The sequence below is a fragment of the Saccostrea cucullata genome, unplaced genomic scaffold (assembly GCF_032062105.1).
Source record: "Saccostrea cucullata isolate Sc308-1 unplaced genomic scaffold, CSIRO_AGI_Scuc_v1 ctg432, whole genome shotgun sequence".
NCBI classification, from domain to species: Eukaryota; Metazoa; Mollusca; class Bivalvia; order Ostreida; family Ostreidae; genus Saccostrea; species Saccostrea cuccullata.
The window spans coordinates 256,273-322,500 of record NW_026931879.1 but is presented as its reverse complement, the minus strand read 5'-3'; the positions used below and the strand labels follow the sequence as shown (position 1 = coordinate 322,500).

The 66,228-nt window shown below is 33.5% G+C and overlaps 4 protein-coding genes across 5 annotated transcripts; 2 read left to right on the top strand and 2 right to left on the bottom strand.

Moving 5' to 3' along the window:
- The first annotated feature begins 8,382 nt into the window (after positions 1–8,382).
- On the top strand, positions 8,383–11,325 carry LOC134233876 (putative nuclease HARBI1). The gene is made up of 2 exons (XM_062715931.1): positions 8,383–9,214; positions 10,961–11,325. The coding sequence occupies exons 1-2, from the start codon at positions 8,383–8,385 to the stop codon at positions 11,167–11,169; spliced, it is 1,041 nt and encodes a 346-aa protein (XP_062571915.1). The 3' UTR covers positions 11,170–11,325.
- A 180-nt stretch (positions 11,326–11,505) lies between these two features.
- On the bottom strand, positions 11,506–14,454 carry LOC134233874 (myb/SANT-like DNA-binding domain-containing protein 4). Its single transcript, XM_062715930.1, has 3 exons — positions 13,999–14,454; positions 13,125–13,279; positions 11,506–11,990 (listed from the first exon to the last, which is right to left on the bottom strand). The coding sequence occupies exons 1-3, from the start codon at positions 14,419–14,421 to the stop codon at positions 11,780–11,782; spliced, it is 789 nt and encodes a 262-aa protein (XP_062571914.1). The 5' UTR covers positions 14,422–14,454; the 3' UTR covers positions 11,506–11,779.
- Positions 14,455–19,967: 5,513 nt separating this feature from the next.
- On the bottom strand, positions 19,968–30,597 carry LOC134233881 (ceroid-lipofuscinosis neuronal protein 6-like). Of its 2 annotated transcripts, XM_062715934.1 has the most exons (8): positions 30,439–30,597; positions 29,510–29,554; positions 23,546–23,648; positions 22,107–22,205; positions 21,776–21,964; positions 21,617–21,672; positions 21,379–21,507; positions 19,968–20,999 (listed from the first exon to the last, which is right to left on the bottom strand). In XM_062715934.1, the coding sequence occupies exons 1-8, from the start codon at positions 30,519–30,521 to the stop codon at positions 20,729–20,731; spliced, it is 975 nt and encodes a 324-aa protein (XP_062571918.1). In that variant the 5' UTR covers positions 30,522–30,597; the 3' UTR covers positions 19,968–20,728. The 2 variants fall into 2 exon arrangements, with proteins under 2 accessions (XP_062571918.1, XP_062571919.1); XM_062715935.1 differs by lacking the exon at positions 29,510–29,554 and having other exon boundaries at positions 19,969–20,999.
- Positions 30,598–33,213: 2,616 nt separating this feature from the next.
- Positions 33,214–63,436, top strand: LOC134233866 (thioredoxin domain-containing protein 16-like). Its single transcript, XM_062715920.1, has 21 exons — positions 33,214–33,507; positions 35,484–35,566; positions 40,185–40,339; positions 42,232–42,353; positions 42,709–42,799; positions 43,756–43,912; positions 44,147–44,276; positions 44,975–44,996; positions 46,095–46,176; positions 46,544–46,739; positions 52,610–52,759; positions 52,878–53,106; positions 54,470–54,603; positions 54,711–54,795; positions 55,190–55,337; positions 55,560–55,720; positions 55,944–56,043; positions 56,551–56,650; positions 56,968–57,111; positions 58,719–58,795; positions 59,351–63,436. Exons 1-21 carry the CDS (start codon positions 33,327–33,329, stop codon positions 59,591–59,593), a joined length of 2,790 nt encoding a protein of 929 aa, XP_062571904.1. The 5' UTR covers positions 33,214–33,326; the 3' UTR covers positions 59,594–63,436.
- Positions 63,437–66,228: the final 2,792 nt, after the last annotated feature.

Below are 66,228 nucleotides of genomic sequence, written 5' to 3'. Positions count from 1 at the left end.
TGGAGATGGTGGATTAAGGACTTGGAGGTTGGCTGGCACTTCATCGTTGGAGATGGTGGAGTTGGAACTTGGAGGCAGCTGGCACTTCATCATGGAGGATTTGGAGGAGGCTGGGGATATTGGATTGGAACAGCATGCCAACAATGCTGGAATGGATGTATTTCTTAGTCCTTAAGAAAAAGCCAAGGTAAGATTGTTTCTTTTTATTTTGGCACTCCTACTAAGTACTAACATTTCCTTCCCCTCTCCCACTCTCTGCACATCTTTCATAATACAATGTAGTCGTTTTGTTTTTGTTCTGTTGTTGTTTCTTTGTCTTACATTCTCTGTTCTTTCTTTGCTGGGACTTCATTGTCGGAAATGGTGGACTTAGAGGTTGGCTGGCACTTCATTGTTGGAGATGGTGGAGTTGGAACTTGGAGGCAGCTGGCTCTTCATCATTGGAGGATTTGGAGGAGGTTGGGGATATTGGATTGGAACAGCATGCCAACAACGCTGGAATGGAGGTATTTCTTAATCCTTAAGAAAAAGACAAGGTAAGATTGTTTCATTATTATTTTGACACTCCTACTATATATTAACATTTCCATCCCCTCTCTCACCCTCTACACATCTTTTGTAATAGTTGTTTTGTTTTTTGTTCTGTTGTTTTTTCTTTGTCTTACATTCTCTGTTCTTTCTTTGCCGGGACTTCATCGTTGGAGATGGTGGAATAAGGACTTGGAGGAGACTGGACATATTGGATTGGAACAGCATGTCAACAACGCTGGAATAGAGGTATTTCTTAGTCCATAAGAAAAAGACAAGGTAAGATCATTTCATTATAATTTTGCCACTCCTGCTAAGTACTAACATTTCCCTCCCAGCGTTGTTTTTTTTTAGATATAATCTTCTCTTTTCTCTCTTTGCCGAGACTTCATCATTGGAGGTGGTGGACTTAAAGGCAGCTGGCACTTCATCATTGGAGATGGTGGATTAAGGACTTGGAGGTTGGCTGGCACTTCATCATTGGAGATGGTGGAGTTGGAACTTGGAGGCAGCTGGCACTTCATCATGGAGGATTTGGAGGAGGCTGGGGATATTGGATTGGAACAGCATGCCAACAATGCTGGAATGGATGTATTTCTTAGTCCTTAAGAAAAAGCCAAGGTAAGATTGTTTCTTTTTATTTTGGCACTCCTACTAAGTACTAAAATTTCCTTCCCCTCTCCCACTCTCTGCACATCTTTCATAATACAATGTAGTCGTTTTGTTTTTGGTCTGTTGTTGTTTCTTTGTCTTACATTCTCTGTTCTTTCTTTGCTGGGACTTCATTGTCGGAAATGGTGGACTTAGAGGTTGGCTGGCACTTCATTGTTGGAGATGGTGGAGTTGGAACTTGGAGGCAGCTGGCTCTTCATCATTGGAGGATTTGGAGGAGGCTGGGGATATTGGATTGGAACAGCATGCCAACAACGCTGGAATGGAGGTATTTCTTAATCCGTGAGAAAAAGACAAGTTAAGATTGTTTCATTATTAATTTGACACTCCTACTATATATTAACATTTCCATCCCCTCTCTCACTCTCTACACATCTTTTGTAATAGTTGTTTTGTTTTTTGTTCTGTTGTTTTTTCTTTGTCTTACATTCTCTGTTCTTTCTTTGCCGGGACTTCATCGTTGGAGATGGTGGAATAAGGACTTGAAGGAGGCTGGACATATTGGATTGGAACAGCATGTCAACAACGCTGGAATAGAGGTATTTCTTAGTCCATAAGAAAAAGACAAGGTAAGATCGTTTCATTATAATTTTGGCACTCCTACTAAGTACTAACATTTCCCTCCCCTCCCCCACTCTCAGCACATCTTTTGTAATAAACGTTTTGTTTTTGTTATGTTGTTTTTTGTTTATCTAATCTTCTCTGTCCTTTCTTTGCCGAGACTTCATCATTGGAGATGGTGGACTTACAGGCGGCTGACACTTCATCATTTGAGATGGTGGAGTAAGGACTTGGAGGTGGCTGGCACTTCATTGTTGGAGATGGTGGAGTTGGAACTTGGAGGTAGCTGGCTCTTCATCTTTGGAGGATTTGGAGGAGGCTGGACATATTGGATTGGAACAGCATGCCAACAACGCTGGAATGGAGGTATTTCTTAGTCCTTAAGAAAAAGCCAAGGTAAGATCGTTTCATTATTATTTTGACACTCCTACTATATACTAACATTTCCCCCCCCCCTCTCCCACTCTCTGCACATCTTTCATCATAGTCATTTTGTTTTTGTTCTGTTGTTTTTTCTTTGTCTAATCTTCTCTGTTTTCTCTTTGCCGGGACTTCATTATTGGAGATGGTTGACTTGGAGGTTGCTGGCACTTCATCGTTGGAGATGGTGGAATAAGGACTTGGAGGCAGCTGGGCATATTGGAATGGAACAGCATACCAACAACGCTGGAATGAAGGTTTTCTGTTATGTTAGGTTTCTGTGTTAACTGAGTTATTTTTCATTGTTCTTGATTTTGTTAGAATTGTTAGTTGTTATAGTTATTTGTTTATTTGGTTGTTAAAGATATTTGTTAATTAGGTTATTGAAATTGTTATTATTCATGTTTTATTTATTTGTTGCATTCTTGGTTATATGTTTATTAGAGTAGTTTGTTAGAGAACTAGTTGTGAGTTTTGTTATTTATAATGTTAGATACGTTGTTAATTTGTAATTGTTTGACTTGTTATTGGTGTGAAGTTTTTAAATATTTGTTATTGGTGTGAGCTTTTTAGATATTTGTTATTGGTGTGAGATGTTTAGTTATTAGTTATTTGGTGAGTTCAGTTTAGATATTTGTTATTGGTGTGCATTATTAAGATATGTTAGTGGTGTGAGTTGTTTAGATATTTGTTATTGGTGTGAGCTGTTTAAATATTTGTTATTGGTGTGAGTAGTTTATATATTTGTTATTGATGTCAGTTGTTTAGATGTTTGTTTTTGGTGTAAGCTATTGAGATATTTGTTATTCATTTGAATTGTTTACATATTTGTTATTGATGTCAGTTGATTAGATATTTGTTATTGGTGTGAGCTGTTTCAATATTTGTTATTGATGTGAATAACCCTAACAAATAACCCTAACAAACAAGTAACAAATAACCCTAACAAACAAGTACAGGTAACTGTTGATGGCTTGAACTTTGATCTCTCAAAGTTTCTGATCACTCGAAGTGAGTCTCTGGTCCCGTCATCTAAAATACGAAATCAAATCGTTGTTTTATAAAAAACCATGTGTAAAAGGTTAGCACTGCATGAAAATCATTACATCCGGTAAGACTACTTTTAAAACCTGCAAAAAAAAAAATGAAAATTCCGGACTCTTGAAAACTCGAACTCTTGATCTCTCGAAGTTTTTCCTTGGTCCCATGAACTTCGAGGTATCGAGAGTTACCTGTAACAAGTAACCCTAACAAGCTACTAAAACTACTAACAGTCTGCTTAATGTTGTGTGATGCGTCTGGTGTGTTGGTGTTAGTGTCTGTGTGCTTGTCACCTCTCGCTTTCAGCCATCACTGCTGGCTAGCAGCAATGTGAAAAGGGAAGCAATTTATGTCTTCCCCTGCCAGTACATAGCCTCTCCACAACAAGTATTATGCGATGCCTCCATGTGGAAGCAGACAGATACTGGGCACTGTTTGGTCCCAGGCTAAGTTCGCAGGGGCGCACATTAAGATGAGTCTCATAAGCTTGGCTGGCACCTCATGTAGGAGAGAAAACTGATCACAAGCCGATATACTGTATCAGTGGAAATTTTAGGGAGAGGTAAATTTAGCGATTTGTCCTTAAAAACTGGTATTTTATTTTTAGCAAGATGTAATTTTAGCGATTTTAAATTGTCCATGAAAGAACCTATTACAAAAAAATGCAATAAATTTTTAGTGATATGTAATTTTTGCGATCTCAGCAACCTCGCTAATAATGCCAAAATTAAATCCTTGCTAAAATTTCTACTTATATGGTAGTAGGAAACTGCTGGCTATTTATCCCTATTTAAATAGATGATAACCTTTGTCCATTGTCTGTTGTCATCTTTGTTGTAAACTTTCACAATTTCACCTCCTTCAGAACTTCTGGGGCAAATTCAACCAAACTTGGCACACAGTATCCTTATATGAATGGAATCAAGTTAATTCAAATGAAGACCCTCAGCCCCTCACCCTCTTCCAAGAGGAGATAGTACAAATAAGTGAAAATAAATGACATCTTTTAAAAATCCTCTTTTCAATAACCACTGAGACAGGAAAGCTGACACAGATGTGGAATCATCCCCAGGTAGTGTAAATTCAAATTTATTCAAATCAAGACCCCCAGCATTGGGTGAGACCACAATTGGGGATCAAAAATATACATAGGAATTACATCTATATACTTGCCTATAAGTCGGTATTTTGGGAGTTTAAATTTAGTCCAAAAGCCTATGTCTGACTTATAGGCGAGTCAAAAAAGACTGGTTTTTTCTGGATGGTGAATCATAGTATTCTATAAACATTTTCAACAGCTATCATTGAATAAAGTATGGATATATTATATCATTTATGTATAATAAGATAATACATAAATTTTAGTATTTTATATACATGTATTGAATTTTTTTTATAATCTTAAGAGAGCATTATTAATTTTTTTTAATTTAAGGTTAAATATCAACTTCATTTCTAAACATATTAATTGAAATGAGGGTAAACATCAGAGTATTTATTAGAAATTGTCATCTGATTCTTTCAAAAAGTTGTACTGACTTATAAGCAGGTCAATGGCAAATCCCTGCCAAATAACTTTTAAAAAATACAACCGACTTAGGCGGACCGACTTATCGACTTATATAGGAAAAATCTTTATTAAAATTTTCTCATTGACAACAAAGTTACAATAAGTCATATTGATATGGAATCATCTTTGGTTAATTAAGATTCCGAAATGGACAATGTACAGTCAAAGTTTTACATTGGAATATATATATATCTTTAAAGATCTCAAGAACAAAAATTGCCATGACTGCATGGTCATATTTATATGATAGCATCCTCAGGTAGTGTTATTTTAAGAAGAAGGTACAGTTTGAGCTTTATTGTGCCCTGAAAATTTAATGTTCTTAAAAAGTTATGAAATTGGCTTTAACAATAGTTGAGTAGATGAATATGATAAAGCATGAAAGAATATGGCATAAAGGAGGACCTTTCTTGAAGTATGACATCAGTAATTTGGTGCATTTCTAAGTTTAATGCAGAAAAGCATCAAAATGACTCATTTCTGTGCGTATTTTCCTTTACAAAATAGTGTCTGCCACCGTCGCCCACTTTAATTTTTGGCTATATTATGTAAACTGCTATGAAAAATCACATATCTCACAATCTTTGCGGGCGACGGTGGTAGAGTATGTTTTCTTAAAGAAAATTCCACTGAAAATTGATGTCTTCTGCAACCTTTTAAGAAAATACGGGAAAATGCACAAATTAATGACGTCACAATCAGCATTAAGGATGTCATATGAGAAAAATGACTTGCATATTCTTACTGCAAGGGATTCCTATGATTAAGAAAGAATGAATTTTGATTTCGCATATCACTTTCAAATTTTCGAAAATATCAGGCTTAATTTGTATTGAAAATGTACCTTCTTTTTTGTTCAAATCATGATCCCTGGGGGTTAAGGGGGGGGGGGTGTGACAATAGGGGGAGTCAAAAAGTACATAGGAAATATAGAAAAATCTCAAGAACAGCAAAGCCATGTTTATTCATATTGATATGGAAGCATCCTTGGGAAGTGTAGAAACCTTGATCCCAAGGGGGTGGAGGGGCCACAATAGGGATGATTTTTTTTAAACAAAGAAATATATATGAAAAAATCATAAGTCATACCCCAACCCACCCCGTGGGGATCCGGGTTAGAATAGGTCCTCAGTACCCCTTGCTTGTCGTAAAAGGCGACTAAATGGGGCGGTCCTTCGGATGAGACCATATAAACCGAGGCCCCATATCACAGCAGGTGTGGCACGATAAAGATCCCTCCCTGCTCAAAGGCTGTAAGTGCCGAGCATAGGCCTAAATTTGCAGCCCTTCACCGGCAATGGTGACGTCTCCATATCAGTGAAATATTCTGGAGAGGGAAGTTAAACAGTATATAATCAATCAATCAATCATACCCCAACCCACTCAAATGTTATGGGCAAGGTTAAACTTTTTGCAGACAGACAGATAGACAGATAGCTAGACAGATGGCTGGACAGGACAAAAATTATATACTACAAAAACTTTGTTTATGGGAGCATAAAAAATGAGAGGAAAAAACAAACAAAACTGGGGAAAAATTGAGAGAGCAAGATGTGTTTATGAAACACTGATGCACCTGTATGGCAGATTATAATGAGGGTTGAATTTTCTAAAATGCACCTCATACTCCTAAGGTAGTGGTCAAAAGGTCAAAAGTATTGGTACCCAAAGGAAGGTCTCGTTTCAAGGAATATATATATATATAATTTAATTGGAAACGATACTTAGATGATTGTTTCATTTTTTGGACAAGATCTACTGAGGATTTACAAGAATACCATACCATTCTTAACAATCTACATCCTTCTATTAAATTTACCTTGGAAAAGAGCAGGTTAGAACTACCCTTTTTGGATATTCTTATAATTAAGGAGGGTCGCAAAATCATAACAGATTTATACTACAAGAAAACGGATTCCCACCAATATCTCGTATTTAATTCTTGCCACCCGTCACACGTTAAACGTAACATACCTTTTAATATGGCAAGACGTGTTTGTACCATTGTCATAGATGAAACCAGAAGAAATGGCCGTCTACAGGAATTAAAAACATTTTTGCTCAGACAAAAATATCCTAACGACTTAATAGATATAGCAATTGAAAAGGCCAAGTCAATACCGACTGCAGATCTCCGTTCTACTAGACGAGGACGCCAGGAAAACAATAAGGAAATCCCGCTGGTCGTTACCCATAACCCACGGAACCTTAATATATATAACTCCGTAAAACAGTGTTTTCCTATTTTACAGCAATCCCAAAATTTAAAAGAATTAATTGACCCGAAGAGCATCATCTATAGCCGACGCCAACCTCCAAACCTAAAGAAACTCCTAACAAGAGCCAGATTCTCATCGGATGAGGAAAAACGCACTGTAGCCAAATGTATGGATCCCCTGTGTGGAACCTGCCCTTATTTAAAAACCGGAGAAAAATTTACATTTAAATGTGGTAAAACGTTTACCGTCAATGCGAATATGTCATGCAAAACTAGAAATTTAATATACTGTATGACTTGTACTTCATGCGGGGAAAACTATATTGGACAGACCGGTAACAAACTAGCTGACCGTGTAAGAGTCCATAAACAACAAATACGAGACCCCTCCGTCAGGAATACACCTTGCAGTGAACATTTTGATTCATGTGCGAATGGAAACTTTTTGATATTTCCATTTTATAAAATCACAGAAGATAATGAACAATTACGGAGGGCCAAGGAAGATTATTTTGTTAAATTATTTCAGCCTAAATTAAATGTAAATTGAACATTTTAGCTCTAAAGAAATGTTCCATTTTATTACAATGTACATATGTTTAACTCTATACATTTGGCGCTTTTTTGACATTTACCTGTGCCAATGTATAACGCTGCCTTTGTGACGTCATAATAACGACGTCATAACAACGAAGTTGTATTGTTTTTATTATCATTGTTACACTCTGAAGAGCCGTAACGGCGAAAGCGCTTAGTGTAAAAAATTAAACGTAAACTTGTTTGTTTATCTTGGATTTAATTTTGATTTATATATATATATATATATATATATATATATATATATATATATATATATATATATATATATATATATATATACATGTAAAAAATAACAGAACGCCGATTAAAACTCTACCGGTTTCAATTGTATCATCAGGGACCTTATTCACAAAGCCTCCGTAAACTTACCGGACCCGTAGACTTTGCGGAATTGACCCGCAGGGGAAAAATTCTTATTCACGACGTCTCCGTAAATACCGCACCCGCAAACTTTGCGTAAACGTTCCGTAAAATCGGCGGTACATTACGGGACGTCATGACCATCCGTAAACGTTGCGGAAAGGGCAAAGCCCATATTTATGAAATAAAAATAAATTAATTATACTTAAGAATAAATAATTTAACATTTAAATGGAAACACATAAATAATAATTAAATTATACAATTGATTAAACTTTCTTCCCGATCTACTTTTATTTATTATAATCTTTTTTTTTTTTTGCATATAAAGAGTACTCAGTTTTTTAAGTTACGTATAAAACGATTGTTACGTAATATTTTACGTCATACCCGTTATTCAAGAAACTACGAAATGGCGTTCCAAGTCATATTCCAAAGATTAAACAAGAGAAATTTAAGAAGAGAAAGGGTCTTCAGGGACCGGACACATCCTTTGGATATGTATGACGATCAAGACTTAATCGTAAGATTCCGCATGCCAAGATATTGTATTTTAGATATTATAGATTTGTTGGCTGAGGACTTGGAGCCACCCACTATGAGGTCCAAGAGCATACCGGCTTCTCTACAAGTTTTGACGGCCCTGAGGTACTTTGCCACTGGATCCCTACAACAGGTAGTCGCCGACATTGCAGGGGTAAGCCAGCCAACTGTTTCAAGAATAGTCTACAAAACATCTAAAGCTTTATCAAATAGGGCAAGGGAATTCATCAAGTTTCCTGAGAGAATAGCAGAACAGCTTGTAATCAAACAGGGTTTTTCGTGCGAATTTAACATTCCAAATGTATTGGGATGCGTTGATGGAACGCTTATCCAAATTAAACCACCATCGGAAAGGGAAGACGCGTATGTGTGTAGAAAAGGGTACCACGCAATTAACGTTCAGGGAGTTTGTGATCATAAGAAAAAACTGACAAACATTGTTGTTCAATGGCCTGGTAGCACACATGACGCATATGTTTGGAATAATTGTTCGCTGAAAGAGTGGTTTGAAAATCAGCCCTATGTTGGCCATCTTTTGGGCGACCAAGCCTACCCGTTGAGACAATATTTAATCACTCCTCTTCGGGTTCCAAGTACACCAGCTGACAGGGCATTCAATGTTGCACACAAAAGAGCAAGACAGAGAATTGAAGATACGTTCGGACGATGGAAGAGTCGGTGGCTTTGCATTCACAAATTTGGTTCGTATACTATAGTTTATAACAAGCATGCATGAGATTTTCTGAAAGGCTTGTTTTTCCTCATAAAATTTGGTTATATAATAGTCATAACAACACGTTTTATACACAGTATATGGAAAGTCACTTGTCTGGCGTGAATAAAATTATATTCTAAGTGTAAAGAAAATTTTATATACATGTATATTGTAATCAACATAATTATGAATATGAAAAAGCAATCCATTTCTAATTTCCATTGTGATTTGAACAAATTTGAGTCTACGTGACCTGGAGGATGTTTCCATATCAATATGTCTAATCATTGCTTTTCTCTTTCTCTTTGAATCAAGATATTGTTAAATTGGATATCCAACGTAAAGCAAAACGTGAGACTCATAGCTAACCTTTTATCTCCCTCTATATCTCACCCTCACACCCTACCGAATCCCCATTTGAAGAGAGGGGGCACATTTGCCCCCCCCCCCTTGATTTTGCTGTATTTACGCATACTGGTATATATACATATAGAAATTCATTCCTAAATGTTGCACCGATGTGGACCTTTTATTTCTCAATTCTAGTGATAGTTTTATAAAAGTGCAAACAGCCGTTATAACTTCAAGTTTTGGACTTAGTATATATTCAAGTTTCTGTGTAGGTGATTTGATGTAGAATGAGGAACAATTATCTAACATATTTTTAAAAAAGTTTTTCACTTGCTTGTATATTCAAGCTACACTGTAGAAAGAAATAAAATTCATCATCAATAGTATTACGTGAATAACATAATCTTTGTTCTCGAGGTATTTTCTAAATAAAATATTAATGCATGTGTCATGTTGTAAATTTTGAATTTACCGGCCGGGTGTCAGTAAATACAAAATTTACAAGTTGTCATGTTGTAAATTTTGTATTTACTGCCACCCGGTAAATTCAAAATTCACAACATGACACATGTCACATCTTTGAACTTCCCAGCATACACGTACCTACATGTATTCTAAATTGACGACTTGTTGGCTGTCTGTCCCCTCAACACAATGTTATGACAAACGCACTTAACAATTTTCAAGCTGAGTTTAATGTAGGCCACACCAATTTAATTTCTTGTTCGTCGGACATTTGATGAAAGAAAGTACGAGCGGGCTAGCGGTTAAATAATAATATTATTACTTTTTGTAGACAAATTTTTTAGGCAGAGCGTGAAGAAATTTGAGCGGACAATTATATTTTTTTCTGATTTACAGAGTAAGCAGATGAAAAATACGATAAATAGAGCGGAAATAGAACAGAAAATAGCACAAAATTCCAATGGTGCGGGAAATTTTAAATTATATAATATTATTTGTCTTGTTTCGTTTAAATACGAGCGCGCGGGTCCGACGAACAAAAAATTTTATTGGTGTGGCCTTACTTAAGAAAAATATACAGAATGTTTTATTGCATTTGGAATTATCTGCCTGATGCCATGAAAGATAAAAATATTATCTCATATGATTAACATGGTCGAAAAAAAATCATGTAAATTATCACCAAAAAGGAAAAAAAATTGGATGAATTTATGAATATAAATTTTAAAAAATAGAAAAGAATTTTTAAAAATATGGACAGTTTTCGGTCCGTATATCTACATATTGATAAATTTATCTACCACAAGCAGTGTTTAATAAATAGAATAATCTGTGACATCATATGAGGACAGAAATAGAGTTTTAGACTTCACGTAAAGACAAATCGGTATAACATGTGTAATATACTGTAACACAGGTGGACCGTTAACAGTTTGCCTATCTACAGCTGTACAAGTAATCACAGCTACTGCAGTGCTGCACAACATCTGTGAAGATCGAGGTCTCCCCGTGGAGTTCCAGCAGGACGATGATGAGCAGAATGATGATGATAATGACATGCCAGGCGATGTACAAGATCACTCAGGACAAGAAATTAGACAAATGTTGATAAGAGACAGGTTTTAGGTACTTAAAAAATACAAATTAAACTGATTTCATTTGTACGATGACATTTGATCTGGCCGGGTATTTGAATTGGTAGCTTTGCATAATAGGTAATGTTTTCAATATTTAGAAGCTCGGCATATATACAGATATCGGAATGTAAATTTCAGGAGCACCCCCCCCCCCTTTTCAAACTTAATTAAACACCGGAACCTTTTTTTTTTTTTAGAAATTAGGTGAAAGTTTACAGAGATCTCTTCTTATTCTGTGAAAAAATGGTGAATTTTAGTCACCAAAGTTTTATTTTTATTGTGAAATAAACATGAAGGAGATAATAGATGTAAAGAAGTTGCAGAAAGTGATTAAAATAGGAGCAAGTGTATGTATTATTTAATTTTATTGCATTTCTTTGTAGATCAAAAAGAAAACAGAGATATAACTACGATGTCTAGAACTTATTGGTCATTTGTTTAATTTCTTTTTTCTGGAAAAATACATTGTATTTACCAGTTACATCTTACATATATGCTGTTCATAATGAATGGAACTTTATGTTTTGTACGTACATGCAAATCAAAGAAAACAGTGGATATATGAATTAAAAGATTTATCAAATGCACATTAACATTCCTCATATTTGCATAAATGCACCGTTGAAGAGTTGAAATTCCGATGCATTGCGTTCTGAATTATTACATGTGGCGGAAAATCCCCTGGCCCGCTCATCCATCTCCAAGCGTCGACGCTCTATCTGAAGCCTCTCCCTCTCGATGCCGAGTCTCTCTTTCTCCACATCGAGCCATTCCCTCTGAATCTTGATTAGTTCTCTCTGTAGTATCAAGCTACCGAAGAACAATCATTCAGTATACTCAAAAACTCGTACTAACGTATAATTATCTCAAGACAAGCTTATCTTTTAAAAAGATGGGTGAGGTAGCGCTGTAGCAGTATAAAACACAGAGGATATCTGAACCAAATTTTAATTTGCTGCATTATAATTAAAAAAAAGACAAATTGTTGCATGGAGGGGGGGGGGGGGGGGGGGGGTTTACAATTTAGAATAGTAAATCTATAAGAGTGTGCTTCACATCGACAATCGATAACTCTTTAACTCAAAACAACATTCTGTATTTTGCCTTGCTTTCAATTTCGAGGTGAAAAATCAAAGGTCAGAAGAGCCAATGAGTACCTATTTAAAAGATTTCCATTGTGTTACTATTTTTTTTTTTACCAAAAGCATCAATTCGGGCCCTTCAGTCTGGAGAGCTCGAAAAATATATCCGAGATTGCCGCGATTTTCCGAGTTTTCTGACAGATCCACGAAGGAAGATTAGAAAAGCTATGTATTTATCACAATTTTAGAAATTCAACTGTCATAGTCTTGGTTTTATAAAACCCGACTTACTGTAACTTTTTGTACATTTAAGTGCAGGTTAAACAATAAAACTCTAAACTTCCGATTGTACATGTACATGTATATATATATATATATGTATATATCCTGTTCTAGACTGGTATTGCCAGTGTCAATTTCAGAGCATCTATATTTGTACACAGGAGTCTGAAGTTTTAATCGTAAAAAAAAAAAAAAATTGCAACTTTGGAACTTGTGCCTAGTGCATTTTACTTACTTTGTAAATAAATGAAGGTTTTGAAAAGAACTATAATATTTTTTTTTCAGGGCACATGAGATTACTTTCTGGAGAAGACATTTATTTTTTTAACTACGAAAACTTAAAACGTAAGATCCCATAGGTGATTTGCATCAATTACACTGTTATTGACTTCCATCGCACAGGCGCTTGTTTCTGTAATATTTTTTAAATTAACCCATTGTATAAAAAAATTATAATATACTATGGGCTAAAAATATTGAAGAAACAAGTGCCGTTGCTTCATTGCTATCGAAAATGGACGGGATGCTACTCAGAAAAATGCAATCAAGGTTTTATTCAAATACTAGTAAATAAAATCACCTCTCATCAGCCTCATATTGAGAAGGCCGCCTTTTCATTTTCTTCGCACAGAAAGCAGATTCTGGTGCTTTTTCACTGATGCCTCCCTCTGCAGTCGTCTGTACCTCTTCCACTTCTTGTGGTGGACTCTCTCCAGAAACAGCTTTGCTTGGTGTCTAAGTGGAATTTGGTACATGATAAACTTGATATTTTCTGCTTATATAATGTCATAAAAAATTATATATATAGATATTTTATAGGTGGGAAATTCATAATAAAATCAATATTTATAATCTGCATTTTTTATGAAGATTTATAACTCATGTTTCTACAGAAGTTTTAAGGGCATACTATCCCTATAATTGTATTTACAGTATCATCTCAGAATGAAGGTACATAAATTAACCGTTAGTAGATGCATATCTTAAAAAAAAAAAGCGGAAACAAGGATCAATGTAGAAATCACGCCCTCTGTATGACTGGGGAAGTTACTAGAATTGTATATTAGAAAACGCAGAGAAAAAATTAAAACACCGATATACACTCAAATTCTGACTTGTTATAATTGCTACTAATAAAGAGATTATAGGCGACAATTCGTGTAACCTATATAGGTTATGTAACCTGTAAGCTTCCCCAGTATTACATATTTTCCTTTATTGACATGTAACCCCCCCAACACATACACACCTTATATCTTGTCTCTCAAAAAAATCAAAATGACTTTAATAACTTTTAAGACTATGTACAAGTTTATAAAACAGTCATTATTTTTAAAAACTGTAAAAATGATTTTATGTGTGTATATGCAGATATTGAAATTTAGTATGTGAACATCGTTCAAAATTGTTGAAAGTCTCGAAACAAATATATTGTTTTAGATTTAAGTAAATACCAAAAATGACGGAATGAAATTAGGCTTACTTACAGGTGGAATCATGGTGTCTACATACGAGCTGAATCCAAAAATTCTCTCCTCTCCCATTACAGACACAATATCTTCTTCCATTGGGCTTAAAGGTATAATCTCCAATTTTCCACTCCCCGTTTTACAACGTTCTTTCTGGACGGCAGAAGCTCTCTTCTTTGTACCCCTCTTTACATCATCCCACTTCTTTTTAATTTCGTCGACAGTTCTCTTCGAGAATGAGACAGCATTTACAGATTCCAAAATTTCCACCCACGCTTGCTTTTTCTTTGTATTGCTGATCATGTCACTGAATTTTGAGTTGATGACATCTGAACGTTCTTTAACTCCTTGAACTAATATTTCAATTTCTTTCTCACTAAAACGCGGCTTCTTTTTTCTATCTTCCATAATTTCAGCGTTAATTGTCAGAATTTCAATGATGTCATTTTCTTAGTCATGACGTCACAATAGGTTCACGGGACAAAAGAGGTATCAAGAGAATCTATCTAAACCTATGTACAAATATATATGTTACGCCGAAAACGTTTATTATTTATTCATTATTTGTAAATTGCTGGTTATTCATTTATTATTTAAATGATTACCAGTTTCAATAGTGTATATTTAAAAAAAAAATACACCCCCCCCCGACTACGCATTTAGTTAACTAATAATCACAACAGTATGAATATTTTGATTTTAATTGTTATAAATAACCTTTAGAAAGCTTTATTTTTGTTCACTATTAAAATATAAACACGTGATAAAATACTTTCTTATTCTTTTTTTTCTTAGAAGGATATTACTCATTTAAGTTTTGATTCTTTAATTTGGAGTATGCAACACATTTGATTAAAAAAATAAACAAAACACGCTCAAAACTATTAAAGTTTTAATATGTTCATGACTCTTTTTTTGTACAATGCAGGTGCCCGTTCAGCGTGTTTCACTTGCGGAAACTTTCCGTAAATTTCGCAAAGTTTACGGAAGCTTCGTGAATACGCCGTAAACCATCCGCAATCTTTCCGTAAACTTTCCGCAATCCTTCCGTAAACGCTCCGCGACTGCGGAAATTACGGAGGCTTTGTGAATAAGGTCCCAGGAGTTTGACATATTGCTATAGATACAAACATTTCAAATAATGCGGGAAAATTGTAAATTGTCTATTATGACAGGGCGTTTAGCTTTGGTTTAAACAATGAAATAAAATGTTTTTCCTTGGTTTCACGTTCCTTTTCGGAAGTCTTGTTATAGAACTTGTATATAGGAAACACTGTAAAATTAGGAAAAATGTTTTCAGCACATGTTCTAATATGTCCGCTCACGGCAGTGCACTGGTATTCAGTTTGACGAATTTGTTGACGATGGACGGTCATGCGGTGTCTTAGGGTGTCCCCGGTTTGGCCAATATAATGCTCGCCGCATCCTGAACATGTCATGACATATATCAAATTTGAACTTTCGCAGGTAAAAGAAGAATGAATAACGAATTTTCTTCCGTTTTTAAAAATAAATTGTTCGGTTTCCTGTAAAAAGGGACAGGTTCCACATCTTGGATGATGACATTTTTTAACACCGGCTGTTTCCTCTGTATTGTTAAATTTGGCTCGTGTTAAAATCTTCTTTAAGGATGGGCTCTGTCTTTTACTTTTGATCAACTGAAATTCACTGAATACGTCTTTCATCCTTGGATCATTCTCTAAAATTGGCATGTTGGTTTTGATGACTTGGAAAAATTCTTGATTTTTTGGATTGTGTGTAGATACGTAGGGAATGAGATTTTTTACGGGTTTTTCTTGTATCTGAAGTAGGCTGTTTCTGTCATGTAGTTTGGCGTTGTCTATTCCTTTTTCAATTAGTAATGTTGGATAATGCCTTTGTTTTAATAATTCCCGTAACTCATCAAGTCTGACATTTAAAATATCCTTGTCCGATATTATGGTACAGAGTCGCCTAGCTAAATTATATGGAATGTTGTTCTTGATGTGTTTTGGATGACAGGAATCGTAGAGAAGGTATTGTTTTGTGTCCGTGGCCTTGTAATATACGTCAGTTACGATTTTCCCTTCTTTTTTCATGACCATAACATCTAAAAATGGTAACTTGTTTTCGTCACTCTCCATTGTAAATTTTAAGTTGGGGTTCATGCTGTTTAAAATATCATAGAAACTTTGTAATTCATCGGTAGATTTGGTCCAGATTATAAAGCAATCATCCAAATATCGTTTCCAGGAGTTTCGAATAAAATGTTTGCACTCAACACCAAAATTTTCTTCCACGGTTTTGTATAATTTTTCCTCAGACTTGATGAGTTACGGGAATTATTAAAACAAAGGCATTATCCAACATTACTAATTGAAAAAGGAATAGACAACGCCAAACTACATGACAGAAACAGCCTACTTCAGATACAAGAAAAACCCGTAAAAAATCTCATTCCCTACGTATCTACACACAATCCAAAAAATCAAGAATTTTTCCAAGTCATCAAAACCAACATGCCAATTTTAGAGAATGATCCAAGGATGAAAGACGTATTCAGTGAATTTCAGTTGATCAAAAGTAAAAGACAGAGCCCATCCTTAAAGAAGATTTTAACACGAGCCAAATTTAACAATACAGAGGAAACAGCCGGTGTTAAAAAATGTCATCATCCAAGATGTGGAACCTGTCCCTTTTTACAGGAAACCGAACAATTTATTTTTAAAAACGGAAGAAAATTCGTTATTCATTCTTCTTTTACCTGCGAAAGTTCAAATTTGATATATGTCATGACATGTTCAGGATGCGGCGAGCATTATATTGGCCAAACCGGGGACACCCTAAGACACCGCATGACCGTCCATCGTCAACAAATTCGTCAAACTGAATACCAGTGCACTGCCGTGAGCGGACATATTAGAACATGTGCTGAAAACATTTTTCCTAATTTTACAGTGTTTCCTATATACAAGTTCTATAACAAGACTTCCGAAAAGGAACGTGAAACCAAGGAAAAACATTTTATTTCATTGTTTAAACCAAAGCTAAACGCCCTGTCATAATAGACAATTTACAATTTTCCCGCATTATTTGTCTAACTGTTAACGTAATAACGTAACATAATGACGTCACAATGAACTGTACTAATGCGCAACACTTTTGACGTTACATGACGTCACAATATACTTTGAAATGTTTGTATCTATAGCAATATGTCAAACTCCTGATGATACAATTGAAACCGGTAGAGTTTTAATCGGCGTTCTGTTATTTTTTACTATTTAAATACTTGTGTGGATTTTTTATCAAAACTTTGGATTATATACATGTATATATATATATACACACAGTGTATATACAGTGCTCAAAAGTCATGGCCAAGGTTAAAGTTTTTCAAAAGTGATTCAAACTCTAAGGTCAAGGTCAAAAATATTTATACCAACTGAACGGTCATATCAGAATGAATACATGTGTGAATGTTTGGAGTTTTTTTAATGAAAGTGGGTCAAACTCCAAGGTCAAGATGTCAAATTTGGCGGTACCAAAGAAAGCTTTTGTCACAAGGAATGCCCCACCCACTCAAAAGTTATCATCAAGTTTTTTTTTTTGCGGACCAACAGAAATTTTGTTTACGGGGGTATAAAAAGGCACAAAACTTTTAATGCTGCCTGCTTGAAATAACAAACATGCATGTTACATCAAGAAGAAGGTTCCAAGCCCTTAAAAGCAGAGGAGAAGTTTTGGTGTTTATAATCTTATACTAGTTTAAAGTGAAAATTTTAGGAAGACGCAAATTTAGCGATTTCTACCTAAAATCTGGTATTTTATTTTAAGTGAAAAGTAATTTTAGTGATTTTAAAATGCTAATTAAAGAAGCTATTACAAATAATACGCAATTAATTTTTAGCGATATTCTATTCTATCGATGTCAGCACCCTCACTGATAATGCCAAAATTAAAACATCCCTAAAAATTCTTCTTATACGGTATGTACATTACTGAATGTATGGAGTGCCAATTTAATGGAGATTTAACAAATCATTTTTTCATCATTGTAAGATATCGTTATTTTATCAAATAATTACTAGCAATGGCTTCTTCAATTCTTCTAATTTAATGCAGTGTTTTGATGTAAAATCATAATTTCTTAATGCAACAAATAAATAGACAGGGCAAAAGCTGATATACCCCCAAATATTTTATTACAGCTAGGGGCATGAAAAATTACTTGATTCTCATATTAGTTTTCAATGTGTAATACAGTTATTCATTGAATGGTAAGAAAGTTACAGCTGATTTAATATTATTTTGGTAAATCCCAATCATAGTTATTTAAAAGAAGTTACAGATTAACCAATCAAATTGCAGTATGCATGTACGTTTTCAAGAATTTTGAAAATCCTAATGGTATACAAATGTATTTTAACAATCAAAGTATTCTGTTAAAAAAAAGAAAGTAATAAATTGTAATATTTTTTCAGCCAACCAGAGTGAAGCATATATATATGTATGAGTGTATAATTTGCCTACACTTCTGATAATTCTTTAAATTTTGATTGTTTCAAAGCATTTTATTGAAAATGAATAAAATTTACAGCAATATTTAGATATATCATTCATTTTACTCAGTGCACACAGTCAAATGTGCAATAGCATGAATGTGCAGGCAAATGTCCCTCGTTCCGCACATCTACACCATATGCCTTTTAACTCTGAGATTATTTTTTTTTTAGAAAATTGTTAAAACTACTTCGTTGCAGATGAATGATGTGTATTTGTTTCTCTGTAAGATTGTCATTGACAAGTGATATCTGTGGACCAGCACAAGGACTATTATGCTCTGCTCTTACAATCTATATGATTGAGTATCAATAAAACAATTGTGAAATATTTACATCCACTGAATAATTTTTTCTCCTTTATTTCTTAAGAAAACCCATTGCGTTAATCACTGCAAGAACTACATTAGGCATGTCGCCTGTACAGATTTCTTGATCAGTGGCTGTTCCATCAATGAAACGTATAAAGACGTTCGCATCATTAATACAATAATTAATCTTTTTAATCTTACTTTGAATGATTATTTAAACAGATATAAATATAAACAATAACATGTCTTTCTTTGTTTGTTATTACTGGAATTAAAGGTCGCAGCTATTGCAGAAAAAATTACATAGCTATGCATTTTTTCTGCAACAGCTGCTTCCGTTAATTCCAGTAATAACAAACAAAGAAAGCATTTTATTGTTTAAATATACTATAAGCAACCAATATGTACAGACCTGTTTATTTGTTGTGAAGATGAGTTTGGAGATAGTGGATTTCTTGCATTTTAAAACATTTTTCAAGGTACAAAATGCTGCTGAACTGCAAGGCTGTCATATCAAAATTCAAATATCATTTCTTATTTGTTTTTTCTGCTTTCGTAATGCGTACATTTTGGAATACAGTAAACCATGATGTATTATTATCCATTGCAATAGAATGATATTTTTTAAAACCGGTATGTTTAATCTAATATACTTAGTCCATTTTTTTTCATTTCATTCACAGATTTATGTCTCCAATGAAATAAATTTGAGTGAAGTTGCAAATCCCTGCATTGTTTATGCCCTAGATGATGCACAAGAGAGTACCTTCATGACGTAATGTGGTCATAGTCCTGATATTTGGTTTGTGGGCAGATAAAGGACCTTTTGACGTCCCTGGAGAACGTCTTTCTAGTTCCTCCATGATGGAAGCAGAAGACGAGATAAATGATCTTCATTTCAAGGAATGAAATTGATTCAGATAGTTATACTGTATAACAAAGAAAAACATGTTACAAGTTTTAAAAGGCTCTATTTTGGGAGGAGGGTCTCTCTGAATTAGCTTGATTTATTTTCCCCTCAATCGCAACGAAAATAGATCACGAAATTCCAAATTGATAAATCAGGTAATGAGAACTCCAATCCCTCTCTCTCTATGCGTTCAGCTAGAACTTCAAAAATGTAACCATGCAACTAATCATGCAATGCTTTTGTCAGAAGTTTGTTTCATTTATTCCTTGAATTATACACAATATATTTTTATGTCAATGCAATGATGTAGTACCCTCGAATCGACATATTGACCTCATAAACAAAAATAAGCAATTAAGTTACTTTGAGTAGCTTAACAATATATTTATAACTGCTACCTTTATGTAATAATCTTGTTAAAAATGCTCCATGGTCAGAAAACAGAAAATATTCCATACACTTTCTTGTGAGTCGTGCATAGCTGCAGATCTGATGCTCTCCGAAAAAAATATATTGACAGACTGGAGAGCTACAGAGCCACACATTGAGAAAACTGTATCTATTTATTGTGCACAAAAAAGTGCGCTGTTTCTCGATTTATTTCTCAGTGTTTTTCATACTGTCACCTCAAAACATTACTAACCGTGTGTTCCTAACATATTCTTGTACTATTTCCACAACAAAACATTCCTTATACCCGTTGTAAATAGCCTTTATGGGCCTGAAATGGAGTCCATTGAAACTTTTGCCTAGGTACACTGCCATATTGCAAGATAATTCGGTCCATCGCGCTTCATGCAGATATGAAATACAAGAGTATAGTTGAAAGGGGTCAAGGAAATATTTTGAAATCGAGTTTTGTACAGTTGGGGTAAGAATTTGGAGAAATTAATCCAAAAATTTTCAGACCAGGGAGCTACAGATCAGCAGCTAAGTCGTGAATTGAGCGATGTTTAATTCTGTCTAAGATACAGTGTGTAGTAAGACCAGGGTTCCGGTATGTAGAGAAGTCCCGGATATTTAGTACGAAGTGCTTCATCGTTCCATAAATACATCACCCACAGAAGTACTAATACTAAGGTGAGGGCAAAAGAGTACAAAAGGAATAGTCCGTTAATATCAAGCTGGGAGTTTCCTGTACTTTTCTTGTAGACCATATATCCCAGCATGAAGACGAATGTTATAAAATACACAGTAAATATCTGTCCCTCTGTCACCAAATACCTGAAAATAAAATAAATGTTACTCATGCAGTCTCAAACAAAGTAAATTCGGTCTGAAGGAGGTCAATTCCACAATGGAATTCAGTTAAAATGGGGGGGGGGCTTTATTTTCTGTAGCTAGATTAAACTTTATACAGTATTTTCAACAGCTCATGCAGGTTTTCAATACTTTTCATACATTCATTACACTTTGGCCATTCCACATGTAGAAACTGTATAGGGAATCAATGTTTTCAAAGTTTAAGAACTTGATGCCATTATATTTTTAAGAATATTCCTATATATAAAAACCAAAGGTTAGTAATTGATATATGACAGAAATTAAGCATGGCAATCTTCAGGCTTTTGGTGCTAACTAAGGGTAAATCGTATATACGTACCAGTAGTAAATACCACTCACAATGGTTAGAATCCACCACGAAAATGTAGTGCGAACACGCTCATGTGGCTGATAGTTCAGAAAACATCCAATATAATAGAGAAAAAGACAAAGAAAAAAGGGAATGTACCTGAAAAAGTAAATTCAGTGGTTTGAAAAGGATTTTAAAAAGGAAAAGAATCAGATATCACGGCACAGTTAGCTTTATCTCAAATACTATAATGCTATGAGATACGTACCACATCAAATGGCCTATAATTTCGTCGTAATTGTACAAAAGAACAAATGATTCAACCTGTAACAAAAAGAAATAGTTCATGTAAAAATAAGCAAGTATTTTAAAACGTAAAATTTGAAGTTTAAAATAAAAAGTGATTATAAAATATGCATGTACATACGAGACCACGTGGTTGTAGAGATTGCATCATGGGATTGTCTCGGACTGAGAGATGAAGCTTATATCCTAGTTTGACAAGTCTGTGGTTAACCGAATCTCCCACAAGATGTATACTGGCTCCCATAACAAAAATAATTACACAGATATTTCTGAAAGTTGATGATGTTTTGGTATGACTTCTCTCAAAGAGCTAAAACATATGAAAATGGATGTCTTTACACTATACAATGTACATTAAAAATAAAACAATTTCTCTTAAATTACATTTTTTTTCTTCATATTATCCTGGCGATATAGAAATTTATTTCAGGTACTATTGATACTTAATTTACCTTCAGGATACAAAATGGAGTAATTAAATTATACATCATATGAAAGTAGTCCCCAACGCTGGGCAGATGCATTGGGAAGAGTTCTTCGGGAATCATCAACTAAAAAAAAAAATAGGTAATCAAAGATTACGAAGCTCATCTCGACAAATGTTATCAGTTTAAGTAATGAAAATCTCACATAATAATTTCTTAACAGTTAGTATTTATTCTGACAACAATATTCAAGCAAGTTCTGTTTAAAGCAATATGAACTGCAACTTTGATCTTGGAATTTTTTGTTGCAAAATTGTAAATAACTATTTGAATGGCAGAAAAAAGCTTTTATTGAATCAAAATTGCATTATTGTCGTCCTATACAATAATGATTTCTTATATAATACTGTATATTCGATTGTAAAGAAGTCTTTCTTCAGAAACAATTTAATGCTTTATTTAAGTCTAATTGATCACAAAGGTTTGAATTACATACATTAATTTATCATGATAATACATTTTATTACATTTTTACAGCAAAATAAAATTTTCAAAAATGCAGCTCATACTGCTTTAAATAGGTCTTTAACTTCATTGGGATTGATCTGTTCCATAAAGTTTGACCTGGTTATTCGTTTGGAAAATGTTGGTCAGATCCAGCATTCAAAGCAAGTTTTGATTGTTCATTCTTAGATGCATCATCCATGCAAGTTTGGTCCCGTTAGGTCTTATAGTAACTTGGGAATAACCTTGTCACTAATCTGGAAAATGTAGGTCAGATCCAGCATCCGAAGCAAGTCTGGTAGTATCCATCTCTAGATGCATCATCCATGCAAGTTTGGTCAAGGTAGGACTTATAGTTAATTGGGAATGGACCTGTTCCTAAAACTTTAACTGGGACGCCGACACCGACGCCGGGGGTATAGCATAAGCTCATCTCGACTTCGTCGAGGTGAGATAAAAATCAATGGATATTGTAATAGAATGTGTCTGTATTTGGGTTCTTCTCTCTGTTTTGTTTATTGGAGTGAGATAGAGTTTACAAAACTGGTAAAATATGTGGTGATTAGACGAATTCTTTTGGTCACATTATATGTATATGTAACTACTGTAGATTCCTTAATATATGCGAGGAAATAATTATCGCGTAATTTCGCGAGAAGCACCACACGCGAAATAAAATTACTCGCCTTCATTTTTATTGTGCCGAAACCTATGTAAGATCTCTAGATAAACCGTCCATTCGCGAATTATTATTCTCGCGATTTGACGTTGAAGAGCCCATTCGCGATAATAAGTACTCGCGAAAATAAGGAATCTACAGTATAGTATGTATCCTATCCCCCCCCCCCCCACTTCCGTCGATTACGATTAATACAGATCATGTGAGAGCCTAAGAACTGCGTTTAGTTATTAGTGTTCTAAATCCTCTAGATTTCTGTTATACTGTTATGGAAGAAACGTACAGCGGCAATGGGTCTACCGAAGTCAAAGATCCAGTTCTGTAGAGTCATTAGGAGCCATAGGTCCCAGTGGAAACTTTCCAATGAACGTCTAGGTTTGATGTCACTGGAAATTTTAAAACATTCATGATTTACTATTCCTGTGTATATTTACATTTGCATAATCTTTTTGTAAAAATTGAAATACATCTTGCATTCAGTTCAAACTATTTTCCGTTTGCAATGGAAAAATTATTACTTTTTTTTCAAAAACTGATAGATTGAAAGTTTTTATTGCTCAGTAATACTCATTGTATGTAACATGTAAATTTTCTACATCATCATCGTTCGATGAGTGCTTGTGTACTCAGAACTGTGTATTGCGATGAAAATTTTGCAGTCTATGGATATTTTAAGGCACTGAATTATCGATGAATTAACACAATAGTAGTAAAGATTATGCATTTCCGTATGTATGAAAGCTTGCACCTGTATGTATAATAACTCTTTTACAGTGTAAGGAATTTTCCTTTTGCATTGTTATGAAATGAGCATTGAAAGCCACAACCTTGATAACTAGTGCTAATTGTAACGGGGACCGTTACAGATGTTCCCCAAACGCTCCCCAACTTCCTTTTGGTGCCATATTCCCTGTAAGCTTCATTAAATAAGACAAACTCTATGCTTTTGAGATTTTAACAACGTTAACCCAGAAGTGTTCCAAGATCATTAAAATTTTAGCATTGCACGCGTGCGCATGTGAATGCATGTCCATAATGACGATATCATCTTGTCTACACAAACTATATATTTTAATACATTAATATTCAAGTATTGAATCCAAAATTATTAAACAATACGCTCATTCAAGTGTATTTTTGATTTTACTCATTTCATGTGCACGCACGTGCATACATGAGCATGGTAACAATACCTTCTTGTAGAAGTCCATTACATCTATCTATGTTATAAATTCCAGCCCGTTTGGTTGAAAACCAAGGGAGTTATAGCTGTTTAAAGTTTCAGCCAATCAGATTGCAGCGCTCGTACACGCACGCGTATGCATGTGCATGGTGACCATACCTTATTGTAGAAGTCCATTATGTCTATCAATGTTCCAAATCCTATCCTCTTTGGTTGAAAATCAAGGGAGTTATAGCTATTTAAAGTTTAACCAATCAGAATGCATCGCACGTGCATGCACGTGTTTTTTGATAATTGCTATATATCATGTTGTAGGACATCCTTATGCACGGCTATGTTCAAAATTTCAAAGGATTTTGTCAAAAATCAAGAAAGATATTGAGACATTAGTTTCAGCCAATCAGAGTGAAGCGCACGTGCATGCGCGTGAGATCTTGCTATTTTGACCATGTCATGTTGTGTATGCTACTAATATATCCTCACATTATAAGTTTGAAAGCATTTCATCCAAAAATAGAAAAGTTACGGCTAATCTATTATACTGATCATTTCACGCGTTGCACGTGCACGCTCTTGCAAGCACGTGCGCGCAAAATTACCTTTGTTCCGCAAATCTACATAACATGCTCACTGACCCTAAAAAGGTTTTACCTAAGTCGGATGTGTAGTTTACAAGATCACTCCCGGACAAAAAAGTACCCAGGAAGAAGAAGAAAAATAATAATAACTAGATGTGAAACTCGTTGCGAGCAACGAGAGGTCTTCCGTCCGATTCCGGAAGGAAAACGTTAAATCGAGCAGAAAAGTTGAAAAAGATTTGCACACAAGGGGGATTGAACCCAAGTCGCCAGCATGAAACTCCAACGCACTAAATACTACGCCATCGCGACCTCTACTCTAAATCTACTTGTATATATATACAAAACAGTGCTTCTGTCTTAAAATTATGAAAGGCAGGTCACTTTTCAAAATTTAGCGATAAACGCCAAGAGTTAATCTTTGCGCCTTTTCTTTGGTATGTTCTATTAAATAGGTGTGATATCTTCAATGAAGTTAAAAAAAGAACGTTCGTATAGTCTATTCAAGGTTTACAAAGTATATTAACACATTTTACAAATTCCATATTGTATATATGCATTTAACACTAAAGCGGTGAAACAGTTATGAATTTTTAACTTTTTTCAGTTTCCTTTTTATCCCCAAAGTGAACTATCCCGATTAGTAAGTCGACAAAGGTTGAAATGTTTCGCCAAAAAACATGGCTCCTCCTACAGCGGTCATGGAATCAAATATCATTCTTGATTAATGACTCTGAGACAAGAATGCTAAAATAAACTCAATGAAGCGATCTTTTAAAAAACATCTTATTTTTGTCTTATTTATTAGTTTAATATGACACAAGTGTGCATAGGAAAAACAGTTGTTAAGATTTATACTTAAAATATTAATTGATATTCTTTTTTGAGAAAGCATTACTTATAAGCATGATTAAAGATCTGTTTTTCCATGGTGCACAAAAGATATTAGGTGTCGAATTTCCTTTGCACACTTAGTCTTTTACCAATTATAGAAGACGTTAGTTTGACACAGAACTGCAACGAAACTACGACGTGACAATCCAAGTATTCCTTTACATTTCATTTATCCTTATGTTACTTTCGTTCAAGCAAACGCTCGGCTGCCTCCGTAAACCCCTATTGCGAAATGTCGGCGTTGACAGAGACAGCCGCCATTTTGGACCCGCTTCAGATTTTTGAATGCTAATATCTAGAGTTTAGATTTATCAACATTCAAACAAATTATGTAGTAAGCATTATAAGGAGGGTTTCTATGAACATACCAAAAATAAATGAAAAATACTGAAAAACAAAAAAGTTAGAAAATACGATTTTTTTAAATTTGCATCTAGTAACAACCGGAAGTACTGACGACGCACGAGAAGGTGATTCCGCAAACCACAAAGTGACAAACTATCGTCTCCAATAAGTCTCCAGGTCATATCTTTAGCTATTTTTGAGAAAAAGGGGCGACAAAATCGCATTTTAAAATCAGAAAATCGTCCATAACTTGGCACCATAAGCGAATTTTCCAAATTTCTCTTCGGATGTAACAACTTCATATAATGACACATATTTTGTGAAAGTTTCATGAAAAACCGCTGAATAGTTTTCGAGAAATCGCCTGCACAAAATTTTGTCAAAAAAAAGAATAATAAGAACTAGATGAGAAACTCGTTGCGAGCAACGAGAGGTCTTCCGTCCGATTCCGGAAAGAAGACGTAAAATCGAGCTGAAAAAGTAAAAAAAAAAGATTTGCACACAAGGGGGATTGAACCCAAGTCGCTAGCATGAAATTCCAACGCACTTAATATTACGCTAGCGCGGCCTCTACTCTAAATCTACTTGTATATATTAACTAATATGCTTCTCTCTAAAAATTATGAAAGGCAGGTCACTATCCAAAATTTACCGCCAAACGCCAGGAGTTAATCTTCGCGCTTTTCTATGGAATGTTCTATTAAATGGATGTGATAGTGTCAATGAAATTTAAAAAAAAAGAACGTTCTTATAGCCTAAGATTCGAGATTTGAAAATATGTTAAACACATTTTAAAAATTCCATATTGTATAAATGCATGTACAGTGTAACACTAAAGCGGTGAAACGGTTATGATTTTTTTTCAATTTCCTTTTTATCCCCAAACTGAACTATCCCGATTAGTTAATCGAAAAAGGTTAAAACTTTTCACGCGAAAACATGGCTCGCCGTCCGATGGTCAAGGAATCAGATATCATTTATGCTCAATAACTTGAATCTGGTCTTTGAGACAAGAATGCTAAAATAAACTCCGTGAAGCATCTTTAAAAAAATCGTTTTCTTATTTTGTCTTATTTATTAGTTTAATATGACACAAGTGTGCATAGGAAAAACAGTGGTTACGATTAATATTGACAATATTAATTGATATTCCTTTTTGAGAAAGTATTACTTATAACTATGATTTAAGATCTGTTTTTACGTAATGTACAAAAGGTATAAGTTATCGAATTTCATTTGCACATTTTGTTCAATCGTCTTTTGTTTTCTACTTTTAAAACCAGCCAAGACCAATCATAGAAGACGTTAGTTTGACACAGAACTGCAACGAAACTACGACGTGACAATCCAAGTATTCCTTTACATTGCATTTATTCTTATGTTACTTTCGTTAAAGCAAACGCTCGGTTGCCTCCGTAAACCACTATTGCGAAATGTCGGCGTTGACAGAGACAGCCGCCATTTTGGACCCGCTTCAGATTTTTGAATGCTGATATCTAGACTTACGATTTATAAACATTCAAACAAATTATATAGTAAGCATTATACGGAGGGCTTCTATAACCATACCAAATATAAATGAAAAAAAATGAAAAACAAAAAAGTTAGAAAATACGATTTTCTAAAGTTTGCAATTCGTAACAACCGGAAGTATTGACGACGCACGAAAAGGCGATTCTGCAAACCACAAAGTCATGATCTATCATCTCCAATAAGTCTCCAGTTCATATCCTTAGCCATTTTTTATAAAAAGGGGCGACAAAATCGCATTTTAAAATCAGGAAATTGTCCATAACTTGGCACCAGAAGCGAATTTTCCAAATTTCTCTTCGGATGTAACAACTTCATATAATAACACATATTTTGTGAAAGTTTCATGAAAAACCGCTGAATAGTTTTCGAGAAATCGCCTGCACAAAATTTTGTCAAAAAAAAGAATAATAATAAGAATAATAAGAAACAGTAGAATCACTATAAGGTCTTCCGTGAAGACGGAAGACCTTAATAACTAGATGCGATCTTGTTGCTAGGGCAACAAGCAGGTCTTCCGCCCGACTTTTCGTTAGAAATCTCTGCTCCGTCAGGCCATGAAATAGATTTCAGAATGTATTTTTATCGTTTACTTTCATTGAGAGCAGTCTCTCAACATAGATCGTGATTATTACAGTTATTCCACAAAATATCTCAAAATATAGCTTTTAAAAATCGACAAAATCTTCCATACATGATAAAAAAGAAAGAAAAGTCATATGCAACTAAATAAAGACAGAAACAAAGAAAAAATTTTTGCAACGCCCCCAGCGGGATTCGAACCCCCGACAGTGAGACAAATTTTGGATCGGTCATATCTTTGCAACAAATGCACGCATGAAAATGTTGAAAACATTTTTAGAGTTCTTAAAAGATACTCTATCAACCCTGTGAATTCCAAAGAAAAATATTGAAAAACAAAAAAGTTGAAAAATTAGACTTTTAGAATTCACTTCCGTTTGCGACCGGAAGTCAGAACGACGAAAAATGAAGATCGATCAACACATCTACATTCGATGTTCTATCACGTCCGTAAGTTTCTGTTTTATATCTGTTACTGTTCTCGAGAATTTTTTGCGACAAAATTCCATTTAAAAAATACAAATTTCCCCAAAAAACGCGAACGGAAGTAAATTTCGAAAAAGTGAGGGACACCCCTGGAGATATTAACATGATGCACCATCCCTGAAAAAATCATTCAAATTGAACCACGCACAGCTGAGATATGACCTGTACTATGAAAAGTGGAATAATAATAATAATAATAATAATAATAGAAAACAGAAGGAAAACAATAAGGTCTTCCGAAGGAAGTCGGAAGACCTTAATAAGAAACAGTAGAATCACTATAAGGTCTTCCGTGAAGACGGAAGACCTTAATAATAAGAAACAGAGTAAAAACAATATGTTCCCCAACTTCGTTTGGGGAACATAATTATAAGTAAAATACGGATTCACATTTCAAATTGAAGAAGAAGCATGCAAGATACATTAAAAATCTAAATTCATTGATTCTTCGCCAGAAATCAATTCTAATTTTAAAATGTCATCCTTATAAAACTCATGCAGTACAATTATCCATGCACAATGCACGACTGTTATATTAGAAAAATTAGTATAGTAGTTCAAAGCTGAGCTGGAAAAAAAGAAATTAAAAAAGCCCATGCAAACTTTGACATGTGCTGCAACATCCCCCGTACCCCACCTGTTACATTACCGAGCATCAGATAATTTAGCGTCATCGTAGGACGTGTCCGATTCACTGTTAAAACCGTAAAATATATCATTTTAGATTAACAAGTACGTGTAATAATATGTCAGTAAAACAACATTAGGTAGCATTTGGATTCAGATTTTTAATATACATTGGGATAGAATTACATGTATTTGGTTTGTCAATCCGCAATAGGACCATAAAAACAAAACTCAAACATAACATTTTTATTTCTTATTCGTGTCTTCTAATTATTCTCTTTTCCATTCTCCCTTGCATGATTAAAAATATAATTAATTAAAATGAAGATTCAACATTGCCATGGCTAATAACACCGAATAATGAACATCCTACCGAAAAGTGTGACGTTAAAGAAATATTGAGAGAGAGAGAGAGAGAGAGAGAGAGAGAGAGAGAGAGAGAGAGAGAGAGAGAGAGACCTAAACTGAGTGGATGTTAATCAAATATTACTGAAGAATACTTCTTGAAGTATACATCGCATGTAAAATATAGTAAGTGCTTTATATTTAACCGGAATGGACTTAATCAGACTTGGAAGACTGAAGTTATAACTAGGCAACGTCATCATTTTTGGAACACATGGCGCACAATAACCTGTTATCTATCAAGGATCCCATTTCTCCCAATATGTTACACGATTTAACAAATCCAGAGGACACCACTATATCATATAATGATATATATACATTTAAATTGTTTATTGATTTGAATAAAAGATAAATTTATGGTTTGTTTCTAAGAATGCTAGTAATTATTTACGTTCGTTTTATAAACGTCAAACAGGAAGGCTATTTTACAGTGTATTATTAGAGTCATTGCATTATTTCAGTAGTCCCTTGTTATCAATAAGCGATTCACTAGGTCGATCGTTAGATTTTTGTAAACACGTACTTTGCCCCCCTCCCACTCACCGTGCGTCCTCAATCATAAGGCCTTCTAGGTCTTCATCATTTCGCCCCCTCCGTCGGACTTTATTTCCAATACTAGTGGCCATTACTGTCCCTCAATTTCTTAGTTTAATCCTGTGATCGTCACTCTGAATTTCAGATAATACGTAAACTGACTCCGTCGTGTTATATTTACTCAAAACGATAATTAAGTGTTATCTTAACCCCAGGCTCAATTTAATGATTTACACCTGTAAAAATGCTTTCCAAAGTTTTATTAGATTAGATTTATCTTTCTCTGTAGTTTAGCAAATGCCGGAAGGTCATGCATATGTACATCATAAATTAAATATCGTGTAGAGTATATTTGCATGCGCGGATCTAAGGCTGAGTCAGGACCCTCCCCCCCCCCCCGGAATTTGCAGAGTTAATGAGTTTTTAACCCCCCCCCCCCCCCGGGAATTTTCAGAGTTATTAAATGTATGTACTAAACAAAGGTGTGACCTGTAACCCCCTCCCCTCCCCGTAGAAAACGCGAATAATAAAATAAAAAGAGGTAATTTTAAAAAAGGAAAAATCATTAAAAACAAGCTTATAAAAAGTTATATTTTGTAAATAAGGAAACTAACAAGATCGAAAAGCCCCTCCCCCCTTTTTCCAGTTTTTATCTTGAATTGATTTTTTTAGCTCACCTGAGCCGAAGGCTCAAGTGAGCTTTTCTGATCAAAATTTGTCCGTTGTCTGTCGTCGTCGGCGGCGTCGGCGTAAACTTTTCACATTTTCATCTTCTTCCCAAGAACTGCTGGGCCAATTTCAACCAAACTTGCCACAAAGCATCCTTGGGTGAAGGGGATTCAAGTTTGTTCAAATGAAGGGCCACGCCCTCATTCAAGGGGAGATAATTGGGAATTAATGAAAATTTGGTGGTATGTTTTAAAAATCTTCTTCTCAAGAACCACTGAGCCAGGAAAGATGGAACTTATGGGTAAACATCCTCAGGTAGTGTAGATTCAATTTTGTTCAAATCATGACCCCCGGGGGTAGGGCGGGGCCACAATGGCCGACCAAAGTTTTACATAGAAATATATAGGAAAATTCTTTAAAAATCTTCTTCTGAAGAATAACAAAGCCATAATTGATCATATTTATATGGAAGCATCCTCAGGTAGTGTAGATTCAAGTTTGTTCACATCATGACCCCCGGGGGTAGAGTGGGGCCACAATGGCCGACCAAAGTTTTACATAGAAATATATAGGAAAATTCTTTAAAAATCTTCTTCTCAAGAGTAAAAAGGCCTTAATTGATCATATTTATTTGGAAGCATCCTCAGGTAGTGTAGATTCAAGTTTGTTCAAATCATGAGCCCCCGGGGTAGGGTGGGGCCACAATGGCCGACCAAAGTTTTAGATAGAAATATATAGGAAAATTCTTTAAAAATCTTCTTCTGAAGAATAACAAAGCCATAATTGATCATATTTATATGGAAGCATCCTCAGGTAGTGTAGATTCAAGTTTGTTCACATCATGACCCCCGGGGGTAGAGTGGGGCCACAATGGCCGACCAAAGTTTTAAATAGAAATATATAGGAAAATTCTGTAAAAATCTTCTTCTCAAGAATAAAAAAGCCTTAATTGATCATATTTATTTGGAAGCATCCTCAGGTAGTGTAGATTCAAGTTTGTTCAAATCATGAGCCCCCGGGGTAGGGCGGGGCCACAATGGCCGACCAAAGTTTTACATAGAGATATAAAGGAAAATTCTTTAAAAATCATTTTCTCAAGAATAGCAAAACCATAACTGGTCAAAGGTTTACTTTTGAATTTAAACTTTTCAACAATAAACCAATTTCTACATTTTTCCTAGCCACAGTGCTCAGGTGAGCGATGTGGCCCATGGACCTCTTGTTTAAAAATGTGAATATTTTTTCCCATGTTTCGGATTGAGTGGAATTTAAATTGTGAAAAACGGAGAGCTTCTTAATCAATTAAAGATTGTAATTTCACTTGTTAGCGTTATCCATTCGAACGCAGATTTGAATTAATCAAGACATTTGACTAAGTTAGACCCAATCTAAAGCTAAATAGATTCTTCTTAACTTTAAAGCATAATACATGTCGTTTTCATTTAACTATATTTTTTCGTCAGATTACTCCCACCCCACCCTCAAAATAAAAATCAATCTCATCAAAATTCATGGTTTATAGACAAATAAAAATCAAAACACATGGCTGCATGAGACTCTCATTGCGCCATAGATTTAATCAGACTCCTTTATTCGCTCTGAGGTGCGCCAATCTGTGTGATTGACTACCTGTCTACGGAACCAATCAACTATATCATTTCTTTTCTCCCAAATAACAGAACCAAATTCTGGTTGGGAAGTCGTTACATGATGCTCAGGTGACCTATTAGGCCGATGGGCCTCTTGTTTATTTAGCCCATAGTATAATAAAATAACATAAGATGTTACTAATATTAAATACATTATTATCGATGGTATTGATAATTTCGTTTTAAAATATTGCACAAACACCTGAATTTCTCTCAACAAAACGCTAAATAGTCTATTAGCCAAACATCGAAAAAAATTCTACCCCCTCTATTTATACTCAGTAAATAATATATATAGAGAGAGGGGGTAAATTTTTCGATATTTGGCTAATTTAGCGACTTATAATATTGATGAAAATTCAGGTGCCTGTGAATATAGCTTAAATTTAAAATGCACAGGTATTTACTGGATGCCGAATTGCATCGGGTTCGACATTGTCTTTCGAAATGAAAGTAGTGACGTCAAAGATTTGCAAGACGTGTGTGTGGCAGACGAGAGTTGGAGAGGAAATCTTAGTAGCGCTGTATTTATTGACAGCGTAAGAACATTAATATTTCCTTTATTGGAATTTCTTAAACATGAGGATACGCAGAAACATTATAACAATACAGCTGGTGACGTTATTCTCAATATTCTGTGAAAGTGTTGCTGTAGGATTTACTGTCGATCAATTTAACCATGCTAAATTAATAAGAAAGGAAGATCTTCCGGGATTTAAGCAAAGTAAAACAGTTAGCGTTTTATACTATTATAAGGAAGGTAAGTATCTTCTGTCTTGCTAGTTATATTTTTCACTCTGACTTATGTGAAATCATTCGTAAGGTACTAGATAGGTTAGCTAGAGTTTAAAGGTACAAGCTGTCCTACTGTATCCTGCTTCATAAATGAAAATCACTTGAGTGTAGTTTGTCAGTGTATTATTGAATCAATTTAGTAGACACGAAGATACGAATCTTTGAATTTAAGAATTAATTTAGATGTAGTTACGACAGACAGCATTATCTGATGGACTGTTTCACTTCTACACCAGAGCTCCAGATTATGAGATAATGTGCGTATTTGCAGAAATACGCATTAAATTTTACAAACTATGCATTGAAAATTAAAATAAAGCATACAATTATGCATCAAAACAGATTTATTAGCCTTTGAGTAACCAGGAATATTCTAGTAATGACGACAATGATCTCCATTTCATTTCGGGAGGAAGAATCAGAAATTTAGATTAAAACCAATTTCTATGTAGAAAGACTGTGCACTAGGCATACCTTTTTTTATCATGGGTTCATAGCCAATTTTTCATCTCTCTCAACTTGCCACATTAATGAAGATTCTAGCTTTTCTCTCAGTTTACTCTTGCTATCATATCTTAAATGAAGGAAAAGTTTTCTGTGTCTCTGACTCTATGGTACCTTGACCTATTGTATTTAATCTTCCTTGTCAAAAAAGAATGCTTCCCAATCTTAGCATAAAGTTGTGTTGGTATTTACAAAATTTGTTTAAATAAATGCAGGACTGACCTTTGAAGTTTTTTCCCTCTTCAAAAACACAAACTTCGATAACAAGCTCAAAATCAAAATAAAGGTCAAAACATTTATATATAAACAAAATACTCTTCAATCAATTTGCTAAAAATCAAAATCTACATTGAATAAAAAATCAGGGAGTAAATACACTTTGGGGTAAAAAAAATATCTGGAGCTCTGTCTACACTAAAACCTTTTAATGGTTTATAAGTCCCTACAATTATTATATAACTCAGAGGATTACATGGTCCAAAGTCAAAAGTATCTCTGCATGAATCTTGAGCATACTGGATCAATAGATTGTTATTCATATATATGAAAGTCAAGAAAAGACATCTGTGTATAAAATATATTTTAAAGTAATTATTCAGTAAAAAAAAAATAATAAATACATACTAGGATCCTGTTTGTTTAGTGGACAGTTGTTATATGAGTAAATTCTTTAAAATCTTTCAAATATTTATATTTCTTCTTATAAAGCTTATAGTGGGCAGGCAAATTTAAATTCAGTGACATATGAAATTAAAAGTAAAGGTAATGATTTTGGTTCAAGTGTGGATGTTTTTATGAATTGGCTGCATTTGTCACCTCACCAAATATGTCTGTGAAAATAATTAGGAAATCTATTAATTACTTATTAGCATTATATTTTGTTAAGTCATTTAAATTTCACATTTTTTTAAAAAAATGAAAATCTGTGTAATAACTTTTAAATAAATATTACAAACATTTAGATTCATTTATACTAATGTTTTCTGAAGAGAATTGCATGATTTAAATTGTATTAATTATAATCTTCATAATATATCTATGCATCTTGGACACATCTTTTTTTCATTTCCAATAAACCACAAATGTTGACTAAACTTGTGTAAGTAAACATAACATTTGCTTGGAAATGAAAGAGTATTCAGAGAGACAGAAATACAGCCAAACTTGTTACAGATGCTGCCTATGACTTCATTTATTGGATGTCATGTTAAGTGCTAAGAACAGCTTGGAATGGATTCTACTAATAGAGCTGTTGCAGGTCTAAGTGAATCTAGATACATGGGAATTTTATTGGAGCAGGTCAATATCCGAATTGATGGTCCCAGACAAGTGATTTTTTTTATAGTCTATATTGTCTGAAAGTAATTGGTCAGTAACTTGGAAATTTTTATTGCAAAAAGATGAAGATGGAAATGAATTTTTTTTTTCAAATTTCAGATAACCCCAAACACAGAAGTTTCTTTCATGAATATGATAAATCTGCTGAGTATTTAGGACTGTATGACTTAAAGCTGGGAGTGGTAAGATTTTAATGAAAATTTCACCATGAAGTTTACATGTAAAAATAAAGTTACACTTGTTGACTTAAAAATATTATGTTGCTAAATTACTGATATGGTAAATAATGATTTTTTTTATCATAATGATTTTTAACTCATAATTTCATTCTTTAAAATTTAAAATAACTAAACTAGCTGTTAACTCAACCTTGATTGGGCGAAAAAAGGAACTTTATTTTAAAGGGTTCACCTCAGATATATTGAAGTTAACACACCTACAGAAAAATTTAAGAAAAAATAAATGAAAATAAACAAGAAAGAGGAAAGAAAACATTGTTTGGATTTCAAACTCACATTGATTGAAGATATATGACAAGATATCGAAGCTCAGCTGCTCACAGTAGTTCATATTTTGTACATATTGAGTGTTTGTCGTTTGAATGAATTCTTAGAATTTATGTTAATAATGGTACTTCTTTTGGTAGGAATATGATTGGTTATAAATGTCTCTAAGGCCATATAAAATTAATCTTTAGATTCTCATCCCCGCCTGCCCCTCTCAAAATGTCCCGTCCCGATGTTTTTTATTTTGATTTTTGGGTATTTTCATGTATTTTTATTCAGTAAGAATTTGGGTCAAAGTTTAAGAGTTATCTCCCGTCTGTATTAAAAGTCGCGTGTCGCTATTTATAGCAAAAACGCCATGTGAAGAATGGAGAAAAATCGGCAATAAAAGCAGTTTAAATGTGTAAGGAAAAGATAATTTGTCAGTATAGAGAAGACAGAGAAGAAAAAATAGCATAAACACGTATAGATACCATCACTGGCAGGAGAAAGTATGTAAAGAGATTGTAACTAAGTAAAAATAGACCAGGAAACTGACACCTGGTCAAGTTATACATAACGATCTCCAGCTGTGTGACTTAGCTTTGAAATAAAAAAATCTACAACATCGTAGACAGACTTAAGACAAGGCCTAGATTTTTCAGTAGAATAATTATTAGAACATTTATATAGATTTTGCAAAATAAGAAGTCACGCAAGCACAGTTTATTGGTATCCCCACCTCATTTTGTTCAGGGTGTGCCAAATAATGTGTACTTGATAATTTGTTAATTAACGATAAATATTTAACTTTTAAAGCAAAAATTTTCTTTAAATATTTAAAAGAATATGAAAAGAACTAAATCTATTCATATTTGCATTAAGGTAATGAAAAAAATGTGTATAATAGGGGGCGTCCATTGTTTTGTTGATACTTAGGCCTATATATAAATTAACAATTATAAAAAATAAAATCCGCCCACCCGCCCCAATTGTTTTGCAAATTAGGATGAGAATCTAAAGATTAATTTTACCTGGCCTAATGCTCACTTAAATTTTGCATGAAAATGTAAAGTGGGGGAAGTGAACAGTTATAATAACCATATAAAGAAAGTAGCATTAACAGTGGCTGTAGAAGTTAGACAGTCACTTCTGAGTAAACAGTAAGGCCTAAGGAGATGCTCCAATCTTCCTGGATTCTTGACTTCAGTTCAGCTCTGTACCAGAATTAGCATGTCTTGATTAAGAGTGCCTCTAAGTTCCTGGTATGGATACCAAACTGAGTCATAAATAAAAGAGGTGTAACAATACAGGGAAACAACAATTGTATTGCTCACAAGATCTCACGATACACTTATTGTATCACCATGTATGTATTGTGATACAGTACAAGTTAATTTTAATTGACTTATTTGAAATTTCTACTGAGAAATTTTAATGTAACAAAATGATTTAAACTACTTAAACAAGGTAGCAATGAAAAAATTCAATCCAATGATTATATGCCCACCTAAAAATACTAGTAACTTTGGTTAGGTATCTCAAGATACATGTATTCTTTTTATATTAGCTATAGTAAAACTCAGTTATAATGAAGTCACTGGGACTTATGAAATCACTTTGCTATATCCATAATTTGTTATATCCAACTGGGCAAGTAAGGCATTCTTTAAATTTATGTACTTAGGTATCCAAGATAACTTCGCTATATCTGTGAATTCCCAATATCCATGTTCATACTGAACAAGTTTTACTGTATAAGCATGGAGGTAAGCTAGCAAGAATATGTAAGGACATCAGTTAATTTAACCATTGACAGCTGTATCATGATACATGTTGAATTGCATGAACATATGTTAATATACAGAGTGTTAAGCAAGATGAATAGGAGAGAAAGAGTGTAAGGAAGATGAATAGGTGAGAAAGAGTGTAAGCAAGATTAATAGGAGAGATTTAAGAGTGTAAGCAAGATGGATAGGATAGATTTAAGAGTGTAAGCAAGATGGATAGGAGAGATTTAAGAGTGTAAGCAAGATGGATTGGAGAGATTTAAGAGTGTAAGCAAGATGGATAAGAGAGAACGAGTGTTTAGCAGGATGGATAGGAGAGAAAGAGTTTAAGCAAGACGGATAGGAGAGAAAGCATTTATTTAGCAAGATGTATAGAAGAGAAAGAGTGTAAACAAGATGAATAGAAGAAAAAGAGAGTAAACAAGATGGATAGAAGAGAAAGAGTGTAAGCAAGATGGATAGAGAAAGAGTGTAAGCAAGATGGATAGAGGAGAAAGAGTGTAAGCAAGATGGATAGAGAAAGAGTGTAAGCAAAATGGATAGGAGAGAAAGAGTGTAAGCAAGATTGATAGGAGAGAAAGAGTGTAAGCAAGATGGATAGGAGAGAAAGAGTGTAAACAAAATGGATAGAAGAGAAAGAGTGTAAGCAAGATGGAAGGAGAGAAAGAGAGTAAGCAAGATGGAGAGGAGAGAAAGAGTGTAAACAAGATGGATAGGAGAGAAAGAGTGTAAGCAAAATGGATAGAAGAGAAAGAGTGTAAGCAAGATGGATAGTGGGAAAGAGTGTAAATGAGATGGATAGGAGAGAAAGTGTATTTAGCAAGATGGATAGAAGAGAAAGAGTGTAAGCAAGATGGATAGTAGGGAAAGAGTGTAAACGAGATAGATAGGAGAGAAAGTGTATTTAGCAAGATGGATAGAAGAGAAAGAGTGTAAGCAAGATGGATAGTAGGGAAAGAGATGTATAGGAGAGAAAGACAGTGAGGAAGATGGAACGGCTCATCAACCAAGAGCTGCAGCAGAGATAGCAGGAAGTCTTTCTTTTTTGTCGAGGATTGTCTATATTTTGGTTATACTGGTACAAGCAATTCAAAGAAGTTTTAGCTACTTTTTAAAAAAAAGAACTTTATTTAAATTCTGTACTCATTAAAATACCTGTTTAATTTCTTGATACGTTTATGTCACGGAATAACCCCGGTAAATCTAGGGGTTTACCTGTTGACTGATACGTTGTATCTGCGTAAGAATCTTTAAAACAGAAAACGGGAAACAAAGCCTCGTCCTATGTAGTAAGTTCATCCTATCTTAGGATTTTTCAAAAATTAAGGCTGAAAATGAGCCTTTCGACCTATATACCCCATCGACCTATAACCCAAAAATTACGGTATATTGTAATTGCTATTGCACAATTAAATCATATGTTCTGTGATATGAAGTCTAAGTAGATGTATTTTATGCATGGTTAGAAATTCTAAAATAATTTTATCTGTTGACTGTTATTTTATCTGTTCAAAATGAAATTTTGAATTGCTATTAAACCTAAGTGTAAAAAACACTGTAAAACAGTAAAACAATGGCATTCTAGCTTTAGACATCTTTAAAATTATTGAAACCCATATGAAACACATAATCAATAATGCTGGCATATTAACTAAGGAGTGTTTTGAGGTATTGACAAGAATTGTCATGCAGAGATGGGTCCACCTGACGCTCACATCAAATTTGTGTGAAAGAACACTTAACTAGATGAAATTCAATTTTTAAAGATATCATTTTAATTATTTTGAATTTCTTTTTTTTTCATTTAGAATATTATTAAAAACCCTTTTATCAATGACTTAATATGTACTACAAGGGTTGAATTCTTTGACTATAGCATGATTCCATTGTGCACAATGAATTTCATTGATACTTTTATAAAATACAATATTATTACTGTACAGTTTCCAAGACTTCTTCACACCCGAGACCAAAATCATAGGGTTTCTCTAATTAGAATTGGATTTATAATAGACATAGCTTTTATTACGGTACTTCCCCAGTGGGCCAAAAAAAAGAAAACTTTTATACTTGTTTGCCCATTTAAGATTTTGATTTGCCAGAATCAAATTAAGTGCTAGTGAAATGAAAGTGTCTTCATTTGATGTACATATCTTAATTCTATCTCTCCTTTATTTGACTTTGTTTTTTTCAATGTCTGGACACCACATTTGACACACTTTATGACACTTGACGATTGTTACCACATAGTGATATAGACCTGACAGGGTTCCCTCAATCAGAAACATTTAATGGTGTTTCAAGATGTAGATATATGTGATATATCATGCAACCAAGTAATCTTTATATATAGAGACTCTCAGAGTATGGAATATGAATTGATACTTTTTTTAGTGACCATCCCATAATAAAGGTCTTAGACTTCTTCATTTTAAAGGCATGTTAAAGTCTTCATATATTATGTATGTCATAATGTACATTCTACAATTCATACCAGGACATATGCAGATCATTTTCTTTTATAGGTAAATTGTAAAGATCCAGCTAACTCTGATGTTGACAGATGCACAGAAGATAAAACAGATGCATTGGTTTACACATATAGTAATGGAAACGAACTGCTGGCCCTGGAAATTGAAACCATGTTTGATGTTAATTCAATGATGTCAAATATTTTACAGTAAGTTTGAACTTCTATTTTGATTAAATTTTTTCGAAAGATTCAATCTTCAAGTAAATGGTTAGATTACCTCTGCTGACTGAGGCTTTTACTCTGCAGCTGCCTTATATAATAATAATATGCCCTGTTCACATGAAGAGTTTCGTTAGCAGTGAATTAAAGCAAATTAAATTTCATTCCTATGACACCTAAAGCAAAGTAAACTAATGCGAATTAAAATTTTATTTCTTCAATAAGGCTATTCAGCAAGGCTATTATGATGTCATTTGTAAATCAGGTTATGTATGCAGAGGTGTGTATGTGGTTTTAATTTACGCTATGTATGCGATCAAGCGTTTTCCGCGGAAATTTGTCCAAGCGTACTTAATATAAATGCTAGGCATATAGTGAAAGTATAAGAAATCCCCGTAATTTTCGACATGTGGGTTAAATGGAAATTGAGATTCTATATACTGCAGTAATCATTTTACATTTTAGTGATTAACATAATTTTCCTTGATTTTTCAACCAAATATAGCACAGATCCCTAAATGTATCTGCCAACATGTAGCCTGTGACAATTCTGGCCTAATATGTGTAAAAATTTCACTTAGCATTCACATGAACTTAAATGCAAAGTAATTTAATGCGCAGTAAATAAATTCAAATTAAACTAATTTGCATTAAATTTTGCGTGTGAAGGCGGTTCATATCAAATTCACAGTAACTTTTGTTTAATTCAAATTAAACTCTCTGTGTGAACAGAGCATAAGTTCAGTAAAACTTGTTTAGCATGAACACGTATAATGCGAATTGAAAGAAAAGTTACAGTAAAACTCGTTTAGTATGAACACGGATATAGCGAAGTTTTTCTGGGTCCCCGGCAAAATTCTTAGAAAATCTTTGTAAAATTTTACGGTTATAACGAACTCTGATATAACGAATTTACGGATATAGCGAACTGATTTTGAGTCCCGTAGAGGTTAGATATAATGAAATTTACATCTTTTATAACGAACTTTCAAAGATTATAAAAAAATTAATAAATAGAACTGACTTTATTTCCTTCAAGAATTTTTATATAAAATCCAATTCATAATAAAAACCTTTTTGTAATATAGCTTTCCCTAATATATTTTGTAGTAATACTTGAAGGAAAACATCCATATTGCGAATTCGCTATAATGGTTATACGAATTCCTTATACGGATATAACGAATTACGGATATAGCGAATTAAAGTCACAGGTCCCTAGGAATTCAGTATAACCGAGTTTTACTGTATCTTGTATCCCTAACTACACAAGTTTAACGAATTCCTTATATGGATATAACGAATTACGGATATAGCAAAGTAATTTCACAGGTCCCAGTGACATTATAATCGAGGTTTACTGTATGTACATTTTTCATTCCATCTGTCCATCCAGCATTTGACCAGAATATATTGAAAACCTTCATAAACTACTGGTAGTGCACTAGGAGTCCAGCACAATATTTGACACCTAATTATTGCAATCATTTGAGTCATGTAAACAATATGTTTATGTTAAAATCATTTACTGATGTCTGTCCATCTGTCTGTCCGTGTGTTCGTAGCACATTTTTCTTGCAGTTTTCTCAGTTATTACTGACATCTCAGATTCTTGAAATTTTAGCACAGTCTTTGTTTAATCACGCCATTTGCTAGGATTTAGTTTTGGTTGAATCTAGTTAACTTCTTATTTAAAAAAGTGTCTGTCCATACCAATTTTCTGTTACAGTTTTCTTATCAGAACAAGGGTATAATTTAAGTGAGCTTCTTGGGTATACTAGCCTAGGACACTTATTAGTTTGCTCATATTATAAGAGCTTTCCACTTATTGAGATGATATGTGACTAAATTAATCATTGTTTTTTTTCTAATCTTAAAAGATTGGCTTTACTTCGAGAAGTTCCAATACTACAAAGCAAAGAAGAGAGGGAGAACTTCGTAAACAAACACAAAGGGACTCATGATGTTGTCTTCTCATTCCAGAAAGCCATTGGAACATATGGTTAGAAATCAGTTGTTTTTTTTATTATTTGAAAGCTGTGTATATTTCTGGTAAAACTGTTTTTTAAGCTGACCCAGATTTGACTCCTGTATATCACTTTTTAAAAATTGTTAAAACTTTAAATCATGTTTATTTTCACATAACTATATATGCAATGCTATCTGGCCACAAAAATGTGTTTCTCGTATTAAATTGCTTTGCTTTAAGTTTACCGGAGATTATATATTAAACAATAACCATAATTTGTGAAAATTTTTATTTGCTTATAGATACAATATTACTATCTCATGAATATAGAGAAAATAAAGGGTTGCAAAAATTTGGTAAACTGCAGTAAATGAAAATTTATTTTCAGAACATAGAATTTTCATGGAAGTGGCTTATGCTTTCCATCACAAATTCCAGTTTGCCATTAGTACAGCCACAGAAGCAGTGACAGGACTTATGTACGTCTTGTGTTGAGTTCTGAAATTGAATATTCTTAAAGGATCTGAATACATGAAATTTGAACATGAAGAATGCCTGTGTTCATTGTTGTTAATTTCCGTGGTTATTATTAGGATGACATCAGTGAGGTTATTGATGATTGCTCAGGAATACCACTATCAGCAAAATATTTCTATCTTGGTGTTAAAAGCATGCTACTGAATCAAGTTAATAATATTAGAGTTTGAAATGCATGTTGGTGTTTTTTTTCATGCAACAATTTTCATGTTATTCGTCTTTATACTTTGGTAGTCTTAGAAAACGTCTTATAAAAGTTGACATTTGTATCCTATAAAAGGAAAAACATTTTTTAGGATTAAAAACAGGAATAATTATACCAATGCTTATTGGCATTTAAGAAATGATCATGGACAAAAGTTTATATCATAGAAGATAAAATTACAGAAATAAAAAATATATAAATCATGACAATTTTTCACCTTACCTACAATATATATTTGTTGAATTTGCCATATTTTTATTAGTAAAAATGTTGAATATTTTCCCTATATAATATGATTAACTTTAATCTTTAACTTTAAAGAAATTCTGTGGAAAATTTACTTTTGTGGATTAGAGATCCTTTTATGTCATTTAATTAATTGACTTTTATAAACTTAGGTATTATACATGCTGATTCAAGTTAATAAATTGTTTGTCAGTTTATAAAGTTCTTATTATTCAAATCTTTCCGATGTAAAATTATGACAGTAGGCATTTAGTTTTCCTTGTTATCCTATATCATACATGTAATCAATTTCATTAGGTAGATTTTGTCACTTAATCCTGCTGTAGGCAGTGTTCCTTTACTTAAAAATAATTAAGTTTCTGTATTGGTAGTACCGTAATTAGAAACACTAGGGCTAAAGTGTACTGATTTAAATATTAAGAGAAAAATTGTATTGTTTCCTTTTAGCCCCCACCCGGAGATCTTAGATGAGGCCAAAGTTTGGTTCCTGATGTGTAGTCAGGTCATCAATAAAGAAGATGACTGCTTTATCAAGTTTTATGATGATAAAATGGATTTGTCTTCCCTTGCCAGTTTTATGAGAAAACTTGACACTCCACCAAATGTAGGTCTAATACCTGTTCCTATAAATGTGCAATATATGTAAACATTAATCCTTTCCCATAACTGAAAATTTCATGTAAAATTTGCTAGATTTTTTTTTAAAAAATCTAGTATTACCTGTCTGGCTCTTTCATTTTCTGTAAACTTATTCATCCAATTAATTATATATACTACACAGGTGTGGATTTCAGTGTTACACAAATTTTCCATTTGGGATTTAATTTGTCCATTTCAGTTTGACATTCCTGGTGACGGCATTACTCATCCCTACACCCCTGACCTGGGTCTACATCTGGTGTACCTGTTCTACCGGGAATCTACATACGTCCACCATGTAAAATGTTTATTACTGTTAATGTGTAAGGGTAACATGTTGGCACATAATAATGAATTCTAGATCTCTATTAAATTATCTATCCTTTGAAGATGTCACATAGCTGATGTTCAGTAAAATAAGCTTTGGAGGATCTCAGCTATATAGAAATCTCTTAATTTTCTCCTAACATATTAGTACACAAAATTTGAAGGAAAAAAATGAGTTAGCATTTACAAACATTTTTTTTCTTCCCAATTTATAGCCAAATCTGATCACGACACGATAGTAATGTAATTTTTTAAAACCATTTTTATATTCTTTAGTAAATACCACCTATAAGGTGTGGATTTCAATATTAAGTTTTATGTCCGACTTATAATCAAGATTTTTTCTGGCAAATTTAGTATTAAAAATTACCGAAGAAAATGTCTGGATATAATATATGATGATTTACCGTATAACGGGTAATTTTTACTGCTGAAAATTTTTATGAATTTTTGTTGAAATAGGGTGATTTTATTTTTTATGCATTAAATTTTTACGAATTACATGTCCGTAAAAATAAAAATCATCAGAGGTGAAGTTCCAGATCAATGTTTTAGAGTTTTGAATGCGTTAACATACATATACATGTTTCAAATGTCTGGACAACCCGATGTAAAATAAAAACGAAATTGTTCTCATGATAACGAGTGTCCATTCCTTAAGTAATATGTTTATTCATTTAAATACCTTTATATATCACAGCTGCCTTTATTACTGTTAATGTGTTCAATCAATATTGTTGCATACATATTTTAATGAAAACAAAGAGAGACACTTCATGATAAAGTGAATTCTACACGGATCTATGCATTAATTTATTTTTACTGTCCAAATAAAAAATGGGTCAAAGTCTTGAAAAACGGATATAATGTTCCATAAAATAAAAAGCATACCAACGAGTGTCAGCTACATAGCCTCTAGGTACTTAACTAAATGGCAATGATAGCATTAAAATTCTCTCATAATACATTTTAGTTTTTTACAAAAATTTGAATGGAAAAAAAAAATTAGTAAAAATTAAAAAAAAATTGGTTGTGAAAAATACTAATTTAATAAAGGGAAGTGCATATTTTCTCCATTTTTAATGGATTAAAAAAATGTTTTCTATTAGTGTCATTTCAATTTATAGCCAAAAACATCAATTGATTTACTTGAAATTGGCATAGTAATGTAATTTTTTAAAACCATTTTTATATTCTTTATATAATTAAAATTACTAGGAAAGATTCACTAAGATGTATCTTACTATGGTCATAAGGGACCTTGCTTGTAAGAGACCAAAACTAATTGTCTTGAATTTTTTGTTTTAATTAAGAAACTAAATTAAGGTGTCTCTTTTTCTTTATTCTTTATCTCTCTTTATCTTTATTCTCTTATTCTTTATGCTAAGGGTTTTAAATATAAATGGATTCTTGCTTTAAAAAATTAAAATTTACTTTCCAAAGAATTCCTTTATTCCAGAAAAGAATTTTATAATCGTCATCGAATATTTCTCACCGTGATCTTTATAGTCTCTGTATCTATCAGATTATATCTTAATCGTCGCTCTGCCCCTACGCAAAGTAATTTTAATAAGAAACCAATTAATTAAAATTAAATCTTTGAACCCACTTCTCTTTACTGAGAAACAAAATCTTGTTATTAAATTTAAGGACTTGAATTCCTGGTTAATAAGCTTGGATATATCTATATGTAAAAAATTACCAATTTTTATAGACAGTTCTGGTTATGGCCACTTTGATATATTTTAAAGAGTCACAATTAATAATCAGAATTTACATTTATGTTTAATTTTTAATGCATTATATTTTTGACATTTAAGGGAGGCCACTCTTCCTGAGGCAGTAGGATTGGATGATTTTCCTCCAAATACACCAGCTGTTGCTGTGCAGTACAAATCAGAGGTGAAAAAAATTTCTCTCTTTTTCAAATTATACAGGCTTTTGTGACTATATTTATTACAAAGTAATATATTTCTCTTTGGTATCTATAAGAATTGCATGATAAACATTGCCAACATAATGAGTTTTTCTAGTTCAGTTACATCAATCTTCATGTTATGCATGTGCTCTAAGCAATATATATATATTGAAGACATAAGCATTAGAAATGAGTTTGTGTTACCTCTGCACAGAGCCATGGATCCTCCTTTTTTGTGCTTCACAAAAAACAGAAGATATATGATGAGTACCTGGTATAATAATTTTATATGGACAGAATCCATTCTCTTAAAAACAGAAAAAAGATATCATTAAATGTGTACCATTTCAGAAAAATCTGGTTCACATGACTGAGGCCTGGTCAATAGATAGTGCTTTTGAGTTCTTTGCCAGTAAACTACATGAATACGAGGTCAGACCGAGAGAACAGGAAGGACAGGGCGTTGGTGATGTGATGGGGGATGAAGTGGAGGGTCAGACTTATCCTGAGGGGGAGCTGGAAGAAAAGGACAGATACAGTGAGGAAAGTATGTGTAGATTAAAATTTGCATATTTACGGATGAAAAAAAACATCAATTAGTTGACAATTTGCCAATATAACTTTCAAAAGATTTAATTTAATTAATGTTCATTTTTCTTGTAATAAGTGTTAAATTACATTTATATTTCAAGTATGCCTGATATTATTGGGTATGCATTGATTTTTTCCACATATAATTTGTTTTTTCAAAGGTGTATAATATTAATTATTTTAAAATACATACTTAATATCATTTTATCAATTAAATTTTCAGAAAAGAAAAATAATTAAATATTAATATTTTATAGCACAAGTTATGGCAATAGTTATGAAAAGAGAATGGAGAATGTAAAGTATGATTTATTAAATAAATTAAAAAATGATTTAATAAATGCATTTATCAATATAGATATAAAAAAAAAATTGCCCCCCCCCCAAAAAAAAATCCACATACATGTGTATTGGGATTATTACTTTTTAATAACTAAGACAATAAAGAGATTGATAGAAAAAATGAAAAGAAGAGGGAGTGAGTTTTTAATTTAATTAATGCTAATTATTAAAACTTATGTAGTCTACGTACATGATTGAAATTGAGATAAGTGCTTTTATGCACACATGTTCATAATTTCTTATACGCATAAGTACAATGCATGAGCACTTGTTTCAGAATAAATATGTTATCATTATAGTATAGGTTAAAAATTTTTCTGAAACAAATGCCTGTGGTACAATGCCATAGAAGTCTTAGAAGTCTTACATGATAAATTTGTTATTTGATAAAAATAAGTATTTTATTACAAAAAATCAAAACATTATAAAACACAACTCAGATAATCCTCTCTCGTTGTAACATTAAATTTGTTAAAATGATCATAATGTAATTTGATTTATTTAATACACTAGAAATTTATTAAAAATGTCCAAAACTGATATTAAACTCATAATGTACCCCAAAAAAATTGTTTAGAAGTAGAGTCTTAGAAAAATGTCCATATTCATTTACAATTGCTTGTTTTGAAGTGATATTTCAGAATTGTGGCTCAGTGGGGAGACACCCATGTACGGTACAGATTCCATATTTCATAAGCATTACCAGTACCTTACTTTTGCATGAATGTATTAATCTTCTCAAATATACCAGTGATACAGAGTGTAATAGAACCTGCACTTTAACATTTCAAATAAGCTAAAATATCAAATCACAGAAATTAAAAATGAATAAAATCATAGATATAAAAATTTAAAAAATGACAAATTTAATTAATGCAAATGAAAATTTTAAAAAATTATAATTTTTTATTATATGTGTATTAATTAAGTTGATTAATTTAAGATATAAATTTATTAATATTGATTTCAATACCATTCATTAAATTGTCAGACTTTTTCTGGGGTTCATCTAAAACAGACTATAGGTCACCTGTAATTAATTTCTTTTGTTCTCTCCCTCCCCTTACATCAGAAAATATTATTACTGATGAACAATTTGGATTTCAGGATGGCTGATCAACTACTGACGCGATATTTGCACTTCAAAGTTTAATATCACAAAAGTTGAATAATAAACATTGTTTATATTGCTGTTTTATTGACTATAAAAAGGCATTTGATACAATCAACCAAGAAAAATCATGGTATAAATTGATCAGATTGGGAATCACCAGAAAATTTCTTCAAATTATCGGATTGCTTTATGTTGACATGCACACCTCAGGGGCGTCGGCAAGTATTTGACATTGGGGAGGCGAACTAGATTGAAAGGGGGGGTTAACTGACGTGTTTTTACTTAAGGATTTCCATCCCTAATGGGACCAAATTCCCTACCCTTACCCTACCTTCCCTACCCTTAAATGTCTGTCAAGTACATAATACTCTGATATTATATTATAGCATTTGTATAGAGGAAAAGCCCGCGAGAAATTTTCAAAAATTTCATTAATTAAGCAGTAGTTAATTAATAAAGATTGCATTGAAGTCTATGGGGAAAAACGTTTTTTCAAAATAAAAATTCAAATAATATGAATATCAATAAATCCTGCGGTGGAAAGATGCATTGAAACATTAAAAATAGAATGACAATTGGAAACAATTTTTTTACCGGCTAAAATTTTTTAATTGAATTTTTAAAAAAAGGGGAGATAAATCTTACCAAAATTCAAAGTCATGAATTAGGAACATCCCACTATACATACTTATAGTAATAAATGGGAAGTATGTCTAAAAAAAAAAGAGTATTCAATGCCTACATATCTGTTATGTTTTCAATTTCATTGAATTTGTTCCTATTAGGGATTGAAGACCTTAAATTCAAATTTCTACCAGTATATTGATATATTTTCCCATTCTGTCAATGTTTCAAAGACTCCACCTGATTAAAAAAAACAAAATCGTTTTATATGATTTTATTTACGTCATGTCATAAGCACATATGAGAAGCACGTAGTTGAATAAATATTATTTTGAGATGCATATATACTTATCTTTAAAAAATCAACTAATAAGCATTAATAAACACTACATAAATGAAATCTGTTCATTTAATAATACACAATGTCACTGCACTTTAAAAGCGTCCAAAAATGAAGTTCCGTCCATCCCGTGCTGACACAAAGTCGTTAGCAACTGCCAAAATGTTCAACGCATCTGTAGCCTCCCTGTGCGTGTGCAGGATCATCAAATGATTCAGCCTTTCCTGGGACATAGTGACACGAAGATAAGTCTTTACTCGACGCAAAGCAGACAATGTTCGCTCACTTGTAGCGTTAGTGGCTGGCATCACTAAAATAAGTCTCAGTAGAGTCACAATCTCGGAGAATAGGCATCTGGAAGCTGGAGACATCTGAGACACTAAGGTCACCAAAAAGGAAACGGACACAGTTGAGGAATCATTTAAGTTGTTTCGTGCGAGCGTTGTAAATGTATCCAGCTGTGAAGAAAGAGAGGTCTTGTCCAAATCATCTCCATAGAACTTTAAGACAAAGTCCAAATCTTCTTTGTATGTCTTGTCGCCACGCACAGACTTCAGAAGAACGTCCTCTAGATGGCGATACACTTGATAGCCTTTTAATTTCAATATATTATTTTTTTTTTAAATCGTTTTTTCTCTTTTAAAGTGTAATCATTGTACATTAACCAATGATTTCAACACAATCAATATATTAAAATTTGTATCCTTTCAAAATATCATTGAAAAGATAAAAAAAAATATATATATATCTTTTAATGTACTTACTTCGTCATATAATGTAACCATGCGTATTGTTTAAACCAAGTTGGGTTGAATGAACGCAGTTCTGGATTCTTCTTGCCGAAAGAACGCTTAGGAAATTTAAAATTAACAGGTTGATTAAAACTTTTTAATCCGGCTATTTTTGAAATTGAAATGTAGAATAAGTGTAATAATATTTTTAAAAAAAAAACATCTCAAGTTGTTTTAGACAGTGATTCTAACTAATTTCCAGTTTTCCCCCTTTAATTTATTAATATGCTCATACGTTGTAATATTTTCGATAATTGTTTAATGACTTGCAATCATGTTGGTTCATCAAAGCTTCCAAACATCGATCGGCCAATTAATTGGACAATGAACAATTTGTAGCAAACCCGCACTTACAGCAATCATAATGACTACCCTGTTAATTGTGTACACACGCCAGGTACAGGTATATCCCGTTTTGACGTCTGTGTAAACAATAGCTTGTACACACTTTGCCGCTTCATTGACCACAGAACATGCAGAATGCCGTTATACTCGCCGCTCCAATGAGCAGATTTTGCCGTTTAAAAAATCATTTTAAAAGAAAAACAATGTCACTATTTTTTTTTTTTTGCAAAATTATTGGGGCGGCGACCGCCGCCCCTGCCGCCCCTTTGCCGACGCCCCTGCACCTGTGTCAAGAATGCAGGCGAGATATCCGAAGAATTCCCAGTAAAGGTTGCTACAGGGAGAAGTATTATCGCCGATATTATTCAATATGTATATTAACGACTTGGAAAAATCACTTCATAAATGATAAATGCCTATCTGTAGAATTAAGGGAATTAAATCTTTTTTGTTTTAATGTTCACAGATGACCCAGTAATATTTGCTAACTTGCCAGTAGAATTACAGAACTTGCTTGATGCTTTACAGGGATATGTATCCTTGTGGAATTTGACCGTTAACACCACAAAAACCAAAATTTTAGTATTCAGGAAAGGGGGATGCGTTAATTTTTCATGGACATATAAAAATGAAGTTGTAGAAATTTTCAATTCTTTCAATTACCTTGGATTATATATATGCTTAAACTACAATGGTAAATTTAACATTACACAAAATAAATTAGCTGAACAAGGTCAAAAACACTATTTGGTTTAAACCGTAATATTCAGAAATTTGAATTCAACACCGAAACCCACTGTCAGCTCTTTGATACATAGGTTGGTATCGTTTTATCGTATGATAGTGAAATCTGGGGTTTTCATAAATCTCCATTAATGGAAAGACTGCATTTATCCTTTTGTAAATATACCCTTGGTGTTAGGCCCAATGCATGCACTTATATGATTTATAGAGAATTGGGGTGATATCCACATATTATACAAAGAAAACTAAAAATCATGAAGTTCTGGTGTAAACTATTAACAGAAAACTGCATTTTAAAGTCTTCATACTGATACCTGTGACATGATGCAAAAAAATGGGTCGAGAACACGTAAAAACTGGGTGTGTGATGTTTAGGTTGGGTCAGGGAGAATTTTGGATGAATCAATTAACAAGTTATAAACTTTGCTCATTTCATGGATATATATAAAAACAGAATCCTAAATATACATCTCCAAGAGTGCAATGCAGTTATGGATAATTCGTCAAAATGTTTTTTATCTAAGCACATTGTCCAATCTGATTTCTGTAAAATGCAACCCTATTTAACAAAATCTTTTCAAAGTAATTCAAAAAAGCATATTTCCTGCATCAGACTTTCGTCGCACTATCTGAACATAGAATGCGTAAGGTACCAAGGCAAGAGCAGAAAAGATAGAATATGCGATATTTGTGATAGTCGTCTAATAGAAGATGAACTTCATTTCATTTTCCAATGCCCTAGATATTTTAATCCAAGAAAAAAAATATATAAATGAATATTATTACAAATTGCCAAGTACATTTAAATTACAATGTAATCCAATTATTGGGTACAACCGCATATCTACTTTGGTTGGTTTAGGGAAATTTAATGCCGTAATATTACGTAACGAAATATTTATCAGGTTGACCTACATGTAATTTCTATCTGTGTAATCTCTCTATCTTATTGTCAGATGTCTGTATATCAAAACAGCATTGTTGTAAATTATCATAACTTTGAATTATTATGTGCTGTTAAATCTAAAATCATGATAATTGTATTCTATAAATGAGTGGAACAGTGGGATTGAGGAACAATTGACCTGGGGTTTCACACACACCCCCCCCCCTTGTTTAGACTCATTGAGGGTCAATTGTATTATATGTTGTATGTTATATTTGTCATTTTGTAAACTGATGGGCTGTATATCTGTGTTCCTACTAAACAAGTTTTACTGTATTCTAAATCATTTAAATCATGGGGATAAATGATTTGCATTGAAGTATATTAGGAAAATCTTTAAAAAAATAATCATCTGATGAAGAACCAATAGACTCTAGAGAAGATAAAACGTAGATTGAAGCTTTCTTATTTACCTGGTAATGTAGATTTTTAAAATTTTCATTTCACTCCTGTGATATGGAATCACCATTTACCGGTATCATGGCAATATAAAAGTCTTTACATTATCTTTTGATGACCAGCAGAGGTGCTAAAGTAACTCAGGTGAGCATTAAGGACAATGGGCTTCTTGTTTTTTTAGTTGAGACTGAAGATGACCAGGTAGCTGAGGCAATACAGAGGGCCAGGAAAATTAAAATGGACCTGGAGCTGGTAGAGAGACTTACAGATAAAACATTTACCCCCACCATCCAGGAGAGAGACCTTGTCTTTACTCTCTTCTATCTGCCATGTAAGTGTCTACTATGGTAACTTAAACATATGAAAATGAATTCACCTATAAGAACTTCCTCTGTGTAATGTTTACATTACTATATTGATTAGTATATTTGTTTACTACTCTCCGACAGTTGATCACAGAAGTCTGGCCATTCTGCGGGCCTATGGAGAAGCTGCCAGGAAGTTTGAGAACCAGACAGACAGACCGTTTACTGTTGTGAACTGCCATGACTGGACAGATGTATGTGCTACAGAGAACATAACTCGATACCCAGTACTGAAAATCTACGAACAAGGAAAATTCCTGAAAGACTACGACGGCATGCTGAGCATTGAAGATGTTATGAATGCTTATAAACTGTAAGTATTGGTAGCTTCAGATTATATATAATTGCAATATTTATACCCCCCGCAAACGAAGTTTGGGGGTATATAGGAATCACCTTGTCCATCTGTCTGTCTGTCTAGCTGTCCGTCTGTCTGTCTGTCTGTCCGTCTCTCTGTGCAAACATGTCCGGTCCATATCTTTCTTACGAAGGAACATTAGAATCTACTACTCCACACAAAGATGGTCTACGACCCAAGGGTGTTTCATGACCTTGACCCAAGGTCATTTTGAGAAGTTCTAGGTCACTGGAAGAAAAATTTCATAATTGGTGTCCAGTCCATATCTTTCTTATGGATAAACTTGGTAGGTTCTCATTTCACACAAAGATTGCCCATGACCCAAATGTGTGTCATGACCTAGAACCAAGGTCATTTGGGGAAGTTCAAGGTCACTGGAAGAAAAATTTCATAATTCGTGTCCGGTTCATATCTTTTTTATGGATAAACTTGGTAGGTTCTCTTTTCACACAAAGATTGCCCATGACCTAAGGGTGTGTCATGTCCTTGACCCGAGGTCATTTAGGGAAGTTCAAGGTCACTGGAAGAAAAATTTCATAATTCCTGTCCGGTCCATATCTTTCTTATGGATAAACTTGGTAGGTTCTCATTTCACACAAAGATTGCCCATGACCCAAATGTGTGTCATGACCTAGAACCAAGGTCATTTGGGGAAGTTCAAGGTCACTGGAAGAAAAATTTCATAATTCGTGTCCGGTTCATATCTTTTTTATGGATAAACTTGGTAGGTTCTCTTTTCACACAAAGATTGCCCATGACCTAAGGGTGTGTCATGTCCTTGACCCGAGGTCATTTAGGGAAGTTCAAGGTCACTGGAAGAAAAATTTCATAATTCCTGTCCGGTCCATATCTTTCTTATGGATAAACTTGGTAGGTTCTCATTTCACACAAAGATTGCCCATGACCTAAGGGTGTGTCGTGACCTTGACCCGAGGTCATTTGGGGAAGTTCAAGGTCACTGGAAGAAAAATTTCATAATTCCTGTCCGGTCCATATCTTTCTTATGGATAAACTTGGAAGGTTCTCATTTCACACAAAGATTGCCCATGACCTAAGGGTGTGTCATGACCTTGACCTAAGGTCATATGTGCAAGTTCAAGGTCACTGAAAGAAAAATTGTATGATTCATGTTTGATGCATATCTTTATTATGGAAAAACTTACTACTTCTGAAAAACCCAGCGGGGCGGTTATTTATTTTGTCCCGTTTGGACAGTTCTAGTTTTAAAATTGACAGAAATTTACATTTTTTTAATAACCTGAATCTCAAAAAAGAAAACAAATAAAAACAAACTTTATATGGGGTATTTATTTTACAGCTTGAAACAAGAGAAACCTGTTTCTCTGGCCGATAAAGAAGAAATTGAGAAATTCTTCACAGGGATCCTTCCTGATGGATCCAACATCACAGGGACTGTGTCTGTAGTAGCCCTCTTTGATGATCAGAATAAAGGTGTCTTACTTTGTTTTTAAATAAGATTGGAATTTGTAATACTTTTAATACTTTGAAATAAATTTTGAGATAGCATTTTGTTTTAATGTGATTTTGTGATTTTTTAGGGGTGCAGACTTATAAAGAAGTGGCCAGGAGCCTGGGAGATAAATTCACTTTTGGTATAAACAGTGACGGACAAGGAAAAGATTTGTAAGTAGTCAGTAACCCCGAATGCAAAGAACATCCACTAGATATGCTAGTGCCACATTAAGCACAATATACTGAAATGACCGTAGTTTACATTATCAGGTATAAAGTTCACTTATTTTTTTTCATTTGATACCTACATGTAATTGTGAGTGCTTGGATTCACGTAAATGCCAAGGTGAATGATTCTTTTATGAAGATATAACATATTTTATATCATGCTCAAATTATTCACCATTTCTTACATTTGCAACCTTATGGAATATATAGTGAAAACCAAAAGTTAATCACAACCCCCTACACCTTCATACAGTATTTGAGACAGCAATTATTTTCCTCAAGTTTATAAAAATGCAAAACTTTGACAAATGGCTGTAAATATATTTTATTGTCACAGTGCCCAGAAGTCTGGCTGTGGGGACCTCCCTTGTGTGGTTATCCTGAGGAGGAATGACCTTGTTCAGCCGTACGTGACCTTCAGTGGAGATCTGACCTCAGCTGAGGAGCTCAGCAGCTTCATTGAGAAATCCCTTAATCCTTCACTGGTAAATGAATTACAAAGAAGATAAGGCATGCTGCATACTATCTTTTATGATGCCAACTTGTTTTGCTGAGTTGGTTCTTCTGTACACATTCATTTACTGGAAGTTACTTTCATGAAAATATGTTAACTATACTGTTTATTTTGTTTAAGAATACAGACAGTCATGATTTTAATTGAAAACTAGACTCCATAAGTCATGTACATGTATTTTATCATTCTTTAGGCTGAACTGACACCCTCCATCTTGCCCCAACTATACAAGCAGAACAGGCCATTTGTGATCAGCTTTGTAGATGACACAGAATCCTCCAGACAGCTGTTAGAACCCATTCAGAGCCTTGTTAAAGCCCAAGCTTACCCTGATCTCATTTTCTGTTTACTACAGTGAGTGTACATTTTTCAAATACAGATATTTTAATTAAAGAAAGTCAAAATCTTAACATGAGCTGATCTTTCCTGTATATTTTTTGAAAGTAAACGTACATGACATGCAAGTAATTAATTTATGGTTGTAAAAATTAAATTTTTAACACCTGAGGTATGCAATGTTTTACATGGATATGAAAGCATCATTTGAGTGTTTATATCATGGATACCTTTTTGTCAGATCTGGTGATATTAACAGCTTTGGGAGACAGATTTTACAGACCTATCAGAATTCTACCTCCTCCTCCGTACCAGCTCTGTCTTATGCTCATCTGAGAGAGGTCAGGGCCAATTCAAATCTTTCTTTAATATTTAGATTCAGATTAGAATTTAGGTATTTTCTCCTGATTGAAGTTTATTGAGAAAGGTTTATTTGCATAAGACTATTGAGATTAAGGAGGCTGGGGGGTCAATAAATTAACCACAAATTAACCACCAGATTTAGCTTATTTCAACTATCATTTGGCAAAGAAAAAATTCATACATTTTAGTTTTAAAATTTGATCATTTTTGTACAGTGGAGCCTCATTTATCCGGACGCTTTGGTTCCTAGTCAATTTGTCCGGATATGTGAAGTGTCCGGATACCTGAATTACCAGTTAATCAGAACAAAACAACATTAAAAAATTCCTTTCCGATGAAAAATCGTCCGGATACTGAAGCATCTGGATATCTGAGGGTCCACTGTATATCTTTATATGGAGCTCTTCTTTTAAAGGAGATCAAAATAGTCTGAAAATGGCTGCCACCCCCAGCCTCTTTAATAGGAATGTATTATTTGTTTTTAGGGGAAAGTGTACAATTACTTAGACAAGTCGTTTACAAAGGATCAGATAGAGGCCTGGCTGAAGGACATACAGAACCAGAATATTGATGATAAAACACTGTGTAAGTCACCTACAGCAGTTATAACACATCCGTATACACTTACCTAATGATTGAGTGAAATGTTACTGCTGTAATATATAAATCACACTTTTAAATTCATAAATCTGTTTTAACAAATTTTATTTGTTTTAAGGAATTTCAAAACTTGTGATAAGGAATAAATATTGTTTGAACAAATGCTGCAATTTATCATATTGAAGTCAAAATTGATGATTAAACTGTTACATGTATTACAAATTTAATTTGCTATAACAAATTCAAAAAATTGTTTTAATGAAATATATTGTTATATCAAATCCTAAACCTGGTATTTTTAGTTTTGCTGAAGGATGGCACTTATAAACCAAGGATTCAAGGCTATCATTTCCTTGAATTTATAAAAGAAAATGAAGAGATGAAGAAAAAGAGCCAGGGTAGAAAAGTGGATCCAGATGTACATGCTGCAAATGTACATGGAATAGGTAAGACCAAAGAAAAGTATCCAGACAGGCAGGCTGCCTACAAACACAGAAAAAGGTAAGACCAAAAAAAGTATCCAGACAGGCTGACTTCCTACTCACACAGAATAGGTAAAACCAAGAAAAAAGAATCCAGACAGGTTGGCTGCCTACAAACACAGAATAGTAGCCATACAGACTGACTTCCTACAAACACAGAATAGTAACCATACAGGCTGACTGACTGCCGCCTACAAACACAGAAAAAGGTAAGACCAAAAAAAGTATCCAGACAGGCTGACTTCCTACTAACACAGAATAGGTAAAACCAAGCAAAAAGATTCCAGACAGGTTGGCTGCCTACAAACACAGAATAGTAACCATACAGGCTGACTGACTGCCTACAAACACAGAATAGTAACCATACAGGCTGACTGACTGCCGCCTACAAACACAGAATAATAACCATACAGGCTGACTGACTTCCCGCAAACACAGAATAGTAACCATACAGGCTGACTGACTACCTACAAACACAGAATAGTAACCATACAGGCTGACTGACTTCCTACAAACACAGAATAATAACCATACAGGCTGACTGACTTCCCACAACACAGAATAATAACCATACAGGCTGACTGACTACCTACAAACACAGAATAGTAACCATACAGGCTGACTGACTACCTACAAACACAGAATAGTAACCATACAGGCTGACTGACTTCCCACAACACAGAATAGTAACCATACAGGCTGACTGACTTCCCACAACACAGAATAATAACCATACAGGCTGACTGACTTCCCACGAACACAGAATAGTAGGACAATAAGGGATTCAGACAGGCTGATTGTTTACAAACACATGATAGACAGACAACAAGAAACCAGACAGGCTGGCTGTCTACAAACACAGGATAGACAGACAACAAGGACTTCAGACATGTTGGCTTCCAACAAACACAGAATAGTAAGACAATGAGGGATCCAGACAAAATGGTTGCCTACAAACACAGGAAAAGTAAGACAAGGAATTCAGACCGGCTGACTTCATACAAACACAGGATAAGACAACAAGGGATACAGATAAACTGGCTCACTATACAAACACAGGAAAGATTAAACAACAAAGGAATTAGGATACAGGCTCGCTGTCTACAACATATATGGAATAGATAAGACTAAGAAGCTGGCTACTAATTACATGGAATGAGTGAATCCAGATAGGATGATTACCTGCAAAAGTGGAACAGTGAGGGAAAAGGGGGCACAGACAGGCTGGCTGCCTACAAACATGGAAGAGACAGGGAAAATAAAAGAATTCAGACATTATTGTTGCCAAACAAATATAGGATAAGTAATGCAAAAATAGAGGACCCAGACCTGCTGGTTGCCAAAAAATTGGAATACATGTAGTTTATTACTATAAAAATTGGGGATCCAGATTTGTTGACTGGCAATTAACACATGAAACAGGTCTGAAAAAAGTCCTGCAGATTTTTGGTTTTACAGCAAGCTTAAATTCTGAACTGTATAGATCAATTAAATGTCCTTGAAAAGTTTGTTAAATATCTTTAATACCAAGTGTATGGGTCTCTTAGCTTATCTATTGCTTTACATTTTAGGATTTGACAGTGAGGGAAATGAAGTAGACCCAAGGAATCAAGACAATAAAAAGGAGGAAACTGTGGATGACTCAGAGGTTTGTTACTGACACATTTTCTTTATGCTTAATGATAAAGATGAAAAAATGTTATTTCTTACAGCTTTAGTGCAGTGAAATCTTATCTGTTGAAAATTTATCATCACTTGTATCTTGACATAAATTCTTTAGATCTATTTTATAGTACATACTCATTTGATTATAAGTTCATCTGAGCCAAAGGCTTAACTGAATTTTTCTAAGCAGACTTTTTTTACTTTTAAAAATTTCATTTGTTATACTTTTACAATGGACTTTTATGAAATATTCATAAATGTGAGCAAATTTTAATTTTTGAAATTATTTTATGTCTTTGTACCTATTTAAAAGATAAAATTATTTTTTTCTTAAAAAAAAATTCAATAAAATTACTGCCTTGCCATTGAAGTATTTGGAAGATCTATTAGATTAATGATGGATATAGAGGTAGATTCAAGTTTCTTTCCAACATGGCTTTAGCAATAGAATAGGGCACATGTAAAGAAGGAGGATTCAAGTTTTAGGATAGGAAATGCATACATAACATGCCAACATTCCAATTTTATGTCATTTTAGATAAGGAGGGAGCTGATTGAGCTACAGAAATCTCGACTGTATCATCATGCAGAAGGAAAACACAAACCCTCACACAGGAAGCCTGAGGACCACTCAGATACCCCAAGACATACCCCCGAGTCTATACCCCCTACCCCAGAGACTGGGGGGTCGGGGTACCCAGCTCCAGAGGATACTAGTCCCTCCTCTGAAGGTTCCACCCCGAGTCCTCCAAAGAAAACAATCATTCATGACGATCTATGATTTGCGGATTCTAATTCATAGTTATATTTATTTCATAATTTTGGGTGTGGTAGCTTATTTATGTGCACATGCACCATGTATAAAAGCAATCCCATATTTTAAGATACATGTTCAGGAAAGGCCATTGTAACAATCTGTTAAAAGGTTGTTTTGCATATAAATGCAATGAATAAATTAAGTAGGTCCCTTTTTTAAAAATTTTTAAATCAAAACACATACATGTTATACATGTAACTAATGCTTAATTTCTTTTGATATGTAAAGAAATATTTTTTCTTCTTTTCCCCAACTGGAATTTCTTCTCTTTTTTTTTTATCTCAGAGTATTCATGTTATATTTTTTAGCTCACCTGAGCTGAAAGCTCAAGTGAGCTTTTCTGATCACCTGTTGTCCGTCTGTCCATCTGTCTAGCTGTCTGTCTAGCTGTCCGTCCGTCCGTCTGTAAACTTTTCACATTTTCAACTTCTTCTCAAGAACCACTAGGCCAATTTTAACCAAACTTGGTACAAAGCATCCTTGGGTGAAGGGGAATTTAAATTGTTAAAATCAAGGGCCAAGTTCCTTTCCAAGGGGAGATAATCAATAATTTACAAAAATAGGGTGGGGTCATTATAAAATCTTCTTCTCAAGAACCACATGGCCAGAAAAGCTGAAACTAATGTGGAAGCATCCTGAGGTAGTGCAGATTCTAAGCTGTTCAAATCATGACCCCCGGGGGTAGGGCGGGGCCACAATGGGGAATCCAAGTTTTACATAGAAATATATAGGAAAAAACTTTTAAAATCTTCTTCTCAAGAACCACTGGGCCAGAAAAGCTGAAACTTAGGTGGAAGCATCCTGAGGTAGTGTAGATTCTGAATTGTTCAAATCATGACCCCCGGGGGTAGGGCGGGGCCACAATAGGAAATCCAAGTTTTACATAGAAATATATAGAAAAACACTTTAAAAATCTTCTTCTCAAGAACCACTGGGCCAGAAAAGCTGAAACTTATGTGGAATCATCCTGGGGTAGTGTATTTTCTAAATTGTTTAAATCATGACCCCCAGAGGTAGGGCGGGGCCACAATAAGGAATCCAAGTTTTACATAGAAATATATAGGAAATACTTTAAAAATCATCTTCTTAAAAACCACTGGGCCAGAAAAGCTGAAACTTATGTGGAAGCATCCTGGGGTAATGTAGATTCTGAATTGTTCAAATCATGACCCCCTGGGGTAGGGCGGGGCCACAATAGGGAATCCAAGTTTTACATTGAAATATATATGGAAAAATCTTTGAAAATCTTCTTCTCAAGATCCACTGGGCCAGAAAAGCTGAAACTTTGGGGTAGTGTAGATTCTAAATTGTCCAAATCATGACCCCTGGGGTATTACAGAGGTGGGATCTGTTAAAGAACAGCATGGCCAAAGTTTCTCAGGTGAGCGATGTGGCCCATTGGCCTCTTGTTTATTATTAATTATGTGTAAGAAGTTCATTTTCATGAATGAAATATAGTAAATATTTAATCACTATTTTATTATAGGGATGATTTTAATGCAAATAATGCAAACTCTCTAAATAGTAATACATGTACTATATATAGACTGCAATTGAACAATTAAATAATATATTTCCATGGGAATTAGTAGGAAAAAATAAATGATATCAGTGTAGAATGCATAATAAAATGCTTTATAAATGTTTGAAATGTATAAACAGTTCATTTTTCTTTTTCTTCCTTATTTATTTTTGGAAATTGCTCAAAACAATTCATATTTAATGTATACAGGATAAAATTTTGTTAATATTTTATTATTATTATGATTATTTTATTGGTAGGCTATGAGCCAGATTTACTAGTATTGAATAACTTGTTTTAAGTCTATGTATCTGGAACTTGAATATGTAAGGTGCAAGTTTTAGTTTCAACTCTCAATCATAAAGAATGTTGAATGTTGAATTTTTTCTGGTATTATACAACTGAACATTCATATTTAGTGACATAAATAAGTGCCATAGATTTGAAAAAAAAAAAAAAAAAAAAAGCAGGTTCCATTGTTTATATTTTATTACATCTATTTTTTGTTGAATACTATATGTAATTTTCCTATGTGTGATACAAGATATTGTTTACAAAAGGCATTTTTTTTTCTTTTTTACCATGAACATTTTTTCTTCTTTTTCTGATCATATATATTCTTACATTTATAAACTTTTATAATTCTGTGTTCTGAAGTGACATCAAATAGGGGATAATCATGCAGATTTCATGCTACTTGTATAAGAAGTTTGGTAAACAAGGGGAGCATAATGCCTACAACACAATCAAAGGTGAAATGATATTTCATTTTACATTAAAGGAAACAATTACAATGAAGCGCATTGAAGTGGTAAAATTTTCCATTTGGATGAAACGTTCTGAGTCATGTTTTGAACGTCAATGATAACATAATGACACGCCCATTTCTTTAGAAACGAAAAAGAAATATTCGTTGTAATGTTTAAGGACATGAGTTACAAATTTTTAAAAGATTTTTAAAGTTATGAGAGAGAGAGTTAGAGAGTTCACGCTTCTGTTAATCACGTATTTCAGCGAATTTCTCAGTAATTATTTATTTTATCATGTTTATTGGAGTTACCATAACACATGTATCGGTCGAACACGTGCTTACTCGGTGTTTATGTAGACTGTCAATTTCATTGGCCATTATATTTATGTAATACCTGTTCTGCGCGTATTCGAATGAACCATTTGACCGATTTTTTCCTTTCTAAAGAAATGGGCGTGTCATTGTATAACAATCATTGTTCTAAAGATAGTTCAAAACGTTCCAGTCAAACGGAAAATTTTACCACTTCAATGCGCTTCATTGTATGTAAAATATCCACAATTTGAAAAAATTTGACTAAAAATTAAAATTATTGTATATGAAATAATAACATATGCACACCAAAGAGGCAAAAGAAGTCATTTTCTAATACAATATAACAGATAAAATAATAAAAAGTTAAGAATCAGAAAGAATATTTAACACAGAAGTGGATATTTCTGTTGCATAAAGCGTAAAATAGTAAATTAATCAATGAGCATGGTGGCGGAACATAAACCATTTTTCCAGAGTTTCTCCAGCTTACCTGGTATATTTTGGGATTTGAATCAGATCTATTTATTATATCACATATGCTTCTATTCTTTTATATTTTACCCAGCAGTTGGCTCTGAGCTGGGGCCATCAGTTGAACATGAAAATGCTTGTCTTTTGCTTTTTGTACCATTAAGTCTTTTTATTTCATTTTTTTTTGAGGTTTTTATATTAATTTTCTTCATTTGATGTAAGATTAACATGTCCAAGAAATCAACCTTTCAACTACAAACTGCTATAAGTGTCCTTTTACAAACTGTCAAATGCTAATTAAAGCTCTCACTGATTCTTAGGGAACAATAATATGTTATCATGTAACTCTTATTTTAAGAAAAACAATTATGTGTTATATATTCTAAATTCTATTTTTCATTACATAAAAACATTCCAAGTTTGTATATCATGTACATTGTAATTCTATTGCAGCAGATTCATATAAAGGTCTTTGTTTTAGTTTATCTTTAAAAAATGCAAGAAAAAATTTATATATAAATAAAAATACTAGTTGTGTAATGACTATTTTGGCTGAAGGGAAGTAAAATTTCTGGATCCCTTTCAGTGAACAATACCAAAAACTACTCAGATATTGAATATTTACGTTATTCCTTTTTGTATAAAAATATAATTTTGGAGTGGTGTATTAATTTTATGATAAAATTTGTTCTTTCAGTTATGACCATATTTTATTTATTTGTAATAAAATACAGTTTTGAAATCAGAATTGATATTTTAAGTGGATGCTGAAAATTTGATTACAAAACATCAATCTTAAAAAAGTTCAGAGGCTTTTGGTTGAATAAGCTTGCACATGTAATATTGATAAAGTACCAGATTACCAGCTGCAAATGCTTGCAGTAACGAAGTACACTGTATTAAACACACACACAGTGAAATAATGAGAGACATGGCTTATTCAAGTTGACTGTCCTAAAGTGTTTTGCAGTGGGAAAGGTATGGGCTGCTGTTAATGGCATGTTTAGAAATATATATCTGTTTTAAAATATTTGTGGTAAATAATGAAAGATTCATGAATGAATTAATTTAGTTATGTCTCAAAAATGTCACAGAAGTTCATTAATTTTCATAGGTTCATATTCTTGTAGGGGAATAATAGAATTCAGTAAGGAATATCTTTAGTTAGTTCTTAGTTGAGTTAATGATAATCTTTGCTCCCATTTAACAATTACAATGTTTTCTTTGTTAATTTGGCATTTTATAAATGTTAAGAGAGCTAAGATGTATATTTGTGTGAAATTATCCATAATCGGCATACAATGAACTTCTTAGAAAGTTAGAAACAAATGGCCGTAGGAACGGGGGTTGGGTCTTCCCCCCTCCTAATTTTGCCGATATATAGATAACTATAATAGAAAATATAGCCACTATATGCTTGTGCTCCCTCAAAAGATAGTATACCTTCTTTTTATTTTGCTTGTCAGGAAATTTTTGACAAACAAAATGAAATAAAGAGGTATTATATAAATAAAATTAATTTACAACCATATTTTCTTAAAACATTATTACATTATACCATGTTAAACTTCGCTACAAGAAAAATGAGAATCCGCCTTTCAGTCATTATTTTCAATTGTAAATGGTTGTGTTTAAACAAAAAAACAAAAAACAAATGGTGCGCCCCCCCCCCCCCCCCCCCCCCCCCACCTGAAGCAGAATTTCGATATTTAATGTTTCCGAAAATTATCTTGTCTACCCTTTTTCTGTCTGCCTGCCTTAGACCCTACGAAAACTTTGAAGTTTTATTTTGGCTGTATGCATTTTTAGCTCTACTGGTCGGAGACCAGAAGAGCTTATGCGATAGTAATGCGTCCGTCGTCCGTCCGTCTGTCCGTCTGTCTGTAAACAATTTTTCTAAACGCTACTCCTCCTACAGTTTTGGTCTGATTTTAATATAACTTGGCACACAAGTAGACTACACAAAGATACATAAAATAGTGCATCGGATTTTTATTTCGATGACCGGTGTTGCCATGGTTACTAAAAATAGAATTTTCTGTGAAATTCCTTTAAAATGCTACTCCTCCTACAGTTTTGATCTGATTTCAATATAACTTGGCACACAAGTAGACTACACAAAGATACATAAAATAGTGCATCGGATTTTTATTTCGATGACCGGTGTTGCCATGGTTACTAAAAATAGAATTTTCTGTGAAATTCCTTTAAAATGCTACTCCTCCTACAGTTTTGATCTGATTTCAATATAACTTGGTACACAAGTAAACTACACAAAGATACATAAAATGGTGCATCGGTTTTTGATTTCGATGACCGGTGTTGCCATGGTTACTAAAAATAGAATTTTCTGTGAAATTCCTTTAAAACGCTACTCCTCCTACAATTTAGATCTGATTTCAATATAACTTGGCACACAAGTAGACTACACTAAGATACATAAAATAGTGCATTGGTTTTTGATTTCGATGAACAGTGTTGCCATGGTTACTAAAAATAGAATTTCCTGTGAAATTCCTTTAAAATGCTACTCCTCCTACAGTTTTGATCTGATTTCAATATGACATGGCACACAAGTAGACCACATAAAGATACATAAAATAGTGCATCCATTTTTGATTTCAATGAATGGTGTTGTCATGGTTAATAAAAATAGAATTTTCTGTGAAATTCCTTTAAAACTCTACTCCTCCTATAATTTTGATCTGATTTCAATATAACTTGGCACACAAGTAGTCTACACTATTATACATAGAATAGTGCATCAGATTTTGATTTCGATGAACGGTGTTGCCATGGTTACTAAAAAAAGAATTTCCTGTGAAATTCCTTTAAAACGCTACTCCTCCTACAGTTTTGGTCTGATTTCAATATAACTTGGCACACAAGTAGACTACTCTAAGATATATAGAGTAGTTCATCGGTTTTTGATTTTGATGAAAGTGTTGCCATTGTTACTAAAAATAGAAATGTGTGAAATTCCTTTAAAACGCTACTCCTTCTACAGTTTTGGTCTAATAGTAGGGCTGGGCAATAATATCGATATTTCAATATATTGCAATACAATGACAAAAAATATCGTATCGCAATACGATTTTGTAATATCGATATATTGGCAATATGCTTAGATTAAGGAATTTTGCCATTAAATATAAAAATGGACTTATGAAAGTTAGTTATTAAGCCAAAGAGTGAGTCAGAAGTTGCTTTGTGGGAACATTTCAGAGCATAACTTAAATGAAATCAACAATTTTTTTTTGTTTGTTGGCTACTTATCATTGTTATGTACATTCTGCATGTAAATTAGAGTAAATATAGTAAGAAAATGCCATTTATTTTACATTGAAAATATTGCAATACATATCGCAATACATTTTAAAATATCGCAATATATCGCAATACGAAATCTCGGGCCAATACCCAGCCCTATCTAATAGCAATGGCTTCTTTTCTCATCCTTTGTTATAAGCACAAACCAGGAGAGCTACAGTCTCAACAGAGACTTCTGGTTTAATTTTAATTAATACAGGATCTCTCTGC

What these genes read in the sequence shown, in the direction of transcription:
- LOC134233876 (XM_062715931.1), top strand. Translation starts at nt 8,383, where the DNA reads ATGGCGTTCCAAGTCATATTCCAAAGATTAAACAAGAGAAATTTAAGA. An exon ending in GCTTTGCATTCACAAATTTG is followed by an intron (nt 9,215 to 10,960) that starts GTTCGTATACTA and finishes ACTGTAACACAG; the next exon opens with GTGGACCGTTAACAGTTTGC.
- LOC134233874 (XM_062715930.1), bottom strand. Translation starts at nt 14,421, where the DNA reads ATGGAAGATAGAAAAAAGAAGCCGCGTTTTAGTGAGAAAGAAATTGAA. An exon ending in ATTTCATTCCGTCATTTTTG is followed by an intron (nt 13,280 to 13,998) that starts GTATTTACTTAA and finishes AATTCCACTTAG; the next exon opens with ACACCAAGCAAAGCTGTTTC. An exon ending in CAATATGAGGCTGATGAGAG is followed by an intron (nt 11,991 to 13,124) that starts GTGATTTTATTT and finishes GTTCTTCGGTAG; the next exon opens with CTTGATACTACAGAGAGAAC.
- LOC134233881 (XM_062715934.1), bottom strand. Translation starts at nt 30,521, where the DNA reads ATGGCCACTAGTATTGGAAATAAAGTCCGACGGAGGGGGCGAAATGAT. An exon ending in CTTATGATTGAGGACGCACG is followed by an intron (nt 29,555 to 30,438) that starts GTGAGTGGGAGG and finishes CGGTTTTAACAG; the next exon opens with TGAATCGGACACGTCCTACG. An exon ending in CTCTACAACCACGTGGTCTC is followed by an intron (nt 21,673 to 21,775) that starts GTATGTACATGC and finishes TTTTTGTTACAG; the next exon opens with GTTGAATCATTTGTTCTTTT.
- LOC134233866 (XM_062715920.1), top strand. Translation starts at nt 33,327, where the DNA reads ATGAGGATACGCAGAAACATTATAACAATACAGCTGGTGACGTTATTC. An exon ending in GAAAGCCATTGGAACATATG is followed by an intron (nt 42,354 to 42,708) that starts GTTAGAAATCAG and finishes ATTTATTTTCAG; the next exon opens with AACATAGAATTTTCATGGAA. An exon ending in AATCCCTTAATCCTTCACTG is followed by an intron (nt 55,338 to 55,559) that starts GTAAATGAATTA and finishes ATCATTCTTTAG; the next exon opens with GCTGAACTGACACCCTCCAT.